Here is a 72,089-nt window from a genome sequence, read left to right as displayed (position 1 = left end):
GCTTCCGAGCCAACCACAGCACCGAGACCGCCCTGATCGCAGCCACCGATGACATCCGAGCACTGCTTGTCAACGGAGAAACAGCAGCCCTCATCCTCCTAGACCTCTCTGCGGCCTTCGACACTGTCTGCCACCGTACACTAGTGCAGCGACTCAGCAACGTCGGAATCCAGGAGAAGGCACTGGAGTGGATCATCTCCTTCCTCGCCGGAAGGACACAGAGAGTTCGCCTCCCCCCGTTCAGATCTGAAGCTACCGAAGTCATCTGCGGCGTTCCTCAAGGCTCCTCGCTCAGTCCAACCCTCTTCAACGTCTACATGAGCCCCCTCGCAGACATCGCACGCCAGCACAACCTCAACATCATCTCCTACGCCGACGACACCCAGCTGATCCTCTCCCTCACCAACGACCCCGCCACTGCCAGAGCCAACCTTCACGAAGGGATGAAAGAGGTAGCCAAATGGATGAAGAACAGTCGCCTGAAACTGAACTCTGACAAGACGGAAGTCCTCATCCTGGGATCCTCACCCTCCGCCTGGGACGACTCCTGGTGGCCCCCCGCCCTAGGCAGCGCACCCAAACCAACAGACCACGCACGCAACCTAGGCTCCATCCTGGACTCCTCCCTCTCCATGACCAGACAAGTCAACGCCGTCTCCTCGTCGTGCTTCAACATCCTGCGCATGCTACGTAAGATCTTCCGGTGGATCCCCACCGAGACCAGGAAGACGGTCACCCAGGCCCTCGTCACCAGCCATCTGGACTACGGCAACTCCCTCTACGCAGGAACCACCGCCAAACTCCAGAAGAGACTTCAACGGATCCAGAACGCCTCACACGACTCATCCTGGACATCCCCCGTCGCAGCCACATCTCTGAACACCTGAGAGACCTGCACTGGCTCCCGGTCAACAAGAGAATCACCTTCCGTCTCTTCACCCACGCTCACAAAGCCCTACACAACCAAGGACCAGGATACCTCAACAGCCGCCTCAACTTCTACGCTCCCAAACGCCAGCTTCGATCAACCGGCCACGCCCTCGCCGCCGTCCCCCGCATCCGAAGAGCCACCACAAGGGGATGGTCCTTCTCCTACCTCGCCGCCAAGACATGGAACTCCCTTCCGACCCACCTCCGCCTGACCCAGGACCACCTCGCCTTCAGGAAGCAGCTCAAGACCTGGCTGTTCGAGCAGTAGCGGTTCCCCCTCCCCGAGCGCCTTGAGACCCTCTGGGTGAGTAGTGCGCTATATAAATGCTTTGATTGATTGATTGATTGATTTGCAGTAAGGGTCATTAACACAGTATCGTCCGCGTAGGATAGCATAGGTATCCGTTTGCCATTTACTTTAGGGAAATCTGGGCAGTTTTCCAACAAATAATTTTCCAACCCATTTGTGTAGACTAAAAACAAGAAAGGAGCCAAAACACAGCCCTGGCGTACCCCTTCAGTAGATGGGATGAGTTTCCTCTTCTTGCCCCCGCGCCAAATCTAATCCTCACAGTAGTGGCAGCATGCAATCTACGAAGCAGGGTAACCAGCGGCTCCTCAAACCCCATGGACTCCATCATCAGCCATAGCTTATCTCTACAGACAGTGTCAAAGGCACTGGATAAGTCCATGAAGGCCAGGTGAATACAAGCTCCCCTGGCCCTCATGTACTTACCCATAATTAAATCCAAATTTAGACACTGCTCCGTGGTCCCCTTACCTCGTCTAATACCATACTGTAAGTCCACAATAGTACCAGATGATTCAGCCCATTCTTCCAGGCGGGCCAGTATAACCCTACCCATCAGCTTACATGATGCATCTAATAACGAAATTGGCCTATAACAGCACGGGTCACTTTTATTACCCTTCTTAAAAATCGGTACAACTACCGCCTCTTTCCATGAAATTGGGATGCGCCCAACAACTATCACTCTGAATACATTAAGTAACAAAGGTGCCCACACCTCAACATTATATTTAAAAAGATCTAAAGGGACTGCATCAGGCCCTGGGGCCTTTAATGAGATGCCTTTCCTTAAAGCTTCCACAACCTCAGGAAGAGAGAGTGAAAGACTAAGTGTTAATGCTGAATCTAAATGAAGATCACTATTCTCCTCAGTAACGGGTGTCAAACAAATCCCTTTTGGATTACATTTTTTTGCATAATATGCCTCCCAAATATCTCCTGGTATATGTGTCACCATGTTGCCTTTTTCCTCACTGTTAAGGAAGGGACGATTTATTACTTCCCAGACTAGCCTACTATCCTTCAAATCTGAGGCTTTTTCGAGGTCATCCCAGGCCTTTTTTTAAAATCTAGTTTACGCCTATCAATAGTGTCCCTATATAATTTCCTTGCGTTTTTAACAGACTCCTTATCCCGTGGTACTTGGTGTAATGCCTTTGTTAAAATTGTTTGAGCTGCAGAACATTCAGCATCAAACCATTTACACTCTCTTAATTTTTTCTTGCCCATGGTTTTAAGGAGATGCGGTGCCACATAACCACAAAGTGCCTCAAAGTTCTTAATTACAATTTCAGGAGCAGAAAAGGGAGTTAAACAAAGTTCTATCAATGCGCTACTTTCTCTAAAAATCTCTTCCTCCAATTTTGTGCATCGACCTTGTCCCACTTAAGGCATACCCCTTGATTCTGAGCATATTTTATTGGCTGTTCGAAGGTCTGAATCTTCTCAGTCATAGGGCTTAAGTACAGTACTAGAGGGTTATGATCACTAACAGGATTCGCTTCAACCAGGAAGTTATTGACAAAATGGATATACTTGTTAGAGACCAAGATTAAGTCAATTACACTCGTTTGGGCCCCCGTCCCTTGAAAAGTCGGTATTTCCAGCGATTTTGAGAAAGTTGGCATATCCAATACGCAAAGATCATTTATCACGATGATATAGTTCAAGGCGTCACCTTGCGATGAATGCTTAAAGTGCGCCATTGGTTGATCATTAGGATCTACCACACCACAAGCCCTAGACCCACTAAACTTACACAAGGCACAATTGAAGTCCCCTACCCACATAATAAACAGTGAGGAGGAGGTATTAATCACTTTAGCTATCTCCTCCAGCAATTTATCGATAACAAATGTGGCATGGGGGTCGAAGATATTATAGTACCAGTTGATTAAAAGCAGGGGCACTGGAAACCAATCTGTAATCATGAGCAATTGGAACCAAGGGGAATCCGTCAACATCAGTGTCTTAACGGTGGCATACTTTACAGAAATAGCGGTCAGTATACCGCCCTTAGCCCTTCCTGCTTGTGAGGGCTCAGCATACACGTTAAAGGATTGATAACCATCTAAGCTTTGGTCCTCTCTTCTCCAGGTTTCTTGGAGACAGATTATGTCAAAGGTTTCTATATATTTTAACCATAACTCATCCTGTAACCTACGAGCAAGGCTTGCTATATTCCAGGAAATCAAACTAAAAGGACACCCTCCTAGTTGGCTATTTTGTAAAGCTAAATGGGGAACTTCTACACACAATGAAATCCTTAATTCCAATTGGGTATCATCATCCCCACCCTGGTCAACATCTGCATGAGCCATCAGTGTAGTAACATCTAAATTTGTATGACTGGTGGACTCCATCGTATCTAAGAACAGTTCCCTCTCTCTCCCTATCCTTACAGAGCTATCATCCGCTGCCCCACCCATTTCTTCCGCTACAATATTCCGGACAGGGGACTGCCCAATCCAGTTGAGTCTCACCAAAAGGTCCCCCCCTATTGTGATTATGTAATGGGTGAGGTAGCGCAAGGTTCACATATGGATAAAAATAATCTAAGCCTAAAGATTGAATATCGCCTATTCTAGCAAACCTTGCCTCTCGTCGGATGTAATCTACAACCCATGGATTTCTAAAATTAATGAGGATACAATCACCCTCAAGTTCCTTGGAGCTCCGGCCCAGCCAGGCCACCCTTCTTACATTTAAGATCTCTATATTAGAACCAGGAGATAGTCTCCTATTTTTATTGAGCCAAATATGACTTTATTCTTCAGCTCTCTATGTGATTCCAATGATTCTAGCCTAATACCCGGTACCCCTGTCAATATGATTGTGAATGGTGCAGATTCCAGGGGAAGATTGACACATGGGAGCCTTTTACCAGAAGCTTCTCTACCCTGGGGAACATTGCCCATTGGTTGTTTAACCACTGGTTTTAAATGGGATGCCTGCTGGGAAGCAGCCACCACCCCTGCCTCGGAACGCCCGTCACTTGTGGTTACTACAAGATTACCTTCTGTAGCTGTTTTTGGGTTCTGAATTGCAGGGGTTACTTTGGTAACCAGTTGCACGCCTCTAGTAGGCTTTGTAGTTCCAGGCTCTGCAATAGCAGGGGTTTTAACACTTTTACTCTTCAAGCCTTTTGCCAATGCATCAAGTGTGGCGGTATTCCCTGTTACCAATAGTTCCAATTGATCCAGTTTTGCTTTCATTAATTTCGTTCTTTCCACCAGGGCCAATAACAAGAACCTCACTAGTATTTCCATTTTACCAAGAAGTTCCTCATTTAGGTTTAATGGAATCGATAGTCGAGCAGCTTCAGGAAGTGCACCACTTAAGCTAGGAGACTGGTCTCTAACTGGTGAATCCTCGTTCATATTATGAGTTTTTGTCAATTTTGCACAACCACCCTTCCTATGTCCACCCCCTCTTTTCCTTTTATTTGATTTCGATGTCACTGTAGGATTTTTACCTAACCCCGGTGCCAAGTTTTGTTCTTTAAGGGAAGGAGGAATTTGTGTCATACTAAGGCTACTAGAGACACTACTGGATGAAGGTGGGCTTAAATTAGAGCATGACACTGAGTCATCCGGGCCCACCAACAGAGAGTAAGAAATTGGGCTAGTAACAACCAAGGGATCAGGCCTACTACATTGAACTGGGGTTGCCACTGACCCAATCAATCCTAAAGAAGACCGTTTCCCCGTTAAAAGGTCAATAGACAAACGTTTTTCAGTGAGGGCTATTTCCTTTTCTAAAATACCAGTAGCCCGGGTTATAAATTGATCCAGGGTCCCAGTGGCTACCCCACCATGAGTATTAAGGGTAACCTTTCTGCCCCTCCCTGAACGTAGGGCCATTATACAAAAATTAACAGATAGCACTTGTACTAACAGAAGGTAAATATGCAATAATTACAAACAGTGTATAAAATCAGGATATACCGAGTAAACACCCGAATTCCAAAGAGGGTGGCCCTGCCCCGCCTCGGACGGCCTCAGACGGCCTGCCCTTTGCCCGGGCTTAGCCCGGCTAGTCCTACGCGCGGCCCGCGATACACGGGAGAGACTACAAATATATACAGGGAGGAGGGGGCGGGAAGAGGCCCCAGCTGCAGCGTTGATGATGGCGCTGTGCAGGCTGGTCCTCGCAGTCCCGCCCGCGATGTAGCACTGCTCCTCTGCCCCAAATTGGCGTTGGTTTCCAAATGTCAGCAAGTCCTCACAAACAAGATTATAATGCAGGTGATTGCCAGGAATCATTAAGAGCCAAGGAAAGTTCGACCTCAGATACGGCTGCAAGCGGCTCCTGCGGAGCATGGGCCGCGAGCCGTTATCAACTGCTGGGAGGAGGGGGCGGAAAGAGGCCCCAGCTGCAGCGTTGATGGTGGCGCTGTGCAGGCTGGTCCTCGCAGTCCCGCCCATGATGTAGCACTGCTCCTCTGCCCCAAATCGGCGTTGGTTTCCAAATGTCAGCAAGTCCTCACAAACAAGATTATAATGCAGGTGATTGGCCAGGAATTATTAAGAGCCAAGGAAAGTTTGACCTCAGATACGTCTGCGAGCGGCTCCCGCGGAGCGGGGGCCGCGAGCCGTTATCAACTGCTGGGAAAAGGGGGCAGGAAGAGGCCCCAGCTGCAGCGTTGATGGTGGCGGTGTGCAGGCTGGTCCTCGCAGTCCCGCCCGCGATGTAGCACTGCTCCTCTGCCCCAAATCAGCGTTGGTTTCCAAATGTCAGCAAGTCCTCACAAACAAGATTATAATGCAGGTGATTGCCCGGGAATTATTAAGAGCCAAGGAAAGTTCGACCTCAGATACGGCTGCCAGCAGCTCCCGCGGAGTGGGGGCCGTGAGCCGTTATCAACTGCTGGGAGGAGGGGGCGGGAAGAGGCCCCAGCTGCAGCGTTGATGGTGGCGCTGTGCAGGCTGGTCCTGGCAGTCCCTCCCGCGATGTAGCAGTGCTCCTCTGCCCCAAATCGGCGTTGGTTTCCAAATGTCAGCAAGTCCTCACAAACAAGATTATAATGCAGGTGAGTGCCCGGGAATTATTAAGAGCCAAGGAAAGTTCGACCTCAGATACGGCTGCGAGCCGTTATCAACTGCTGGGAGGAGGGGGCGGGAAGAGGCCCCAGCTGCAGCGTTGATGGTGGCGCTGTGCAGGCTGGTCCTCGCAGTCCCGCCCGCGATGTAGCACTGCTCCTCTGACCCAAATCGGCGTTGGTTTCCAAATGTCAGCAAGTCCTCACAAACAAGATTTTAATGCAGGTGATTGCCTGGGAATTATTAAGAGCCAAGGAAAGTTCGACCTCAGATATGGCTGCGAGCGGCTCCCGCGGAGCGGGGGCCGGTAGCCGTTATCAACTGCTGGGAGGAGGGGGCGGGAAGAGGCCCCAGCTGCAGCGTTGATGGTGGCGCTGTGCAGGCTGGTCCTCGCAGTCCCGCCCGCGATGTAGCACTGCTCCTCTGCCCCAAATCGGCGTTGGTTTCCAAATGTCAGCAAGTCCTCACAAACAAGATTATAATGCAGGTGATTGCCTTGGAATTATTAAGAGCCAAGGAAGGTTCGACCTCAGATACGGCTGCGAGCGGCTCCCGCGGAGCGGGGGCCGCGAGCCGTTATCAACTGCTGGGAGGAGGGGGCGGGAAGAGGCCCCAGCTGCAGCGTTGATGGTGGCGCTGTGCAGGCTGGTCCTGGTAGTCCCGCCCGCGGTTAGCACTGCTCCTCTGCCCCAAATTGGCGTTGGTTTCCAAATGTCAGCAAGTCCTCACAAACAAGATTATAATGCAGGTGATTGCCTGGGAATTATTAAGAGCCAAGGAAAGTTCGACCTCAGATACGGCTGCGAGCCGTTATCAACTGCTCGAAGGAGGGGGCGGGAAGAGGCCCCAGCTGCAGCGTTGATGGTGGCGCTGTGCAGGCTAGTCCTCGCAGTCCCGCCCGCGATGTAGCACTGCTTCTCTGCCCCAAATCGGCGTTGGTTTCCAAATGTCAGCAAGTCCTCACAAACAAGATTTTAATGCAGGTGATTGCCTGGGAATTATTAAGAGCCAAGGAAAGTTCGAGCTCAGATATGGCTGCGAGCGGCTCCCGCGGAGCGGGGGCCGTGAGCCGTTATCAACTGCTGGGAGGAGGGGGCGGGAAGAGGCCCCAGCTGCAGCGTTGATGGTGGCGCTGTGCAGGCTGGTCCTCGCAGTCCCGCCCGCGATGTAGCACTGCTCCTCTGCCCCAAATCGGCGTTGGTTTCCAAATGTCAGCAAGTCCTCACAAACAAGATTATAATGCAGGTGATTGCCTTGGAATTATTAAGAGCCAAGGAAAGTTCGACCTCAGATACGGCTGCGAGCGGCTCCCGCGGAGCGGGGGCCGCGAGCCGTTATCAACTGCTGGGAGGAGGGGGCGGGAAGAGGCCCCAGCTGCAGCGTTGATGGTGGCGCTGTGCAGGCTGGTCCTGGTAGTCCCGCCCGCGGTTAGCACTGCTCCTCTGCCCCAAATTGGCGTTGGTTTCCAAATGTCAGCAAGTCCTCACAAACAAGATTATAATGCAGGTGATTGCCTGGGAATCATTAAGAGCCAAGGAAAGTTCGACCTCAGATACGGCTGCGAGCGAGTTTTACTTAGACTGGTATTTAATATCAACCTCAATTTTAGGTAAATATTAACTCTAAAATTAATTTTCAAAAATGTAACACACCTCAAGATTCCTATGATTAAGACCATTCTTAATTTATATCCTATGACAAATTTTCATTTACCATATACATGAATTCAACAATATCGGATAGAGTGCACCAAATCGCCCATAGCCTTTCTATCCTTCAGTTTCAAATGGGGCATTATTTATAATAGCCATAGACATTTTATTTTGTATATATAAATGTATCTTAATTGTTGAATCACAGGTAACCTGACTATTAACAGTGGATTCAAAATACAAATGTGCGGAGGGTCAAAAGGGGAAATAATTTTACGACCTGTCTACTCATGCCCCTTACAACAACTTGAAAAACAAAGAGAGAAGACCAGGTCAGAGGTGGTGTCATGTCCTGAGTAGTGTGTGGCAATCACGCAGGCACATATGTGAAAAAGAGTAAAGAGTCTTACTGGGCTATAAAAGTCCCATCAGACCACCCATATGGCGGCGTTTCATCATATGGGGATTAGTAGTCGCTCCAGGCTTCGCCTGTACCATCTCATGGCAGTGCATAAGTGGAGAGCGGCAAATATAGCCACAGTAATGCTCAAAAAATAATAATATGAAACTTGTGGAGGGTAGTGCAGTGCTGTTGAAAATGTGCTAACTAAAAATGGCTACCTAGATTGAAGACATTGCTAAACTGAATAGTCTAGGTGTCAAGATTAAAAACGCCTAGTAGTTGGTGAGTAAGACTACTTTTAGGCGATGTGCAAGTGGTCAACTAGTTTCAGCTTACAGGAGTATTGCTCCAGCTTTCGTCAGGACCTAAAAAATTGTATAAGATAAACTACTGCAACACAGGTAGAGGGGTGCATACACATGTAAAAAAGAATCAATTGTCACAATAACATGTAGTATACTCAAGGAAGTCATGTCTCCCCCTCACAACTTGGAACACCAGTGTCCACTGTTCACAGGAAAAAATCTTCTTCCTGTCAAAAAACAAAGAAAAATTCACTATATTCATTCGCACATATGAATCCAATGACGCCACACACACCACCAAGACAGAGGACACATACAGAAACAATTTGCGTTCTGCACAACATATAAGCATATTAGCTTTGTCACTAAGAGGCATTTCCTCAAAGTGAAACTCACCCAGCTTTGTGTGGGTGAAGACCTCACCTCGGCCGGCAACTGCTCGGGAAATGGAGGCCCCGCTCTGGTGTGTAAAAGAAAAAGACACATTTAGCGCACATGACTTATGTGTCCAGCCGAATCGCTTTACACACACTAGCCCAGTAAAAGTGTGACAGACTCATATCTAATCCGTCAAAAGAGCTCCCAACGTCGCTCACCCAGTGTCAATTCATGGTAGAGTAATGCTCTAAGGCGGAGACTATGGGTGTTAACAATGCCTCCCAAGTTTTTAAACGGTATTCAGGTCTGGATATCTATAGTATATGGTTGCCCTAAGAGGGAAAACTGAAATCACAGTAGTGCCATCAGCCACCATAGATTCACCAGTGGCCAATGCTGTACGTGACTCAGGGTACTGTGTTGTATAATGGTAGAAAACCAAAGTCAAAGGGCTCTGACTAAATGATATTACAATTGCCAGAAGGGATTGCTGCAAAAGGACCCTGAGAAACCAACAGTGCTATGGATAGTGTCCAAGACCACTCGCTATCGGTACTGTTCGTCCAGGAGAGAAAGCGCGCACTGCGACGTAATCAAAGCTAGTTCTCTGAGCTTACCTATCCGTCGGTACCTAAATCCTTCTGTAGGTACAGAAGTGAGTACCTCTCCCACTTATAGGCGTTTCTTTTGAGATTCGTTTTGTGACCACATGGCCACGTCCTACGCCTTTATTGGTTGACGAGCGATTCAGCTCTGATTTAAAAACGAACCGGCTGGATCTACCGCTGCCTCCCCTTCCGCTCGGATTTAGATGCGAGGTACCGACGGATAGGTAAGCTCAGAGAACTAGCTTTGATTACGTCGCAGTGCGCGCTTTCTCTCCTGGACGAACAGTACCGATAGCGAGTGGTCTTGGACACTATCCATAGCACTGTTGGTTTCTCAGGGTCCTTTTGCAGCAATCCCTTCTGGCAATTGTAATATCATTTAGTCAGAGCCCTTTGACTTTGGTTTTCTACCATTATACAACACAGTACCCTGAGTCACGTACAGCATTGGCCACTGGTGAATCTATGGTGGCTGATGGCACTACTGTGATTTCAGTTTTCCCTCTTAGGGCAACCATATACTATAGATATCCAGACCTGAATACCGTTTAAAAACTTGGGAGGCATTGTTAACACCCATAGTCTCCGCCTTAGAGCATTACTCTACCATGAATTGACACTGGGTGAGCGACGTTGGGAGCTCTTTTGACGGGTTAGATATGAGTCTGTCACACTTTTACTGGGCTAGTGTGTGTAAAGCGATTCGGCTGGACACATAAGTCATGTGCGCTAAATGTGTCTTTTTCTTTTACACACCAGAGCGGGGCCTCCATTTCCCGAGCAGTTGCCGGGCGAGGTGAGGTCTTCACCCACACAAAGCTGGGTGAGTTTCACTTTGAGGAAATGCCTCTTAGTGACAAAGCTAATATGCTTATATGTTGTGCAGAACGCAAATTGTTTCTGTATGTGTCCTCTGTCTTGGTGGTGTGTGTGGCGTCATTGGATTCATATGTGCGAATGAATATAGTGAATTTTTCTTTGTTTTTTGACAGGAAGAAGATTTTTTCCTGTGAACAGTGGACACTGGTGTTCCAAGTTGTGAGGGGGAGACATGACTTCCTTGAGTATACTACATGTTATTGTGACAATTGATTCTTTTTTACATGTGTATGCACCCCTCTACCTGTGTTGCAGTAGCTTATCTTATACAATTTTTTAGGTCCTGACGAAAGCTGGAGCAATACTCCTGTAAGCTGAAACTAGTTGACCACTTGCACATCGCCTAAAAGTAGTCTTACTCACCAACTACTAGGCGTTTTTAATCTTGACACCTAGACTATTCAGTTTAGCAATGTCTTCAATCTAGGTAGCCATTTTTAGTTAGCACATTTTCAACAGCACTGCACTACCCTCCACAAGTTTCATATTATTATTTTTTGAGCATTACTGTGGCTATATTTGCCGCTCTCCACTTATGCACTGCCATGAGATGGTACAGACGAAGCCTGGAGCGACTACTAATCCCCATATGATGAAACGCCGCCATATGGGTGGTCTGATGGGACTTTTATAGCCCAGTAAGACTCTTTACTCTTTTTCACATATGTGCCTGCGTGATTGCCACACACTACTCAGGACATGACACCACCTCTGACCTGGTCTTCTCTCTTTGTTTTTCATATTAACAGTGGATGTCTTCGCTGCTTACTCACGTAGTAGCAATCTCTATAATATATACATATGGGAATTCTCAGAACGTAGCTCACTGAGCCAAGCGAATACAATGATATTTTGACAGTTTTAGTCTGTATTGCCGTAGACATCAATTTCAATTTACATCTTGAAACGCCATTATAAAGTATATCTGGACTGACAAAAGTTGCTTAAGAATTGGCATCCGCTATTTTATACACTCATATTTCGGTACTATAGTGGCACTTGAACGATATTTTTAACTGGTATCATATTGTGGTCAGGTAGAGAGAAAACAATTTTTGTAGTACACATTGTATTCACGTGATTATGATGGCATTATAGGTATGTTCATGATAACTCTCCTATTATCGTGCCCGCCGATCAAAATATGGCTACTCAGTGCAAATCTCTACATTCCATATCAAGAGATCTAGCTGGATCATTACCTGAAAATACTAGAATCGTCACCGTGGAGCGTACTGATTTAGGTACGGCATATATTCAGCATCGGCAAAATCGATATGCGACCTAAGCAAAGAACCGCATTGGATGTTAAAATTGTCTATCTTATTGAACAGTTAACGAACAAACATTAAGTCTATTTTAAAATTGTTATCTACATGCTGGCACCCGATCTGACAACTAAGTCTACGTGCATCTATAATTGATCAGCTTGGGGGACCTATTATTTTCCAAAAGTCATGGCTTTTAGTTTGTGATGCGCTAAGACGTGTCATATTTACATTGCATGGGAGAAGGATTGAATCGTATATTTGTGACATGATATCAACTTATTAAAAGCGTGGCCGAATATCTGTTTGTGTGCGATATAACAAGGGCCTTATCTTATGGATGTCGCATGACTTCAGGACAAATTATCATCTATTTGTGAGTCATGAATCGCATCAATTCAAACAAATTGCCATCCATGGCTTAAGAACCGAGTTGAATGTCTAATTCTACATGGTATGTAATAAGGGGCTATCTCGTATTGATGTAGCATGAGTTCAAAGAACTTCTCGTTCATATTTAAAAGACGAGGCTAACTCTATTGACATGTAATCATAAAAACAAAGACTATTTTTTTAAATAAGTTCTATCAACTTTACATAAAGAGGAGCTTTATACCTGCTGCATGAGCTATTATCCTCTAGATGTCCGTTTGTTTAGATGAGTTTAAAACCAATAGATTTCTCTGCAATAAAGAGGAGAATTTATGTAGCCCATAGCAAGAAACATATTCAATAACTACTGGCCCATAGTATGGCCCTATAGTGCGCTCACCTTTAGATAATGTCGTCAAGAGAACGGTTGTTTAGATGAGTTAAAAGCCGTTTTTCTGCCATAAAGAGAAGAATTTTTGTAGCCCTTTGCATCAATCATGTGCAATAATTACTGGCCCATAACGTGGCCCTATAAAGCGCTCAACTTTGACTAAAGTCTTCAAAATATCGTAACAACCGCATGCATTCAAGTCAGGGCAAAAGGCCTTGGTTGATGCCATGGGAGGTTTTATGAGATGGTTTGGAGATCGAAATAGGACTCGGCTGTAGCTCACGTTGGCTATACCACTGTTGTATCGTTGTGGCCATCTTGGAATGTATAATGTAACTAATGATACATTTTCATTAAATATTTGTTCAAAAAGTATCATATTCAGTGATACATAATGTATCTTGCAGAACTATCCAGTGGTATTTTAAGAAGAAGTGAATCATAAGGGCTCTCTTCTATGACATCGAAAAGACGATAGTGTTATTTCTCGCATAATAATGCATGTTGCTATATCATCGAGGTTAGTTGCAGTGATTCTCATTCACACTGGTCTGGCCTTTAGTCAAATGTATTTAGCGGGGCAGCTCTGCATTACGGCCTGAAGACGAGAGATTATCATGATAACTCTCTTATTTTTAAAAACACGATAGTGGTAAAACTCGCAAGAAGGCATTTATTGCTGCATCTGCGATTATAGTTTTTCAAATGTTGGTATTTGAACTAGTACTTTCACTGTTCCGATATTACAAAGAAGGGCCAAAAGAAACTCTGAAACCTAGACCTATTATCTGGCACATTTATAAGTTCCGACCATGTTATTACATTATGCTTTATCATCAACAGTGTATATTTGAGTCAATTAGAGCCACTTTTTCAAAAAAATAGCCCACCGTTTGGATTACATATGCCTCAATGTTGATCATATACTTTTAGTTACTAATAATACAGTTGTATACAAAAGAACATATGGACAACCTGAAAATGTTGTTATTTATAGACATTTCTTATCCATAATGACATGTATCTACAGAATTGTATGTACAAACAGAATAGCTGCTATATATCAAATTAACAATGACATGTACCTGCAAAATTGTATATATACGAACAGAATAGCTGCTGTGTAACAAATTAACAAATTTTCAAAAAAATGGTTAGCATAGAGTACTAAGCATTATGCGTTATCTAAACAATATTAATATCCTCAAGTGTAAAGATCACAGTAGTGGTAGCCTTTATATCTCTGAAAATGTACTGACTTGCACAATTATCATTCACATGGATATCGTACCCGACAACTACAAGTTGCCAACATCTTCAGGGGCAAACCATGCAGATGTATCGATAAATAATAAACCTACAGATGCAGTAGCAGGCATTTCATAGATATATATTTAGGTGTATCATTCAAAGACAAGCTAATGTATGCCATTCAGTGGCACTATTCAGTCCGCTTTCTATTTTGTCTGCAGTACAGATGTATTTACCTTCCGTCAAGGTTAGAATCCTGTCTACATTTTGATGTCGTTTAGTGGGTTTAATAACATCAATCACCCTCCAAGTCATTTGGTTACATTTATGTCCTGTACGAATGAAATGTTCAACAAGAGGTGCATTCTCTTTTTTGCATCTTATATGTGACTGATGTTGTAAGATCCTCTTTTTAACGGGCTGGATGGTCTTGCCAATGTAATGCAGATTGCACGGGCACTTTATGGAATAGACCACATTTGTGGTGTTACAATTAGAGAATGATCTGAGAGTTATGTTTAAGTCATTAATTGTACAGGTTTTAACCATTTCAGTAGTCAGACATGCTTGACAATTACTGCACTTGAAGTCCCCTTTGATTGGTGTCAACTGTCTCATATTATCAACTGTGTTGTGTTCATTTTTGCTGTCATAAGCGTGAACAAGACGGTCCTGTAAGTTTGTACCTCTTCTGAATGCAAATAAGGGCTTCTGTACAAACTCTGGAATGGATGCTAAAAGATTCCATTGTTTGAGCAAAATTTTCTTTATAGTATTTGAGTGTGTACCAAAGGTAGAGTCACAGATCAAATTTTCTTCCGTAGGGCGATCTTTAACTGTCAGGAGAGCTTCTCGGTCATTGTACCAAGCTCTTTTCATTGATTTTTTTAAAAGCTTGGCTTGATAGCCTCTAGCTTTTAATTTCTCTTTAAATTTTTTTGCTTCACAGAAATAGTCAGTTTTCAAGGTACAACTCCTGCGTAACCGCAGAAATTGACCGAAAGGTAGCCCATCCTTGAGGGCTTGAGGATGGTGACTGGTAGTTTAATAAGGTATTTCTGGAGGTGGGTTTGGTAAAGAGACTAGTGTACAAATGATTAGAGGTGTCATTTCTAATTGTTATATCCAAGAAATTCATCTCATGATTGTCATGTTCAATGGTGAACCTGAGATGTTGACTTCTAGTATTCAACCACCCATGAAAATTTTGTAATTCAAGTTGTGTGCCATGCAACACCATAAAAACATCATGTATATAACGCAACCACTTCCGGATGTTGTTCGAGAAGGGGTTGGATATATCAAAGATGTGTTGATTTTCAAAATGGGTCACATAAATATTGGCTATGTCCGGGGCATAGATGGCACCCATAGCTACTCCGCTGAGTTGTTGGTAGAATTTATTTTCATAGAGAAAGAAATTTTCACATAAGGAAATACGTACACACTATAAATTCAGTAGGGACTACATGCGGTCTTGGGCGACTATCCAAAAGGTCTTTAAGAATAGTTAGAACTTCTTGTTGGGGTATGTTTTTATAAAGACTTTCTATGTCCATGGATACAAGTATTTCATTGATCGGGTTAAACTAAAAATTTTCAACAGCATTAATAACTGCCATTGTATCTCCTATGTAAGATGGCTGCTGGACAGCAAAGGGTCTGATAAAATAATCAGCATATTGTGCCAATGGCTTTAGAATTGAGTTACAACCGGAAACTATCGGCCGTCTCGGGGATTGGTTAAATCTTTATGAACCTTCGGCAATAGATAGATAGCAGGCACCGTAGGTGTCTTATTAATCAGAAAGGCTGCCTCTTTGTCATTCAGCCAACCTCCATCATAGCCTTGCTTACTCAGTGCACTAATTTCTTTAGATAGTCGCAATGTAGGGTTAGTTGATAGCTCCCTATAGTTAGAGCTAACTTTTTTAATTTTTTCATCATCTCTGTATTGTATTTGTCACGTTCCCAGTGGACAATACCACCTCCTTTGTCAGCAGGTTTGATCAAGGTATCTCCTAGAGATTGGAGATTACGTAGAGCCTTTTGTTGATCATGAGGGAAATTCGATTTATATTGCATTCTTTTCTTAAAGAGATTATCTATTTCTATAAGAGTGGCATTTTCGAATGCAATTACTTTTTTTCTAACCATGGAGTTCATTGGATAGAAAGTCGATAGATTACGTAATCCTGTTATGCCCTTATTGCTATCTATGGTATTATTAGCATAGAAATTCTTTAGTCTAACAGATCGAAAGAATTGATATAATTCGAGTTTTGTTTGGAATAGTTCATTTCTATATGTGGGAACAAAGCTAAGACCGGATGACAACACTTCAATTTCTTGTTCTGACAGAACATGGTTAGAGAGGTTGAAAATAAGGATTGTTTGGTCAGATGTTACCACTCGTAATATTGATTGCGAGTTTTGCGGAATCCCGGAGTGTATTGATTCTGATTCCATCCTCTCCTTTGGGCCTGTGGTCTGTGTGGTTGACCGTTGCCCCTGCGGTCCTGTGCTAAAAAAGTAGACTGACGTGAGGTGGAAGGCTGTTGATCGTATTGCCGGTAATTGCTATCTACTGATTTGTCACTGCCAGATTCTGAATTGGTATCAGAGAAATTAATTCCCTTTCTTGACTGTGGATTAGTGTTTTGTGGACCATTAAAATCTTTATTTAAATAAGGATAAGTGCGTTCCTTATTATACCGTCTGATATCGTTTTGCAGCTTTTCGGTCTTTTTGTGCGAGTTAAATTCCTCAAATTCCTTAACGGTTTGTTGTACTTTCTCTAGAAGGAATTTGCTGTTAGTAATATTAGAATCCCCTGTGATTTTTTTTCTCCAGTGTATCTATTTCTTTAGTCAATATTTTAATTTGTTTAAAGGCTGTTTCAATACAGAGTACCATCCAGGTGCGAGAGCACCTGTTGGCTGAGAAACTGAAACCAATTTTAAAATCCTCGTCGTCTGTAAAGATTATTGGGATGTTGGGTATTTGCAGACCAGTTGGTATTATATTTGCATTGAGGCAATCAGTGAGGAACTTAGCGTGAAGTTCTGTTCGCACAAGTTTCTTTTTGAGCCTCTCTAATTGGTTCAAGTCTGTTTCATAGGCTGATTGTACTGACGGAGTTTTATTTCCCAGTAGTGAGGGACCTCCAGCAATTTTCAATATATATTCCTCTGAGTAGGACAAAGTCTCTGCCTCAGACATATAGACTGGTTATAGTTACACACAACCACTTTTTACAGCGGACCACAACAGACCAGCATCTGTGCTTGAATGATAACAAGAGAAATGAGCAACCCAATATACCCTTGAGGGTTTGGGCAAACAATATGGAAAGGTGAGAGTACCTTCAAGGGATTTTCTTTATGTCAGTTGGAGCTTAAAGCTTGTGATGCTAATTGGTGACCGGCAACAATTTAGGTCAAGAGTGCAGAAATGCAACAACAGTAATTCATTTACTCTAAAGCAGTCACAGTAAGTGATCAGAGAAGAAATAGCAGAGGTGCAGGGTGTATATGGAAAATTGTATTTAATACTCTAAAAATGATTAAAAACAGGGTACAAAATCAATTTCAACAATGTTACAAGAAGTATATGATAGACAATCAAATGAACACTTCTTTGGAACAATTGTCTGCGCTTTCCTGTCTTATTACAATTGATCAATTAATCCAGGTAGGAAAAGCGTAAGTCGACGTTTCGGTCTCCTATATATTTATTGTTGAGCCCATCTTCAGGACAAAGGACAGTATCTGAAGACCCTAAAAGTGATATAGTTATTATTAAAAACATTCTATATCATATCAATTACATTAAATTAGTCACTGCACATATAACACCCATAGAGTTCATTAAACTTTATTTCGATTCGTCAACAGTCATAAAAGTATTCAATTTTTAAAAATCAAGTTTACACAGAATTATCTAAATTCCATATTAAAATGTTACAGTCAATCAAAGGAAAGAGAAGGCCATGCACAATTAAAATGAAAAAGTGCTTGTGCTATTAAACAGCAGGGACTAAGTACAGCACATTAGCTCTGCAAAGTTTAACAATCAAAATTAACTACTACATTTGTAGACAAAATCATCTGCTGCTTTAGTTATCAAAATAGGCATGCAGGGTTTCCATTAATACTGCTCAATATTGTCTACTAATAGTGAGTGCTAGCCTAATAAAGCTAAGCACAGCACTGCATATAGCTGCAATGGACAACGACATCAAATACTCATATCCCTCCCTGTAATCACATGGTCGAATATCCATCAAAACACGTTTAATAAACCGATTTATGGGTTCCTTTTACAAAGTACAAAAAAGAGCAAGATGCAGGGTGCATTGTGAAACCTTATTTTCTGATAGATACATCTGCCGTGTGGATTCCTCACCTTGTGAATATCCCCCTTGCGTCAGCAACGTTCGGAAATTTTCTTCGTAGCACGCCGTCGTGGGCGACGTCACAGGAGCACGGCATCGCGCGCGACTCCGTCTGACGTCACCGACTCCATATTAGGCCCACGCCGGCGTGATGACGTCAGTTCCCTTTTTTCCGCGTCTCCGACGCTAGCGGTTTTCGGGATCTTCAGCGATACCTAGTATCTTTCTGACTAATATTTGTCACTGTTTCTCTCTTGCGACTTTGTTCTTCTCCGGAGATGTCGTCGAGGAAAACAGGCTTTAAGCCATGTAGGTCTTGTGCCCGCATGATGTCTATCACGGACCCGCATAAGGATTGTTTGTGGTGTCTTGGATCGGGCCACGACGTCAAGAACTGCGAGTCCTGTTTCAAGATGAATCCGAAGGCGCTTCGGGAGCGTGAAGCAAAGTTGCTCTTGGCGAAGGTGAAAAAGGACTCTGGGCGACTTTCGAGATCTACGTCACGGAGATCGAAGTCGAAGCAAAGGTCTCGGTCGAGGTCGAGATCGGCGTCGAGGTCCAGAGCGGGTTCGAGGTCTGGAGACGACTCGAGGTCCAAGGCGAAGTCGAAGTCCAGAGAAAGGTCTAGGTCTAGATCTAAGTCGGCTTCCGGGCATGCTTCGAGCTCTTCGAGGAGAAAACATAAGAGGAGGAAGCACAGTTCGAGACATCATTCGGGGAAGGATTCCTCTGACTCGAAGAGAAAGTCTCACAAACACCGTAAGGACTTTGTCTCTCCTTCACCTGCTTTGTCAAGAGTGGGTTCTCCGGCGCCGGAGCCGGACCCGGAGCCGGTTTCCTCGGAGCATGAAGAAGAGGAGGTGGCTCAAGAACCGGCTTCGGCAGAGACTCCTGTGAATCCAGAAGGTCAGGGTGAGTATGTGTCGGGTCGGCCTCCATTGCAACATCCGGTAGGTCCGTACCCTTCCTTCCCTGGTCCTGGGCAGGATCCCTCGCATTTTCTCAATGCGATGTTTGGAGTTTATTCTAGGGCGATGTACCCCGCTGGAGCGCCTGGTGGCCCCATGGGTCCGTTATCGTACAACCTGGGTATTCCTCAGTCGTATGCCCCTGCTCCATTTAATCCTTTCATGCCGGCGCCTGTTTCACCTTGGCTCGGTACGGCTCCACCGAGGTCCTCGACTCCGCATGCGGCTTCGCCGACTCCGGATCGACCTCGCAGTCGAGATCGAGGTGCCACACCTGTTCTTGACTCTCGTCCTCCTGCTTCGGTTCCTCGAGCGACGTCGGAACCGGCTCCGTCGGAGTCGTTACCGGATCCGTCGACTTCGATTCGAATGGAGTGGTCGAGGCGAAGAGCTCAGCGTCTTCTCGAGCAAAAGGATGATGAGAGTTCAGATGTGGAGGAAGGCGAGCTTCCTGATCATGGTGATGACTTCGAAGAGCTTCGGGATGCTAGTGGTCTGGAATTCTCTCCCGAGTGGGGTCTGCCTTCGACTTCTGATGCACCATCAAGGGACGTGGCTCCTTATCACGTGGTTATTAGGAAGGCTGCTGAGCTTCTTAACTTAAAGCTGCCCACGGTGGAGTACAAGCCCAACATTCTCACGTAAGTCCTGCATTCTCCATCCTCAATTGTGGAGCCAACTTTGCCGTTTACTGATGCCTTGTCAGATCCAATTAAGGAAATTTGGAAGAGGCCGTTGTCTGCTCCTGCAGTTTCAAGGGTTATTGCAAGGCGCTATAGGGTGGCTCCTGATGACCCTGCATTTCTTTCTACGCATCCGTCTCCGGAAAGTCTTGTGGTTCAGGCGGCTTGTTCTAATAGGGCGGCAGGCTCCTTCCCTCAAGTGCCTGCTGACAAAGAGTCTAAAAAAGTGGATCAGGCTGCGAAGAAGACTTTCTCTTCTGGGAGCATGGCTCTAAAGTCGTCAAATGCCACTTGCCTTCTAGGTAGATATGTGCACGCGCTGATGGACTCAGTGAAGCAGTTGTCACCAAAACTTCCTGAGGAGGATAGAAAAAACTTTAATGAAGTCATCTCTGACACTCAGGCTGCGGCCCGCATGGTCATCCAAAGCGGCATGGACACTGTGGATTCAGTTGCCAGAATTATGGGCTCATCCATTGCAACTAGGAGAGCCGCATGGTTAAAGTCATCTGATTTCTCAGCGGATGTACAATCTACTTTGTTGGACTTACCCTTTGAAGGATCTGGCCTTTTTGGTAAGAAGGCAGATGTGGCCTTGGAAAGGTTTAAAGACAGCCGTGCCACTGCGAGATCGTTGGGTCTGCAGATGAGAGGGTCTGCAGCCAGAAAATTCAAGGGTTTTGGAAAATCTTCTTTTCGTCCCTTCAAGCAGGGCCAACAACAGCAGCAGCAGCAGAACCCTCTATATAAGTCCTATAGAGGTAGACAGAGGGGTCGTGGTCGTGGACGTCAAGTCTCCTCTTCCTCCACTTCCTCCAATAATGCCCAACCCCCACCCGCATCAGCAAAGCAGCCCTAGATCCACCATTCTGGATCATGTAGGGCCAGTAGGGGGTCGGCTTACTCACTTTCTACGAGATTGGGAATCGGTTACATCAGATCTTTGGGTTCTCAATCTCGTAGAGAATGGGTATGCACTTCCTTTTCAGGAGTTCCCTCCCAATTACCCTCCTTGCCAAGGTTATTGCTCGGAGGACCACCTGCTTCTCCTGCAGGAGGAAGTCCTGGCTCTGTTTCGAAAGGGAGCGATAGAGGTGGTTCCAGAGCAGGAGAGGGGTCAAGGGTGCTACTCCCGGTATTTCTTGATTCCCAAGAAGGATGGCAGGCTTCGGCCTATCCTGGATCTCAGGGTTTTGAACCTCTATCTCAAACAGGAGAAGTTCAAAATGCTCACCCTTGCTCAGGTTCTTCTGGCGCTGATGGAAGAAGACTGGATGGTGTCGATCGACTTGCAGGATGCGTATTTTCACATCCCAATCCTGAAGTCGCACAGGAAGTATCTCCGTTTTACGGTGGGATCGCAGCACTATCAGTTTGCGGTCCTCCCGTTTGGACTTACTACTGCGCCTCGAGTTTTCACCAAGGTGATGGCAGTGGTGGCGGCGCATCTCAGGAGGTCAGGGATTCCTGTATTCCCTTATCTAGACGACTGGCTGATCAAAGCAGAGTCGCCGGAGATGGTGCTCCATCATCTGCAGGAGACAACTCAGTTGTTACACAGGTTGGGTTTTTCGATAAACGTACCCAAATCTCACCTGGTGCCCTCCCAGCGCAACCTGTTCATAGGTGCAGTACTGGACACTTCTGTATGTCGTGCATTCCCTCCACCTCAAAGGATTCGCGACATACAGGAAATGATTCCTTTGTTTTACCCTGGAGCGGTCGTTCCAGTCCTGAAGGTCCTTCGTCTGCTCGGTCTGATGGCTTCTTGCATTCTGTTGGTCAGTCATGCACGCTGGCACATGAGGGCGCTCCAGTGGTGCCTCCGCAGGCAGTGGTATCAGCACAACGGAGATCTCAGGGAGTCTGTGAGGATCTCCAGAGAAACTGCAGCGGACCTGTCCTGGTGGGGCGTGGAAGGCAATCTGTCACAGGGAAAGCCTTTTCAGCTACCTCCATCAGTGGCCACAGTGATATCGGATGCATCCACTCTCGGGTGGGGTGCTCATCTGGGAGACCTGGAGGTCAAGGGTCTTTGGTCTCCGGAAGAAAGGTTGTTTCACATCAACCTTCTGGAATTGAGGGCGATACGTTTGGCGCTCAAGGCCTTCCTCCCTTCCCTTCGCGGTCGTTCGGTCCAGGTCCTAACGGACAACACGACTGCGATGTGGTACATCAACAAGCAGGGAGGAGTAGGGTCGCAGTGTCTCTGCAGAGAGGCTCTGCGTCTCTGGTCCTGGGTTCAGGACCATCAGATTTGTCTGGTGGCAAATCATCTGGCCGGGGTTCTGAACGTGCGTGCGGACAGTCTCAGTCGGCAGTTTTCTGCCGACCACGAGTGGAGGCTTCACCCGGAGGTTGTTCGCAACATCTTTCGGATGTGGGGGACTCCTCGGGTGGATCTTTTCGCCACTCGCGAGAATGCTCACTGCCCTTCATTCTGCAGTCTCCAGTATCCGATGCAAGGAGCATTGGGGGACGCGTTTCAGTTGAGTTGGGGAGGTCGACTCCTTTACGCGTTTCCCCCCCATACCTTTGATTCCTCGGGTTCTGAGGAAGATTCGTCAAGACCGGGCCCAAGTCATTTTGGTCGCCCCGGATTGGCCGAGAAGGGTGTGGTATTCGGACCTACTCCACCTATCCTCTCACCAGCCGCTCCGTCTCCCTCACAGGGCAGACCTCCTCTCTCAGTTGGAGGGGCAGGTTCTACACCCCCACCTCCAGACATTACACCTTCATGCCTGGAGATTGAACGGGGCAACTTGAGTTCTTTTTCTCTCCCACACGAGGTGGTGGATGTCATTCTCTCTGCCAGGCGTGACACCACTAAGTCCATTTACTCCTATAGGTGGACAAAATTTGTTTCTTGGTGCAGGGAGAGGGATATTGACCCTTTGAGGGCTCATTTGTCTAATATTTTACAGTTTGCCCTTTATCTGGCGCGGCAAGGTTTGGCTGTGTCCACGGTCAAGGGCTATCTTTCGGCCTTATCGGCGTTTCTATGTTTGCCGGATCAGCCTTCTCTCTTTAAGTCTCCGGTGGTTGTGAGATTCTTGAGGGGTCTTGTGAATATGTTTCCTCCTACCCCTTTTATTATTCCTCAGTGGGATTTGAATCTTGTGCTGACCTTTTTAATGGGTTCTCCCTTCGAACCCTTGCACAAGTGTCCATTGAGGCTTCTCTCTTTTAAAACTATTTTCCTCGTTGCAATCACCTCGGCAAGGAGGGTAAGTGAGCTTCAAGCTCTAAGTTCCAAACCCCCGTTCCTGACCATTCATGCAGAAAGGATGGTTCTTAGGACCAGGGCTGCTTTTCTGCCTAAGGTGGTGACTCCTTTCCATCTTGGGCAGTCCATTACCCTTCCTACCTTCTATCCTCCCCCTCACCCGTCTAAGGAGGAAGAGAGACTGCATCGCCTGGACCCTAAGCGGGCGGTGTCCTTCTATCTGGACAGGACTAAGGACTTCCGGATGGACGACCAGCTGTTTGTTGGCTTTGCTGGCTGCAAGAAGGGCAGAGCGGTGCACAAGCGCACTCTTTCCAGATGGATAATCCTGTGCATCAAGATCTGCTACTCCCTTGCGGGTAAGGACCCTCCTGAGGGTATTAGAGCTCATTCAACTAGAGCAAAGTCTGCAACATCTGCTTTGTCTAGGGGTGTGCCTGTTGAGGATATTTGCAGGGCCGCGACTTGGGCCTCCCTCCACACTTTCGCGAAGCATTACTGCTTAGATACCGAGGTGAGGAGGGATGGCCACTTCGCGCGTTCTGTCCTCCAAGACTTCCTGGTGTAGCAGAGTAGACACCCTCCTCCGGGAGTGGGGACTGCTGTGGGAATCTATTCACAAGGTGAGGAATCCACATGGCAGATGTATCTATCAGAAGAACAAGTTACTTACCTTCGGTAACGCTTTTTCTGGTAGATACTATATCTGCCTGTGGATTCCTCACTGACCCACCCGCCTCCCCGTTTGTCTACTCTGCTATACCTGGTCTTTCTGTATATATGATTATAATACTGTTGTATTGATTTGGTTCTATTTGTACTGTGTACATTGTATATTTGCATATTTGCTATCGTTGGTCCGTCCGTGTGCCTCGAAGGCACGGAAAAAAGGGCGGAACTGACGTCATCACGCCGGCGTGGGCCTAATATGGAGTCGGTGACGTCAGACGGAGTCGCGCGCGATGCCGTGCTCCTGTGACGTCGCCCACGACGGCGTGCTACGAAGAAAATTTCCGAACGTTGCTGACGCAAGGGGGATATTCACAAGGTGAGGAATCCACAGGCAGATATAGTATCTACCAGAAAAAGCGTTACCGAAGGTAAGTAACTTGTTCATTACAGGGACAAGGGAGTAGCCTCTCACACCAACCCCCTTGTTTCAAAAATGCGAACAAAAAATGCAATGTGTTTAAACGAAATCTTGTAAAAATAAAAGCGCCATTGGGTGTGCATAGTGAAGGATAAATAAAACTGATGCTGCAATTTACCCCTATTGTATGATGTTTGTTCAATATCTTTTAGCATGCCCAGGGTAATGCGATAAGCATTTTTAATTGTCGACTTTATATCCTTCTGAATAGATTCTAGGTTTTCATAAATATGTCCCAGGCCAATCTTATGGAATGTTTCCCTCACATATAGCATCCATGGAATCTGCATGGCATGTTCAAGTTTAGTGCAGTCTTGTAAGATTTCTTTTGAAAGTTGTAAATCTTCAGACTTCCAAATTTTCCCCCATAAAAGTAAAGGGGAAACGTGAATGAGGTCACTCACAAATTCTATACCCATCTCTGAATGACAAAAAATATTTGATGAACCGGATGGGATTGATAAAAGACGCTTTAGGAACTTATTTTCCATAATTTGGATCTTGGTGCATTTATATATACCCCACCTCCCCGCCCCATATGTTGCAACGGGGACGCATTTGGCTTTATACAGGGTCTTTAATTCAGCAATCGTTTTTTGGCCCAACTTGCTGGAAAAACGAAAAAGGGCCTCTATAGATCGAGTTGTCTTCTGCACACATGCTGATATTATAGGGTCCCAACTCAGAGTTCTATTAAATAAATTTCTCAGATAATTAAAATGATCAACTTTTTCAATGGTCACAATATTTAATACATACCTGCAAGTTTCTGTCCCTTTCGGGCCACAAAGCATCGCAAAGGACTTTGTGAAGTTGACCCTTAGATCCAAGTCTGACATGAAATCATTAAAAGCTTTTAAACAAGCTTGCATTGTATTTGCAGTAAGGGTCATTAACACAGTATCGTCCGCGTAGGATAGCATAGGTATCCGTTTGCCATTTACTTTAGGGAAATCTGAGCAGTTTTCCAACAAATAATTTTCCAACCCATTTGTGTAGACTAAAAACGAGAAAGGAGCCAGAACACAGCCCTGGCGTACCCCTTCAGTAGATGGGATGAGTTTCCTCTTCTTGCCCCTTGGCCAAATCTAATCCTCACAGTAGTGGCAGCATGCAATCTACGAAGCAGGGTAACCAGCGGCTCCTCAAACCCCATGAACTCCATCATCAGCCATAGCTTATCTCTACAGACAGTGTCAAAGGCACTGGATAAGTCCATGAAGGCCAGGTGAATACAAGCTCCCCTCGCCCTCATGTACTTACCCATAATTAAAGCCAAATTTAGACACTGCTCTGTGGTCCCCTTACCTCGTCTAATACCATACTGTGAGTCCACAATAGTACCAGATGATTCAGCCCATTCTTCCAGGCGGGCCAGTATAACCCTACCCATCAGCTTACATGATGCATCTAATAACGAAATTGGCCTATAACAGCACGGGTCACTTTTATTACCCTTCTTAAAAATCGGTACAACTACCGCCTCTTTTCATGAAATTGGGATGCGCCCAACAACTATCACTCTAAATACATTAAGTAACAAAGGTGCCCACACCTCAACATTATATTTAAAAAGATCTAATGGGACTGCATCAGGCCCTGGGGCCTTTAACGAGATGCCTTTCCTTAAAGCTTCCAAGACCTCAGGAAGAGAGAGTGAAAGACTAAGTGTTAATGCTGAATCTAAATGAAGATCACTATTCTCCTCAGTAACAGGTGTCAAACAAATCCCTTTTGGATTAAATTTTTTTGCATAATATGCCTCCCAAAAATCTCCTGGTATATGTGTCACCATGTTGCCTTTATCCTCACTGTTAAGGAAGGGACGATTTATTACTTCCCAGAATAGCCTACTATCCTTCAAATCTGAGGCTTTTTCCAGGTCACCCCAGGCCTTTTTTTTAAATCTAGTTTACGCCTATCAATAGTGTCCCTATATAATTTCCTTGCGTTTTTAACAGACTCCTTATCCCGTGGTACTTGGTGTAATGCCTTTGTTAAAATTGTTTGAGCTGCAGAACATTCAGCATCAAACCATTTACACTCTCTTAATTTTTTCTTGCCCATGGTTTTAAGGAGATGCGGTGCCACATAACCACAAAGTGCCTCAAAGTTCTTAATTACAATTTCAGGAGCAGAAAAGGGAGTTAAACAAATTTCTATCAATGCGCTACTTTCTCTAAAAATCTCTTCCTCCAATTTTGTGCATCGACCTTGTCCCACTTAAGGCATACCCCTTGATTCTGAGCATATTTTATTGGCTGTTCGAAGGTCTGAATCTTCTCAGTCATAGGGCTTAATTACAGGACTAGAGGGTTATGATCACTAACAGGATTCGCTTCAACCAGGAAGTTATTGACAAAATGGATATACCTGTTAGAGACCAAGATGAAGTCAATTACACTCGTTTGGGCCCCCGTCCCTTGAAAAGTCGGTATTTCCAGCGATTTTGAGAAAGTTGGCTTATCCAATGCGCAAAGATCATTTATCACGATGATATTGTTCAAGACGTCACCTTGCGGTGAATGCTTAAAGTGCGCCATTGGTTGATCATTAGGATCTACCACACCACAAGCCCTAGACCCACTAAACTTACACAAGGCACAATTGAAGTCCCCTACCCACATAATAAACAGTGAGGAGGAGGTATTAGTCACTTTAGCTATCTCCTCCAGCAATTTATCGATAACAAATGTGGCATGGGGGTCGAAGATATTATAGTACCAGTTGATTAAAAGCAGGGGCACTGGAAACCAATCTGTAATCAGGAGCAATTGGAACCAAGGGGAATCGGTCAACATCAGTGTCTTAACGGTGGCATACTTTACAGAAATAGCGGTCAGTATACCGCCCTTAGCCCTTCCCGCTTGTGAGGGCTCAGCATACTCGTTAAAGGATTGATAACCATCTAAGCTTTGGTCCTCTCTGCTCCAGGTTTCTTGGAGACAGATTATGTCAAAGGTTTCTATATATTTTAACCATAACTCATCCTGTAACCTACGAGCAAGGCTTGCTATATTCCAGGAAATCAAACTAAAAGGACACCCTCTTAGTTGGCTATTTTGTGAAGCTAAATGGGGAACTTCTACACACGATGAAATCCTTAATTCCAGTTGGGTATCATCACCCCTACCCTGGTCAACATCTGCATGAGCCATCAGTGTAGTAACATCTAAATGTGTATGACTGATGGACTCCATCCCATCTAAGAACAGTTCCCTCTCTCTCCCTATCCTTACAGAGCTACCAGCCGGTGCCCCACCCATTTCTTCCGCTACAATATTCCGGACAGGGGATTCCGGGAGTCAGTCCACCCCCTCCAACCCCATTAGTGGATCAAATCTGTTTCTCAATGGCAGGTACTGTACTGCCCAATCCAGTTGAGTCTCACCAAAAGGTCCCCCCCTATTGTGATTATGTAATGGGTGAGGTAGCGCAAGGTTCACATATGGATAAAAATAATCTAAGCCTAAAGATTGAATATCGCCTATTCTAGCAAACCTTGCCTCTCGTCGGATGTAATCTACAACCCATGGATTTCTAAAATTAATGATGATACAATCACCCTCAAGATCCTTGGAGCTCCGGCCCAGCCAGGCCACCCTTCTTACATTTAAGATCTCTATATTAGAACCAGGGGATAGTCTCCTATTTTTATTGAGCCAAAAAATGACTTTATTCTTCTGCTCTCTATGTGATTCCAATGATTCTAGCCTAATACCCGGTACCCCTGTCAATATGATTGTGAATGGTGCAGATTCCGGGGGAAGATTGACACATGAGAGCCTTTTACCAGAAGCTTTTCTACCCTGGGGAACATTGCCCATTGGTTGTTTAACCACTGGTTTTAAATGGGATGCCAGCTGGGAAGCAGCCACCACCCCTGCCTCGGAACCCCCGTCACTTGTGGTTACTACAAGATTACCTTCTGTAGCTGTTTTTGGGTTCTGAATTGCAGGGGTTACTTTGGTAACCAGTTGCACGCCTCTAGTAGACTTTGTAGTTCCAGGCTCTGCAATAGCAGGGGTTTTAACACTTTTACTCTTCAAGCCTTTTGCCAATGCATCAAGTGTGGCGGTATTCCCTGTTACCAACAGTTCCAATTGATCCAGTTTTGCTTTCATTATTTTCGTTCTTTCCACCAGGGCCAATAACAAGGACCTCACTAGTATTTCCATTTTACCAAGAAGTTCCTCATTTAGGTTTAATGGAATCGATAGTCGAGCAGCTTCAGGAAGTGCACCACTTAAGCTAGGAGACTGGGTTCTAACTGGTGGATCCTCGTTCATAATATGAGTTTTTGTCAATTTTGCACAACAACCCTTCCTATGTCCACCCCCTCTTTTCCTTTTACTTGATTTCGATGTCACTGTAGGATTTTTACCTACCCCCGGTACCAAGTTTTGTTCTTTAAGGGGAGGAGGAATTTGTGTCATACTAAGGCTACTAGAGACACTACTGGATGAAGGTGGGCTTAAATTATAGCATGACACTGAGTCATCCGGGCCCACCAACAGAGAGTAAGAAATTGGGCTAGTAACAACCAAGGGATCAGGCCTACTACATTGAACTGGGGTTGCCACTGACCCAATCAATCCTAAAGAAGACCGTTTCCCCGTTAAAAGGTCAATAGACAAACGTTTTTCAGTGAGGGCTATTTCCTTTTCTAAAATACCAGTAGCCCGGGTTATAAATTGATCCAGGGTCCCTGTGGCTACCCCACCATTAGTATTAAGGGTAACCTTTCTGCCCCTCCCTGAACGTAGGGCCATTATACAGAAATTAACAGATAGCACTTGTACTAACAGAAGGTAAATATGCAATAATTACAAACAGTGTATAAAAACAGGATATACCGAGTAAACACCCGAATTTCAAAGAGGGTGGCCCTGCCCCGCCTCGGACGGCCTCAGACGGCCTGCCCTTTGCCCGGGCTTAGCCCGGCTAGTCGACACGCGCGTCCCGCGATACACGGGAGAGACTACAAATATATACAGGGAGGAGGGTGCGGGAAGAGGCCCCAGCTGCAGCGTTGATGGTGGCGCTGTGCAGGCTGGTCCTCGCAGTCCCGCCCGCGATGTAGCACTGCTCCTCTGCCCCAAATTGGTGTTGGTTTCCAAATGTCAGCAAGTCCTCACAAACAAGATTATAATGCAGGTGATTGCCAGGAATCATTAAGAGCCAAGGAAAGTTCGTTCTCAGATACGGCTGCGAGAGGTTCCCGCGGAGCATGGGCTGCGAGCCGTTATCAACTGCTGGGAGGAGGGGGCGGGAAGAGGCCCCAGCTGCAGCGTTGATGGTGGCGCTGTGCAGGCTGGTCCTGGCGGTCCCGCCCGCAATGTAGCACTGCTCCATTAGTTATAATGGGGTTGGCACTGTGACCCTCAGAACCTGGGTTCCAAGTATGTGTATGCAAAAACGGTTCTGTTGGGAAGAAAATATTTCTTTTGTTTGTCCTTATGACAAAAATGGGGGGGCGTGGTTTGTTTGCACTGTTACTTCAAAGTTACAAATATCAAATTACAAACTAAATGAACACACCATTTTTGGATTTAATCCTATATATTTCTCATTATTTTCGACAACATTGGTTATACAAATATCTCTATTATACATACATATGAAAGGTTTTCCTAAACAGAAACTTCCTACAACAAAACAAACACAAGCAATGAGCGTATACGTGATTAAAGTGCATGAAAGTGAAAACAACCATAAAGTGACATTCACTACAATTCAACATCTATACATATAGTACAAAATTTAAAAATCAGTCCAAGGATTACTGTGGATTGGTTACAACCCTCTTGTGCTTTTCTATTTGAGGTTGGAACTAAGTAGTGACTGATAGGTGTTAATACGTCGACGTTTCGACCCTGTTTTACGGTGCTTTTTTTGCGCAACCAGCTCGGTCTTCATCAGGACTACAATACGACTGGACAACCTATGGAGGAAGGAAATAATTTTAATATTCCAAATGTCAGCAAGTCCTCACAAACAAGATTATAATGCAGGTGATTGCCCGGGAATTATTAAGAGCCAAGGAAAGTTTGACCTCAGATACGGCTGCGAGCCGTTATCAACTGCTGGGAGGAGGGGGTGGGAAGAGGCCCCAGCTGCAGCGTTGATGGTGGCGCTGTGCAGGCTGGTCCTCGCAGTCCGGCCCGCGATGTAGCACTGCTCCTCTGCCCCAAATCGGCATTGGTTTGCAAATGTCAGCAAGTTCTCACAAACAAGATTATAATGCAGGTGATTGCCTGGGAATTATTAAGAGCCAAGGAAAGTTCGACCTCGGATACGGCTGCGAGCGGCTCCCGCGGAGCGGGGGCCGCGAGCCGTTATCAACTGCTGGGAGGAGGGGGGGGGGGGGAAAGAGGCCCCAGCTGCAGTGTTGATGGTGGCGCTGTGCAGGCTGGTCCTCGCAGTCCCGCCCGCGATGTAGCACTGCTCCTTTGCCCCAAATCGGCGTTGGTTTCCAAATGTCAGCAAGTCCTCACAAACAAGATTATAATGCAGGTGATTGCCTTGGAATTATTAAGAGCCAAAGAAAGTTCGACCTCAGATACGGCTGCGAGCGGCTCCCGCGGAGCGGGGGCCGCAAGCCGTTATCAACTGCTGGGAGGAGGGGGCGGGAAGAGGCCCCAGCTGCAGCGTTGATGGTGGCGCTGTGCAGGCTGGTTCTGGTAGTCCCGCCCGCGGTGTAGCACTGCTCTTCTGCCCCAAATTGGCGTTGGTTTCCAAATGTCAGCAAGTCCTCACAAACAAGATTATAATGCAGGTGATTGCCTGGGAATTATTAAGAGCCAAGGAAAGTTCGACCTCAGATACGGCTGCGAGCGAGTTTTACTTAGACTGGTATTTAATATCAACCTCCATTTTAGGTAAATATTAACTCTAAAATTCATTTTCAAAAATGTAACACACCTCAAGATTCCTATGATTAAGACAATTCTTAATTTATATCCTATGACAAATTTTCATTTACCATATACATGAATTCAACAATATTGGATAGGGTGCACCGAAACGCCCATAGCCTTTCTATCCTTCAGTTTCAAATGGGGCATTATTTATAATAGCCATAGACATTTCATTTTGTATATATAAATGTATCTTAATTGTTGAATCACAGGTAACCTGACTATTAACAGTGGATGTCGTTGCTGCTTACTCAAGTAGTAGCAATCTTTATCATATATACATATGGGAATTCTCAGAACGTAGCTCATTGAGCCAAGCGAATACAATGATATTTTGACAGTATTAGTCTGTATTGCCGTAGACATCAATTTCAATTTACATCTTGAAACGCCATTATAAAGTATATCTGGACTGACAAAAGTTGCTTAAGAATTGGCATCCGCTATTTTATACACTCATATTTCGTTACTATAGTGGCATTTGAACGATATTTTTAACTGGTATCATATTGTGGTCAGGTAGAGAGAAAATTATTTTTGTAGTACACATTCTATTCACGTGATTATGATGGCATTATAGGTATGTTCATGATAACTCTCCTATTATCGTGCCCGCTGATCAAAATATGGCTACCCAGTGCAAATCTCTACATTCCATATCAAGAGATCTAGCTGGATCATTACCTGAAAATACTATAATCATCACCGTGGAGCATACTGATTTACGTATGGCATATATTCAGCATCGGCAAAATCGGTATGCGACCTAAGCAAAGAACCGCATTGAATGTTAAAATTGTCTTTCTTATTGAACAGTTAAGGAACAAACATTAAGTCTATTTTAAAATTGTTATCTACATGCTGGCACCCGATCTGACAACTAAGTCTATGTGCATCTATAATTGGTCAGCTTTGGGGGCCTATTATTTTCCAAAAGTCATGGCTTCTAGTTCGTGATGCGCTAAGACGTGTCATATTTACATTGCATGGGAGAAGGATTGTATCGTATATTTGTGACATGACATCAACTTATTAAAAGCGTGGCCGAATATCTGTTCGTGTGCGATATAACAAGGGCCTTATCTTATGGATGTCGCATGACTTCAGGACAAATTGTCATCCATTTGTGAGTCATGAATCGCATGAATTCAAACAAATTGTCATCCTTGGCTTAAGAACCGAGTTGAATGTCTAATTCTACATGGTATCTAATAAGGGGCTATCTCGTATTGATGTAGCATGAGTTCAAAGAACTTCTCGTTCATATTTAAAAGACGAGGCTAACTCTATTGACATGTAATCATAAAAACAAAGACTATCAACTTTACATAAAGAGGAGCTTTATACCTACTGCGTGAACTTTTATCCTCTAGATGTCCTTTTGTTTTAGATGAGTTTAAGACCAATAGATTTCTCTGTAATAAAGAGGAGAATTTATGTAGCCCATAGCAAGAAACATATTCGATAACTACTGGCCCATAGTATGGCCCTATAGTGCGCTCACCTTTAGATAATGTCGTCAAGAGAACGGTTGTTTAGATGAGTTAAAAGCTGTTTTTCTGCAATAAAGAGAAGAATTTTTGTAGCCCTTTGCATCAATCATGTGCGATAATTACTGGCCCATAACGTGGCCCTATAAAGCACTCACCTTTGACTAAAGTCTTCAAAAGATCGTAGCAACCGCATGCATTCAAGTCAGGGCGGAGGCCTTGGTTGATGCCACGGGAGGTTTTATGAGATGGTGTGTAGATCGAAATTGGACTCGGCTGTAGCTCACGTTAGCTGTACCACTGTTGTAACGTGGTAATTGAGGCGGCCATCTTGGAATGTATAATGTAACTAATGATACGTTTTAATTATATATTTGTTCAAAAAGTATCATATTCAGTGATACATAATGTATCTTGCAGAACTATCCAGTGGTATTTTAAGAAGTGTATCATAAGGGCTCCCGTCTATGACATTGAAAAGACGATAGTGCTATTTCTCGCATAATAATGCATGTTGCTATATCATCAAGGTTAGTTGCAGTGATTCTCATTCACACTGGTCTGACCTTTAGTCAAATGTATTTAGCTGGGCAGCTCTGCATTACGGCCTGACGACGAGAGATTATCATGATAGCTCTTATTTTTAAAAACACAATAATGGTAAAACTCGCGAAAAGGCATTTATTGCTGCATCTGCAATATATTTTTCAAATGTTGGTATTTGAACTAGTACTTTCACTGTTTTGATATTACAAAGAAGGGCCAAAAGAAACTCTGAAACCTAGACCTATTATCTGGCACATTTTTAAGTTCCGACCATGTTATTACATTATGCTTTATCATCAACAGTGTATATTTGAGTCAATTAGAGCCCCCTTTTCAAAGAAACAGCCCACCGTGCGGATTACATATGCCTCAATGTTGATCATATACTTTTAGTTACTAATAATACAGTTTTATACAAAAGGACATATGGACAACCTGAATGTTGCTATTTATAGACATTTCTTATCCATAATGACATGTATCTACAGAATTGTATGTACAAACAGAATAGCTGCTATATATCAAATTAACAATGACATGTATCTACAAAATTGTATATACAAACAGAATAGCTGCAGTGTATCAAATTAACAAATTTTCAAACAAATGGTTAGCTTAGAGTACTAAGCATTATGCGTTATCTAAACAATATTAATATCCTCAAGTGTAAAGATCACAGTAGTGGTAGCCTTCATATCTCTGAAAATGCACTGACTGGCACAATTATCATTCACATGGATATCGTACCCGACAACTACAAGTTGCCAACATCTTCAGGGGCAAACCATGCAGATTTATTGATAAATAATAAACCTACAGATGCAGTAGCAGGCATTTCACAGATATATATTTAGGCGTATCATTCAAAGACAAGCTAATGTATGCCATTCAGAGGGTCCGGCCTCCAGCTGAAGAACCGTGGGAGCTGGAAGTCCAGACGGGATGCAAAAAGGTCTACAGAGAACGGGCCCCAGGTGTCGCTCAGCCACCTGAACACTTGTGGATCAAACTTCCACTGACTGGAGTCCCGTAGATATCGGGAATGCCAATCCACTACCTGATTGTCTTGACCCGGAAAGTATTCCACCGTCACAGACACTAGGTGCGCTAGGCAGTAATTCCAAAAGACCTTCACCAAATCTGAAAGAGCCTTGGAACGAGGGCCACCCAAATGATTGACGTAGTAGACGGCTGAGATATTGTCCATGCGAAGAAAGACGCAGGAACGAACTGTGTCCTTGGTCCAGCAGCGTACTGCGAATGACCTGGCCAACAGTTCTAAACAGTTGATGTGGAGCTCTTGCTCCTCGGACGACCAGGCGCCGCCTGTAGAAAACTCTACACAGCGCGCGCCCCATCCAGCCCGGCTGGCGTCGGACTCACTCACCAGGTCTGGAACGGGACCGAAAATCGCTCGGCCATTCCAGGCCTCCATATGCGCCAGCCACCAGTTCATCTCCTCCTTCACCTCGTCTGATAGGGGAACAACCTGATCGTACATCAGGCCCCGTCGAAGATGATGCGCCTTGAGGCGCCGAAAGGCTCGGTAATGCAGGGGCCCCGGAAAGATTGCCTGGATGGAGGAAGATAGTAGGCCCACCACCCGGGCAATCTGACGGAGAGAGGTGTGCGATCGCGAGATCGTCAGGCGGAGCATATGGCGGATCTTCCCTAGTTTCCTGGAGGGAAGGCTCAGGTTGCATTGCACCAAATCCACGGTAAAACCGAGGAACACCACCGCCTGGGACGGAACCAGAACAGACTTTGTTTATCACAAACCCTAGATTTTGGAGCAAGGATATTGTTTGGCGAAGCTGAAGATCCAACTGCACGGGACACTGAGCAATCAGTAGGATGTCGTCCAGATAGACTATCATCCGTATACTCTGGCCCCGCTAAACCTCCACCACCGGCCGGAGGAGCTTGATAAAACACCAAGGGGCTGATGAAAGCCCGAAAGGAAGGGCGGTAAATTCGAACACCTGATGTCCCCACCGGAACTGCAGAAAGCGCCGGTGCGGGGGTGAATGGGAACCACCAAGAACGCATCTTTGAGGTCTAGACGTACCATCCAATCATTGGGGAGCAACACATCCCTCAAAAGATGGATGCCCTCCATCTTGAAGTGACGGTATATCAACCAACCGTTGAACTCCTTGAGGTTGATCACCGGACGCTTCCCACCATCTGCTTTGTCCACCAGGAACAAATTGCTCAGAAACCCAGCCGGGTGTGGGTGAGAAAGGCAGATGGCGCCCTTGCGAATCAGGTCCGAAACCTCTTCGTCGACTAATCGCGCGTCCGCACGAGAAAACACGATAGGAGGGGGAGGCCTGTGCTGGCGAAGCTGATCGTAAAATTCTATGTGGAAACCCGGTATGGTTTGCAAAACCCAGGCGTCCGCTGTGATCGCGGCCCAGGCCTCCGGGAACAAGGCCTGACGCCCCCCCACGCGGACTTGGTCCGCCGAGATGACACTCACCGTTGGAGGAATTCCCCACAGCATTCTTGAATCCACCACGGCCACGGAAGCGTTGTCCTCTGGTAGGATAGAAGGTCTTGTAGTTTTGCGAGGAGTTATACTGTCCTCGACCGGAGCCTTGATTTCTGTTGGTTGCTTGCTGACCACCACGGCCGGTCGCGCGGCCCCCTCCGCGACCGCCCCCCCTGGAGAAACGCTGTTGGAAGACTTTTTTGATACTGGACTGCGCCCTATCTAGGGACGTAAAGGTATTGACGAACTTCCCCAGTTCTTTTATAAATGGCTCACCAAAGAGACCACCCTGGGCCACTGCCCCTGCCTCAGAAGAGGCCAGGTCCCCCAACTTAGGGTCTAACTTAATCAGGAGGAACCTTCTACGTTCCGTAGATAGGGCGCAGTTCGCGTTCCCCCAAAAAACTACTACCCTCTGCGCCCAGTTGGAGAGGACATCAGGGGAGATGGCTGCCCCGGACACTTTGGCCTCCTCAGCTATGTCCAGAATTTTCGTTATGGGGCCTATGGCATCCAATAGCTTATCCTGGCAAGCCCGCGAGGAGCGGTCAATGCCCTTGCGAGCGTCCTTAACAAACTTCGCTAAAAATGTGGCCATTTTTGGATCTAACTCCGGGGCCATTTTTGGATCTAACTCCAGTGTAGGCCTGGGGCATTCCTGTTATGTTGTGTAATTTACCTTTAACAGTGCTCATTCCACATTCTTTGGAATGTACTGTACCGTGTTCCACTGGTTTTCATTATTGACGCTGACTGAGTACCTGTCAGTTGTGTACCTGCTTACTTAAGGATTAAACTACACTTTTAACCTACATTGATGTGTCCATCATCAATTCAACAAGTGGCGACGATCGGGATGTTCTACATATTTTTTTTTCTTTAAAAAAAGAATTATTTTAATCCTTGTCATCTACAAGCAGAGACGACGCTACGGAGTATCTCCAGACGCTTTTGAACACTTCTCTAAGGACTTCGAGCTATTTGGCGGTGAGCACCTTTCATGTGCGTGTGGATCGCTAAATATTTATTTTTAAGCTAAAAATTACTATTTCCAGAGCTAATGCGCTTTGAAATACGGAGCTCTTACCGTTGCATTTCGAATAATGCTATTTGGAGCCTTCGCGCGTGACTGCCTCTGATGCTCGCAAGTTCTCTGCCATCTCCAGCGTCTTCACTCCTACGTCAGACGTTCATTGTGAACGTGTGCGTCATACGCGGCGGCCATTTTGGATTGGTCTAGCCTACCAGCAGTCGGACAATCATTTAACTGACGCGAATGAAGTCAGTTGTTTCTGTCACACAAGGAATTACCTTTTAAAACGTTTTTAAGGTATTTACAACAATTTCGTTTATTATTCAACTAATTCTACATTTTGGCTTTTAACTTTCTTTTGTTTTTACGAACTGTTACATTTCCTGCTTTCCAAACTCACTGGTGGTGAAGAAAGGACAGTGAAGGAAATACCATTCATATTTTTCTTGTTCTCAAGTAAAGTTTTGTTTCACTGAACAATTCCACCTGAATTCATCATATTTTATTTTACTTCTCCTTCGTGGAAATGAGTCAACAAACTTTCTCTTTGAGTAATCCTCAAGACTTTTGGTCTAAAGGTTCTTCACCAGATTTAAAATGGTTGGAATGGAAAGACTATTTTCTGAATTACATGGAGACTGTGGACTCTGATGGCAAAATGTCTGCAGAACAAAAGAAACGCATCCTATTGCACTCCTTAGGTCCACAAGGTCTTAAGTGTTATAATCAAATGAACAAACCTGTTCTTGGGGATGGGGACAGTAATGTTTTTATTGTTGCTCTATCAAATTTAGATAAGTATTTTGCCCCCAAGGTTTGTATTGGTATTACGCGATATAAATTTTTTCAGAGGAAGCAATCCAAGAATGAAAGTGTTGATGACTATGTGGGTGAGTTAAAAAAGATGGGGAATGATTGTGCGTTTGGTGCTTTACTAGATGATTTAATTCGCGATCAGGTGGTAATGCACGCAAACAATCCTGCTATTCAGGAACGTTTATGGATGAATGGCGACGCCTGTCTAGATGACATCTTAGCCTTAGTTCGTAAAGCTGAAACTTCTAGCAGGTGTGCTAGTGCTTTGAAATCAGATAACACTACAAAAGATATAGTTGCTAAAGTTAGCTCCAATTATAAAAAAGTCAACAATTTCAAACAAAAGAATGAAACTTGGGCAAAACCCAAAATGAGTGGCGAAATTCCCAAATGTTACAGGTGTGGGAGTTCTGAGCACTTAGCTTTTGCTAAGTCGTGTCCGGCTAAGAAGAGTAAATGTGGTGCATGTGGTTTGTATGGCCATTATACCAAGGCATGTAGAAGAAGAACCAAAACCGTAAAATGCATTCAAGAGGATGTTGATTCAGATAACAACTCTTCTAGTGGTGATGATCAAGCCTCTGAATGTGCAGTGGTTCTAAAAAAGAAACTCCTTCTCAATATTCGAGATGGATGTTTATTAGTTGACAATAAGCCTGAATGTTGGATGCACATTGGTGGTGTGCATGTTAAAGTTTACGCGGATTCTGGTTCGCCTTACACTATTGTAAACGAGGATGTTTGGCGCAACAATTTTGTTGATCGAATTGGTTCAAATTTATCATCTTCTGATATTGACCCAGAAGGTTACAATGGAGGGAAAATTGATATCATAGGTTTTCGTTGGTTGAAATTCGAATTCAAGAATCGCAAATCTTATGGCAAGCTATACATTTCAAAAAAAGGACCATCGGTTTTAGGATGGAAAGATCAGGGTGAATTACACATTATCCTTGATCCCAATTCAGTTGAAAAGGTCCTAGTGATGGATGAAGGGACTAAGACTGGTGATGTACTGTTAAAGAAATTTCCTTCTGTTTTTCAGAAGTCAATTGGCAAATTAAAGGATTTTGAACATAAGATAATCTTAAAGGATAATGCAGTTTCCAAAATCCATAAGGTCAGAAGTGTCCCTATTGCCTTAAGACAAGATGTTGCATCTGAACTTGATAGATTAGTCTCTGCTGGCATTATTGAGCCTATTGAGGCGTCTGCTTGGATTTCTCCCTTGGTTGTGGTGAAACGTGCAAACGGAAAATTGAGACTCTGTGTGGACTTGCGCCATTTGAATGACAACATTGTGGTAGATCAGTTTCCCTTACCCAAAATAAATGAGATGCTAGCTTTGCTCGATGGTGCTAACTGGTTCACCACAATTGATTTATCTGCTGCATACCACCAGATTCCTTTATTTAAAGACAGCAAGCAATACACTGCTTTTGTAACTCCGCAGGGTTGTTATCAATTCAAACGAATGCCTTTTGGCTTAGCCTCAGCAGCTGCTGTTTTTCAGCGCCTAATGCACAGATTGTTCTCCTCCGTGAAAAACACAAAATTTTTCCAAGATGATATTCTTATTTTTGGGAAACACAAGGAAGAGCATGACAAAACTCTTGAAAAAGTTTTGAGCATTTTGGAAGAAAAAGGTCTCACTATTGAGTTTTCAAAATGTACATTTGCCAGTGATCATGTTACCTATTTAGGTCATGTTATTGACTGTGAAGGGATTAGACCTAAGCCTAACCTCATTGATGCTATCAAATGTGCTCCATCTCCTAAAGGTAAAGATGATGTTAGATCTTTCATTGGGTTAGCTGAATTTTGTTCCAAATACATTCCTAATTTTGCAACCAGGACGTATAATATTAGACAACTTTTGAAAAATAAGACTAAGTTTGTATGGTCAGTGGAGTGTGAACAGGATTTTGAGGACATAAAAAGTTGCATCACAAACATTGCTTCTTTAAAAAGTTTTAATCCAGAAGCACAAACCATTATTACTACTGATGCCAGCATCAAAGGTTTGGGTTCCGTTTTATCTCAAGTTGGATTGAATGGAAAAGAGCAAATAGTGGCTTATGCGTCTAGGTCTTTATCACCTACTGAGGAAAAGTATTCGACTATCGAAAAAGAAACCTTAGCTTGTGTGTGGGCTGTGAATCATTTTAGAGCTTTTGTGTGGGGGACAAAATTTATTTTACGTTGTGATCACAAGCCGTTACTCAGAATTTTAACCACTGAAGGAACTACTAATACTTCTGCAAGAGTAGCCAGACTTGCCATCAAGTTGCAAGATTTTAGTTATAAGATGGAATTTGTACCTGGTAAAGAAAATTGCATAGCTGATTTTTTGTCTAGAATGCCCAAGCAGCTTGTAGAATGTGAAGATGAGTTGTGGAATTCCTTTCAAGTTGCGTATGTACAAGACCTGGAAGGTAATGGTATAGTGAAAGAGAAATGGGATGAAGAATATATCAATGATGATGAATTAACATCGGTCAGATCACATCTAGTTGGTTCCTGGCCTAAGAAAGTGGATAGCAATCATCCCTTGAAGTCTTTTTGGGAGGTCAGATTTGATCTAAGTATCAGGGAAGGTAACATTTGGTTTGGTGAAAGGGTAATTCCTCCCAAAACGTTGCGTTCTTCTATCATGGCTTTATGCCATGAAGGACATTTTGGAATTGTCCGTTCCAAACGCACTGTAAAAACTTCATTTTGGTGGCCTGGAATGGATGCTGATATCGATAAATTTGTGAGGAATTGTAAATCATGTCAAGTTGCTGATAAATCTTTGGTCTTGTGTAAGCCTCCTATGGGCACTATGGTGGAACCTAGTTCGCCGTGGGAGCACACAGCTATTGACATTATGGGTCCCGTTGGTGATGACCAAAAGTATATTCTAGTGTTGATGGATCTTTTCTCTAGATGGCCTTTTGTAAAGATTGTTAACAGAGCTGATACTGATACTGTTTTACAGTTCTTAGACAATTCTTTCACTTTAGAAGGAATTCCTTCTGTTTTATTAAGTGACAATGGAGTTCAGTTTATGTCCAGTAAAGCTAAAGAGTACTTTGATAGATTAGGCATCAAGCACAAAACCACTGCTTTATATAACCCCAACAGCAACGGCATGGTTGAACGCTTCAACCGAGTCATTAAAAACACCATTCAGATGTCTGCTAGTAATAAGGATTGGGAAACTCAAGTATTAAAAATGGTTTGGTCTTATAGAACCTCTATTTGTGATGCAACTGGGTTTCCTCCCTTTGTTCTTATGCGTGGTAGAAATCCACGAACAAAATTCACTCCTGGGTGGTTGTTCAAATCCAATGTCGTTAATTGGTCTGAAGATCTTGTAAAAGAAAAAAGTCAAGCTTCGCATCTAAAGGGTAAAATTTGGTATGATTCAAAGCACAATGTTAAAAATGTTGACATTGTTATTGGTCAGTGGGTAAGAGTCAAAAAACCTGGCAAAACTCCAAAGGAGGAAAGTCGTTTTTATGAGCCTATGCAAGTTGTGGAAGTTATGAACAATTCTGTTCGCCTTACTGATGGACGAGTGTGGAACCTTAAGAGAATTGCTAAATGTTGTGATCCTTTGGATTCTCTTGACAAAAATAATTCTTCTGATCCTTTGGATTCCTTCAACAAAAACAATTTATCTAATTCTGTTCCTTTGCACTCCTTCAGTAAATCCTCTAATTTGTTTGACTTGGAGGATTTGATGGGTTCAACTTCTTCTGTGTCATCTAATGCTAATATCTCCAGTGGAAATGCTGCTAGCTTTAACTTAGCTGTTCCTACTGTTTCAGGTTTAGCTGATCCAGATGCTTCGACTAGTTTGACAATTCCCAGTCTTCCTGTCTCAAGTTGTGCTGGTCAAGAAACTTTCAGCTCTAACAGGAATTCTAGGCGTGAAAGAAGGCCTCCTGTTTGGTTGGCTGATTACATTTCTGAAAGTTTTCCACTTTAAATGATGTACTGTTTTTTTTTTGTTTTTTTTGTTGTTTTTGTTGTCAATGGAAAGGGATGATGCTTGTTATGATCATTTTTATGCTTTTGTTTTTGCCTTCCAAAGGGGATGTGTTATGTTGTGTAATTTACCTTTAACAGTGCTCATTCCACATTCTTTGGAATGTACTGTACCGTGTTCCACTGGTTTTCATTATTGACGCTGACTGAGTACCTGTCAGTTGTGTACCTGCTTACTTAAGGATTAAACTACACTTTTAACCTACATTGATGTGTCCATCATCAATTCAACAATTCCCCACGCAAACAGCTCCTCGCCTCTTTCTCTAAGGGCTTGCGGAGGCGGCCAGCGACAAACTTCGCCACCTTCTCCCCAGGGGTCCAGGCTGCTGACCTTGGATGCATTATCTCATCCGGGTCTAACATACCCGAACTATCCTGTGGAAGTTCGGCGGCAGAGCCCGAAGGCCGCCAAGAATGCTCCAACCCTTCCTCATCATCAGTATCTGCCGGGGAGGTCTGAACGGGAGACAAGGGAGCTGAACCTGCGGATCCCGAAGGGCCCGGGGGCTGTGAGGTCGCAGGGGCGGGATCCGTCGCCTTAGCTAGGAATGCGTCGCTCAACCTTTCGAAGGCGTCTTTGTCCACACCGCGCGCCCCACTCGACACCCCATCCTTACAGGGTTTTTTAGGGGCCGGGGGAGTACTTCCCGTCGGGGTCGTAGGATTAGCAGGAACCCCTCGGTGTGCCTGGGTCACCCTCTCCCACTCCTGTATAATGCGTGCGAAGAGGCGCTCTTCCATAGGACCCACAATCTCCGTGACGCACCTATAAATAGAGCTATCCACAGCTTGATAAAATTCATCATCATTGAGGTAGCCCTGCGACTCCTCCTCCTCATAATATTCATCCCCCATCGCCACCAGGTGCCTGTCACTAACACAGTGTCCTAATAGTAAGAAAAGGCCAGAGCTAGCCTGGGGGACAGGGAGGCAGGCTATAGCCTGTACAAGAATTTGGGGCAGAGCGAGGCTGCCATCAGGAGGTGCCCAGTGGAACCGGGAATAGCGGGGGCACTCACCGCACTAGCGCGCCGGCCCTCTTTGGCAAGACCGGGCCTTCGTCACCTCCCTGCGCGCTAGCCGTCAATATTAAGGAAGCAGAAAAAGAACACCAGGTGCCCTTGTTCGCCTGCAGGCGGCAACGCGGTCAAGCCGCAATACGGACCCCAACCGGGGCGTTTAAAATGTTGTGTGGGGCTATACAGACTCGGAAAACCGAGCGTCTCGCTGAGGTGACAGAGGGAGTAATGGCAGAAAACGTCCTCCTCAGCGCGGCTCCCTGACGAGAAACCGCGCAGAGGAGAACGAGACGCTCTGACTCCCCCTAGTGGCCGGAGGCGACCGAAGACGGGCAAAGTCGCGTAGGGACAGAAAATGCTCCGGCGACTAAAATGGGCTCTGAAAATGAAAACGGAGCACCATAGCAACCCCACATATAAGAAAAGATGCAATAGACAATATGAAAACCTCCAAATAATCTCACAACCACGAAAAAGGTGAGGAGAGAAGGGAAAAACCACTTAACTGGCTGTGAAGCAGCGAAGAAAGAGGAAGTGGTCATGAAGGGGATGTCCTACCTAGCTGCAGTGGATACTGAGGAAGGACTACATTATGGACTGCCTTATGATGCTCATGGGAGATGTAGTTGTTGGACATTTTTCATTTTGTTTGCCATACCTTTTGTTTGAGGTAGGGCTAATGTTATGTGCTTCTTGGCTGCTGCAAGTTTTGTGAATAAATCTGCGAAGAAGGTAAAAAGCATAATCTGAAGCCTCCGGTCCTGACATAGAATTCAGGCAAGCCATCCAGCGACTGAATTAAGGGATTGAGAGCGTGCCTCACCTGGATGTATTTATAAAATTGATTCTTATGTAAATGAAACTGTCTGCAGTTTTGGGAATTATTTTAAGGCTGTCCCCTGTACTACATCACCTAAAGTGGATATACCCACCAGGCCCACCCAAGAAATCCCGCCAGGGCCGACACCGAGCAAAGGTGTGTACCGTGCCACAACGAGGTCGTCTGCATCAGGCAGCCCGCCGTCCCATTTGCTTGACCGTATACCTCCAAAGTCGGACCACAGTGCTTCCTGTCGGGGGGGGGGGGTGAGGGGGGGGGGGAGAAGTCCAGGTTCTGCATCCTATATAGGAGCTGAAGAAGGGGAGTGCCCTCCATTGCCATATATTCTAGCGCAAACGCTGGATCTGTTGGCGAGTTATACAATCACTCATTTATATAACAAATGGGAGGCCGCGTAGTAGGCATACACTTCCGCTGCCCCGATATACGTTGACTGTGTGCAGTACTCGGTGCAACCCGGACCGCCCCGTCGCTCCAGAGGAATTTGTTGTGTATGGCATTAACTTGTGTGAACCAAGCAAGCTCTGTAGAATGTAAAGTATTCTGGGCAATGAGTCAATTTTAAAGATCGTCGATAGCCCTTAAAAGAAAGGAGGGGAGACCAGATTGCCTTCTCGTCTTTAAGAGAAGTAATTAGCGGGTTGATATTGTGTGCCCAGGAGTTCTTTGAGCAGGGTGACATGAACATGCCCAGATACTTAAATCCCGTTGTCGTGCGAGGTAGCTGCCCGAGGACTGCAGAAGTTTAATTCATTACAGTCAGTGCAGTGGGGAGAAATAAGAAAGGAATTATTTTAGGCGCCTTCCATGGCTCAAGAAGAGATAAACAGTGTTTCTAAAAGTTATGTTTGACATTTTGATCAAACATCGAATATCATTAATGGATTATATTGGTAATACTGAACAGAATGCAGCTCGTATTAATGTTCTATGAAGTGCTTGGGCTAAGATAAGCGTTTAGGGCTTTCATGAATAATGTAGACCTTTGCAAATGAAAGAGCAGCGTCGGGCAGTACAGTAGGTGCATTTTACATTTCTGTTACCATAAAAACATTACACATTGTCTCCTTGGCATGTCTCACGTCTACAGATTGTGAGCCTAGGCCTTGTTGGTTTAAAGGTACTAATCTGCGCTGGTTAGTGGCCCCTAGTGTTCAGCTATATAGCCAGTGTTTCTGAATATTACTTGTCAGGTTTTAGATCTCCTTATTTATTATTCCAAAAATGTAATCTAAAACGTAACTTATTGATGCATTTTATATATTGTTGTTCACATCCCGCTGCTATAACTTCATTTAGTAGTTTTAATATTTGTACAGATTTAATTATTAAGCATTGTTTGCCCATCCTCAATGTATTGTGAGTAGTTATTGCTCTTAATCAGGTATTTAGGGCAAGACAACTCCAAAAATTCGGCAGATAGGTATGTGAGTGCGCGTAGCCACATCTTGTCAAACAGAGGGAGACGCTGTATTGCCACGGTAATCAGCTTCTCCATCCCTGTTATATCCCACAATTTGTGTAGCCAGTCTAGGTGTGTCAGGATAGTTTCTGTGTTCCATTTACTGAGAAGAAGGGGTTTGGCTGCCCCCAGTGCTAGAGTGATAGCTCTACCCCTAGGGGGTAGCGCAAAGGATTGGTGAGGTGGTTTGGGAGTCCAGTAATACATAGATGGGGAACCTTGGGATATCCGTGATATAAAAGGTGTTTATCACTTCTAGCACCCCTTTCCAAAAGGATTGTAGTTTGGGGCATCGCAACAAAAGGTGAGTGAGTGTGCTCCGCTGGCCACAGTGTTGCCAGCAGCAGTCGTCCCCCTCCGGAGTCCACGCAGCCATTCTAGCGGGTGTAAGGTACCAGTAATATGCTATCTTCAGAAACATTTCCTTACTGGTAATGTTTAAAGGCGACTGTGTAGTTTGCCATCCCACTCCTCATCAATAAAGGGTCTCCCACATTCCCTTTTGCATCTGGCACACCCTGTTGATTTTAATGGGGACCGCAACATGTTTAAAAAGGTGTAGAGGTCAGAGAGTATTCTCTTGTCCGTGCGTCTCGTGATCACTCACAGTAAACCCAGCCAATACAGAGAGACAGAATTTCAATAAACACAAAAGGTCATTCTGATAGATACATCTGCCAGTGGATTCCTCACCTTGTGAATATCCCCTGCGTCAGCAACTTTCGGAAAATTCTTTTGTTGCACGCCGGTGTGGACGACGTCACAGGAGCACAGCATTATCAGAAAAGCTTCTATATGATGAGATTGCAGCCATAATTTGTCGCTGCACTACATAGCAACAATGGGGCAATTGGATTTTGCTACAGGACAAGTAGATTTATGAACCAACCTGCCCCATGGACAATTAGATATTTTATTAAATTCCACACCCCTGCATGCTGATGTCACATTTGGAGAACCTAAGATAGAAAATTAGTGCTAAGCCTTTAGACGGTGCATTAAAGCCTCGGACATAATTTTTAGCGCCACACTTTTACCTGGAAAAAGATGGGACTGCATACCACCCCCAGAAAGGAGCACCTGATCTCAAAGGAGGGGTTTAATTGAGCAACGGTAAGACGGAAATAGGGAGGAAGACCACAGAGATAAGTAGAAGTAACATTCCAAAGGAAAAAACAGCAACCCAAACATTTCCCCCACCTGGGGTCAAACAGCTGATACTTATTAGGGTTTTTGTCACTGGCTAGTATACCAAATGAGTACCAACCACTCGGGATGGGCTCCCCTGGAAAGCACATGATCTGCCGCTGGGATTCATTTTCTGGTGGGGTTCCACAGCCATCAGTGGCCCTTATATTGGTTGGGGGTCAAGTGAGAGGCAATAGATGAAGCGGGACAACCAATCATCTGTCTGTGATCTCTGGCTGCTTGATTGGTGTTGCCATCTCGTTTGAGTTGCTGGAGTAGCTTATTGTGGGTTTCCCGGCTGTCAGCTTCAGATGGTTTGCTTACAACCTTCTCTCTTCGCCGCCTTGAGCGCTGTGAAGTTGAGGCCTCCCCCAACGAGACGGTAGGCCTCTCCGGAGGGCTGTCGCCCCTCACCGGGCCGATTGCAGGTAGGCCATAAGGCCTTGCCCACCCACCAGTCCACCGGGATGCCGGTGGAGGTCCTACCCGAGTCGCTCTGCCCCCCAGGGGCTACAACACATAGGAACAGAGCCAAGCCGACGGAGGCCAGATTTTAAAGTCACAAGGGGGGAGGGGGAAGAGGGGGGGGGGGGTGCCAAGATGGCGACTGAGTAGGACATGCCTACTCGTCGCTCCATCCTACCGACCAGGCCACTAGCCCATGCATTGTGCAGCTGTTCCGTGGGAGCTGTTCTCGATCACCATGGGGCTAGCGTAAGACTGAGTGGACACCCCGCTGACCTTGAAGCGGCACTTGGAGGCCCCGCCACCAAAAAGCCGGGACAAGGAAGATTAAGAGGGCGTGGCTCAGCGATAGACCGGAGAAGCAGCAAGGGGACGGAAGTCCAGCTCAGAGAAGTGGCAGCAAGTCGAACTGGTGACATCGGCGTAGCCTGAGAAGAGAGTCCCCCTGGTGCTGGAGTAACAACGACAGCCTCCGACTCTGGTGTGGAGGGGGTGAGTCGACCTGTAGCAGATTGCCGGAGCCTGCGGAGGCTAAAACCGAGGCCCGGTCAAGATATCACACATGCTTTGGGGAGCCTGCCAGCCTCCTGCCAGGTCCCATGAGGGCAGCAGACAATCGTACGGTGGCCCAAGGGAGTAGGGACCCACGGGCGGGCATTAGAGGCAGAAGAGACTGGCTGAGTGGACTACAGTGAGCGCGTCCTCCTGGGCTGCCAAAAGACATGCTGATGCTTTCCCCTATCAGGCCCCTGCAATCTGCCTAGCCTGCCCTAGCAACACCCATCAATTGGGTAAGGAGATCAAGGTGGAGGGATGGGACTGCATCGGGGACAGGGCACAATGGTGACGGACACTACAGAGAGCACAACTTAACGCTGTGGGCCCATCTATGTGCCAGAGGCGTGGGGGAGCAGGAGGGGAGCGGCCCAGCCTCCTCGCTGAGTAACCAGAGGTGCCATTGAAAGTGGGAAGCCTAGCGTGCGGTTGGAGACGCAGCAACTTGCATCCATACCACACCTCACAGGGGTACCACGGACAATCTGCAACTGGAGAATGTGAGGCCTGAAGGGGTGTTGCAGAGCTCCTCCCCCTGCTGCTGCGCCATGACCTTAGTGGAGGCTCTTGACTGCTGACTAGGCGCGAAGTGGCCTACAACGCATGCACAGGCTCTATCGCATAGAGACCCCTGAGTGAGCAGAGGGGGATTTCCTGAGCACCCTTTACCACCACGGAGACACGAAAACCGGGCTGCAGGCCGGGGCTGTGTGGCGTCTGTGACCCAGCAGAGCCCGGGGGGCTGCAGCACTGGTGCTGCATCTGGCAGCCTCATTGGCCTTCTGGCGCCAGAAGGCCAATGAGGCTGCATAATGGGACCGTTGCATCCCTGCTGAGACCTTGAGGCCCCGCTCCCCCAGCTACATAGCAAGCATCTCCGGGGAAGCCTAGCCAACACCAAAGTAGGAACATTATCATTGACTGACTCCTGGGACAGACGACCCTCCTCGTCTTCCCCACAGGGGAGATATCTAGCGGATCGGGCACAGAGGTCCAACTGACACACGCCCCATCCGCCCTCTTAATATGACAGCCAACAAGGGGAAAAAAGAACCGTTTGGTTTAAGACTTACTGCTAAAGACGTCCGGCGCAAGCAACGCAGAAAAGCCGGAGTCAACTGATTTCAGAGACACAGAGGCTCCACTCACACTCGCATTTATTACAACCCTATTTTCCTCCCTGCAGGAAGACCTGAAACAAATGAAGACTGAGCTTGCGTAGGAGATCAGTGAGGTGAGAAAAGATATTGCTGCCTTAGGGGACAGGGTTGATACGCTGGAAACCCAGAGCTAGAGTAGATACGAAGAGATCAAAAATCTCCAACAAGAAGTTATCCACCTCAGGCACCAACATCTAGATCTCCAAGCACATGCTGAAGAGTTAGAAAACCGCTCGAGGCTTAACAATATACGTATTCGGGGTATTCCACATGGAGTAGAGGGTCAGAATTTAGCTTTATTTGTGGACTGCCTTTTTAGATCGATTCTGCAGGCCCCCGAAGAACTGAAGATCAAACTTGACCGCACACACCGGGTGGGGCAGAGAAGATCCTCCGCCTGCCAACATCCTATCCTGTGTTCACGATTTTCAACTAAAAGAATGCATCCTTCAAAAAGCCAGGGACAGTCGCCCACTCCTGTACCAGGGACATCAGCCTCTCCTTTTTCAGGACCTTGCGGCCTCCACGCTCCAGAAAAGTAGGGCATTCCGGCCGATCACATCACATCTTCGTGACTTCAAAATCCCATACTCCTTGGGCATCCCTTCCGCCTCATCTTTCGCCTCAATGGGAAGATCCAGCAAGTTCGCTCAGTGAAGGAAGCTTGCCAACTACTGAACGTCCAGGAAGACCCCTTGGCAAGCCCACCATCTACTGCCGGATCGGACAGAGGGCGAAAAACTGGTAATTGGAAAACGGTAGGCCACAACTCAATTCGGCTACGCCCTGATCCAGAGACAATAGCCAAAGAGCGCCAGGCGTTCCTGGCGTTCCTTGGGGAGGACTCTGCCGGGCCGGCATGAGAAGCCCGCAGCCTTTAAATGGACTTGCTGACATCCTATGGACACAGAACCCAAACGGTACCTCACTGACTCATGTAGAAAGGGTGGAGGCCTGAGAGTACTGCAAAGGCATGAAGGTCTGGAAAACTTCCACCCTCTTCCTATGGGTATACATACCCAGGACATTTATAATACAATTGTGAAAAAAGTTGTCTGTTTGTTATGTTTATTTGGGGTTGTTTTTGGTCCCCGCCCCTCCTCCCAATCTGTCCACACGTCTCACTGGTCCCCCGGGCTACTACGTCATGGGCCTAAGCGGACTGTCCCACTGATACCGACCCATAGTATCTACTCCTCTTCTCCACGGCGCCTCACTTCACGACTGTTGCAGTGCCACAGACTCTTAAAATCTTCACCTTGAATGTCAAAGGCCTTAACAGCCCTATAAAACTGTGCACTATCCTTTCTAATCTTGAACACTCGGAAGCTTCATCTGCCTCCTTCAAGAAACTTATCTCCTCCCAGGGGATACACATTGGCTCCACTCTAGGATCTTTCCCCAGCAGCTTTTTTCCTCCTTATCCACAAAAACAGCAGGAGTAGCCATCCTCATCACAAACAAATTTCCTGGAAAGCTAGGACCCAAGCAAGCGGAACTTCAGGGCAGATAGTTAGCGTACTCTTTCCACATAGGCTCACAAGCACTTACAATTGGTTCAGTCTACGTCCCGAACGACTGGCAATAGGGATACATTGGAAAGGTGGTGCAAGACGTTAGTGCATCCCCCGACAGGTCGCTCTTACTGGGAGGGGGCTTGAACATAGCTTTTGATAAAGCCCTAGACATATCGGCCCTGAGACAGGGACAGACCGGGGGACTTTAGGATGAGGGACACCAAGCATTTAAAAATACAGAATTATTTGACCTATGGAGAGACACACACCCCACTGCCAGAGAATACACATTATACTGACACTCTCAAAAGAGGTATGCAAAGATCGACTATTTCTTGAGCACACAAAGCTTAAGACCTTTTATCCAGCACAGCAAGCAGAGATACTACCACGTACACTCTCAGGTCACTCAGCGGTCACTCTGGCTCTCCTTGCCAAGTATCCAGCCCCCGTCACAGACCTGGCACCTCCAAGACACGCTCTTACATTGTCCCAAGGTGGTCCAGAGGATCTCCAAGACCCTGCGGGACTACCTGGAGTTAAACAATACACCTGAGACCCCCATAGCTACCCTCTGGCATCCCCTAAAAGCAGTGGTTGGAAGGGAATTTATAGCAATCACAGCCTCAGATGCTAAAATACGCAAGGAAAAAATAGCTCCTGACATAACAAACGCAGGAACTACAGCGTATACATCAGGGGACCAGCGCCCCTAGGGTTTGAGACGGCTAGAAGCCACACGTTCTCAGTTAGCCACTCTAGATATTGACAGGGCAGAGTACGACGAGCGTAGACTCCGCCATACCTTCTACTCCGGGAGGGGACAGGTCAGGAAGATTGTTAGCCCATAGACTGAGGATACAGAGATAGGCATCTGGAATTGCGTCCGTGCTTGACCTTATGGGATAAAAGAGGTTTACTGACCAGCAGATAGCTGAAACATTCGCCACTATTACGCAGGACTTAATGAAGCACAAGACCTTACTCCAAAGGCCGCAACCCGGTACCTCCAGGGAGTACCTACCTCCACAATAACGCAAAGACAAGCAGAGGACATTGCGTCCCCTATTAAAATAGAAGAGGTAATATCTGCCATTTCTAAGCAGAAACCGCTCAAATCCCCAGGCCCAGACGGCTTCACCACCTTATTTTATAAAACCTTCTGCTCCAAACTAGCCCCTGTTCTCTCTCCCAAACTATGTTAGAGGCCTCGGAGTTTCACATACCCAAACCTGGAAAGGATAAGCGTCAATGTCCCTCATATAGGCTCATTTCCCTTAACGTTGATTTAAAATTGTTTACCGGGATCCTTGCATCCCGGTTCTCCCCTCTTCTTCCCGGCCTGATGTATCCGGACCAGGCAGGGTTTTTCAATCTTCACTGTGCAGATAACACTAAAAGACTGCTCCACATAATAGATAAAGCCCAGCGCTTTGATACCGAGCCCATGCCCCTCTCTATCGACGCGGAAAAAGCATAAGACAGGGTACACTGGACATACCTCGAGGTGACCCTGCGGTACTTTGGGCTCCCTGATAGATTCATAGCTTGGATTTTCAGCGGTTACACCAGAGCAGTGGCAACAGTCCGAGTGAACGGATATACATCTAGTTCCTTCCCAATTCAGAGAGGTGCATGACAGGATTGCTCTTTTTCCCCCCTTACATTTTGCCCTATATATGGAGCCAATGGCCCAAACTACCCTCGATAATCCACAGATTGCTGGAGTACACTTCAGAGGAGACAAACATGCACTTTGCTTAGATGCGGACGATGCGATAGCTACATTGGAGGATCCTCGGATCTCTCTCCCATCCTTCTTGTCCAAGCTTGAGCAATTTCCTCTGGCAGGGGGCTTCAAAATTAACATCCATAAGACACAAGCCCTTAGTCTTTCTGAACCCCCCCCCCCCCCTCCCCACTAACAGAACGGCAAAGCACCTATCCCATCCAATGGGTTCCGGTAGCTATACCATATCTAGGGATCCAACTTACTGCACCTACACCACACACCGTAGCGTTAAATTTCACCACTTTACTTCACCAAGTCCTGGCAGACCTGCGCCGTTGGCGACTGCACTAGCTGTCCTGGCTAGGTCGGATAGCGGCTGTAAAAATGACCATACTACCAAAGATACTATTTCTTTTTCAGACCCTTCCGCTGGAACCTCATCTGGGCGCTATACGCATTTGGCAGCGAGAGGTGGAATGTTTCATATGGGCTGATAAGAGACATCTAATACAATGAGAGCTGAGTTACAGGACTCCAGTGGAGGGTGGTCTCAGGGTTCAAAATCCGCAAGACTATTTCTGGGCATTTCAGATCAAGGCGTTTATAGAGTCTTCGCACCCTGAGTCCGAAAAGCATTGGCTTTTCATGGATTAGGCGGTGGCAGGCCAGTCGCTATGGAAGATCCCTTTTCTACCTACATCAGCCCAACCCAAGAGCCTCTATCTCTCGCCAACCACAAGAGGCCCCTTAGCAACATGGCACAAAACAGCAGAGAGAAGAGCTCTAACAACATTCCCACCCCCGTTAACTTCCACAGTGGATAACCCTGGGATGGATGCAGAGATCTTTACTCAGGGACGGTTGTAGGTCTATCGGCCATTTCTTTGACGAGGCGGGCCCACTGTCCTTTGAGGATTTCCGTTCACAACAGGGACTCTCCGAAACCGAACGGTACAGATACCAGCAAATTAGGCACTGGGTAATGCATCCCTGTGTTCGCCCCCAGGCACAAAGCCACCTCACAAAATTCGAGAAGTGGCTGCTATCTAAAACTACTGATACTCACCTCATATCTCAGTTATACTGTTTAATAAGGCACGCCCCAGCGCCCCACGAGTCTCAGAGTCAAAGGAGGTGGGAACGAGAATTGGAGCGCAGGCTCACACAGCGTGAATGGGAAGACATATACTATAGAGCTAGGCACATGCTGCGTAATGTTGCGAGTATAGAGACGGCCAACAAAATAACAACCTATTAGTACCTCACTCCTCCTAGACTTCATAGGGGCAACTGGACAAGGGATCCTTTCTGTTGGCGCAGATGTGGGTCGCCATGTACCCCGACACACATACTGTGGGAGTGTCCCACACTAACCACTTACTGGACACAGGTACTCAAAGATATTGACGCACGTTTTGATACAAGTTTATTTTTTATTTTTATTTATTTGCAGGTTTGTACCGCGCTGGCTTCGACTCCCGGGGGAGTATCTCCGCGCCTTTGGCTTCTACCACATAGGTCTAGGGGAAGAGCTAATTTAGCAGCCATTCCCTGCTTCCTGGCTTACATCCTTTTAGACCTACCCAACACTCTCACATACCATCTTAAGTCACGTAGAGTGAGCCAAATAGCGCTGGCACTGGGAGCGGCCCTTAAAAATATCCTGGCTCAGTGGGGTGCAGCCCTCCTTCCTACCTACACAGGGTGGCTATATCGCATTTGGCACCTTCTTGGCATCAAACACATTTTTCTTTCTCTTACCAGTCAGAATGCGGGCTGACTGACTCGTCCCTGCAGGGGACCCTCATAAGAGGGCGGCCCCTTTAGTGCCACAGGATGGCACACTGGGCAGCCTAGTATCCAGAGACCCCTTTGGGGTCCCGCTCGTCACTTCCGGCCGGGGCTGGGATCGGGGGGAGGTATAAATTCCTTCCCCGCCCACCTGACGTGACGATCGTCAACGCTGATGGCAGCACCTGATTAGGGCTCTCCCCCTCCCCCTCCCCTCGCTCCTCGCTCCACGCTCTCTCCCCACTCCTCCAAGGGGCTGGGCCTGCGCTCCCTGGCTTGACCGGGGCCAGGCTGCGCACCAAGGAGGGGACGGAGAAGTGGTCGCCCCTACCCAGCTAGCTTCTCTTGGGTGCTCGGACGTCGGAGCTGCGCCCCGGCCGCCATTTGCCGCCATTTGCTGCCATTTGCTTCCAGGATCGAGACGGCCCCCAGAGGACTTGATCTGACCAGCGGATTCGCCGAGCCGACCACGGACGACTGCATCAGCTGATTCCCCAGACACACAGTAGGCGCCATTTTCTATCCTTTGTGATAGATCTGGCCTTTTTCATTGCTTTAACAGCTTTACACTGAATTTCGTTTTTTCTCGCTCTGCTTGTTGCTTGTTACTTTTGCTGCTACTGATTGCAATTTGACTTGCTGAGCTCTGCCTGACTGACTAATTTCCTTACCTTGTAATTGCTGCGCTCTGATTGCAATATGGCATTGCTGCACTGTGTCCAATCCATTTCCAAAACGTGATAATAATTACAGTTTGTGCCTTGTAATTGTAATTGCTGCGCTCTGCTTGTGGAATAATTTCTACTGCCTGATTGATTTTACTTTTCAGATTCCAATTTGCTCACCTGCGCTCTGCTTGCCTGCTTAAAATTTTCGCTGCTTGACTGATTTTATCACTCCAAATACAGCCTAGTTAGCCGCGCTTTACTTGATTTATCCTGATTTATCTCGCACATCGACACTCGCCCCAGCCCGCTCTGCCCTCTCTCCCGCTCCTCTAAGGTGCTGGGCCTGCGTCTCCCTGGCTTGACCGGGGCCTGGCTGCGCGCCAAAGAAGGGAAGGAGAAGGGCCTGAACCCCTTAACCCCCCCATCCAGCTGCACCAACTGATCATGGAGGAGGACGCCATGGCTCAACCCAGCTCTGCCACCGAAGACGACGGGCAATGGCAGATTAAAACGAAGAGGGGACGCGACTCGTGCCCAACAACACCAGAGAAAGCAGCAAAGTTTGCCCGCCCTCCCCCCGCAGGTAGCGCAATTCCAACCTCAAACCGCTATATGGCTCTCGGAGATATCCAGGACAGGGAGGCCCCCCCGCAAGACCCCAATGCTCCTGAACCTGAGACCTCTCCAGCCCCCACCAAGCGACTAAGGATCCCTCCCATCATCCTGAAGAACCTAGCCACTCACAAGGCCCTGGTGGAGATACTGGATGAATACTGCACCTCCCCCTACACAATCAAGCCCAGGCAGGACCATGCCAAGATTATGCTCACCACCCCAGAGGACTACAAGTGCTTGACCAACATATTTACCGACCAGAAAATGGAGTATTACACCTTCCCAATGACCACTGCAAAAGCCCAGCGCTTTGTAATACGGGGGCTCCCAGCAAACGCATCACTCTAACACATCTCTGGGGATTTATCTGACCTTGGCCTTCCAGTCAAAAATATTGCACAGATTACCTCTCCAGCAGATAAGAACAAGAAATTTCCCCTCTTTGTTGTAACCCTGTCGGCAAGCCACGATGGGAAGCCAGCTGACCTCTCGGGAGTCACACGTCTCTGCGGCTGCATCATCACCACAGAAGCACCTAGAGGGAAACGAGGACCAATCATGTGCTACAACTGCCAGCGCTTGGGGCACACCTCTGCCTTCTGCCAACAGAAGCCAAAGTGCGTACGCTGTGGAGGAGAGCACACCTCTAACCAATGCACTAGGAACCGGGAAACTGAACCAGCAAAATGCGCCAACTGCGCTGGACCACTTCCAGCAAGCTATCGCGGCTGTTCCTACCTCCAGAAGGCAAAGAAGGAAGGCCAACGCCAAGCCCCCCAACAACAAAATACTTCCCCACACTTGACAACGACGGGTCAGGGGCAAAGGAATACTTACAGACCCGCAATGGCACACAGGATCCCAAATGCCAACAGCCATGGCAACGCGCGTGTGGATGGAAGATCATACGCAGAAACAACTAAACCCAAGCAGGACAACCCAGCGCCACCTACCGCCCCAGCATCAACTACCACCCCAGCACCAACGACCACCCCAGCACCATCTTGTGAGTTAGGCTCAGCCATCAACTGGCAGGAACTCATCGCGAAGATTGCAAAAACAGTCGCAGACATGAACATCCACCCAGTGGTGACAATGGTGGCGAGTCTTATCGCCGGACTTTTCCAGGGCGAAGAAAACACCAGCAATGGCAGCAAAGTCTAAAAGAAACTCCCTCTTCGTGATGTGGAATGCTAATGGCATTCAGAAGAAAACTGCAGAACTCCTGCACCTGATGGAAACCATGGATATGGATATAGCGCTTATCTCCGAGACCCACCTCCAAGGAAGCCAGAAGCTCAACATAGCAAACCACAGGGTATACCGCACAGATCGCACCACTGGAACCAAGGGCGGAGGAACAGCGGTGATAGTCAGCACAAAAGTGAAGCACCACGAGATCTCTCTACCACCAGTTGGGAGCATTGAAGCCACTGGCATACAGATCCAGACATCTGCAGGCCCGCTGCGGCTGATCGCCGCCTACTCACCCCCAGGCAAGCTAAGCCCAAAGGACTTGGATGCTTTATTGGACCCCAGCATCCCAACACTAATTGGAGGTGACCTTAATGCTAAGCACAAATGCTGGAACTCGGACGGGAAACAGCAAAGGACACGCCCTACTTGCCCACTCAAAGAAGGAGGACTTCGTAGTTGCCGGCCCGACTCTACCAACACACTATCCAGGCTCTGCACTGCATAAACCGGATGTTCTGGACATTGTGGTCATGAAGAATCTCTCCCAGTCTATGGAGCTTGAAACCCTAACAGCGCTGACTTCCGACCACAACCCAGTGTTGATCACAGTTGGAGACGTACTTGAAGACCAGCAACAGGGCACCAGGCACAACTTCAAGAAGGCGGACTGGTACCTATACAAGAGATGCCTGGAGGAGACACTGGTCCCTGGTCCCCTAAGCAGCATTGAAGACATTGACCAGGCAGTCCACCACCTCACAGCCTCAATCCACACAGCTATTGCGTGCAGCACTCCAGAGCAGAAACTCCAACGATGCTCTATCTACGATCTCCCAAAGGGCATCAAGCAGTCAATAGCTGACAAGAACAGAGCCCGCAGAGAGTGGCAAAGGAATCGCACCCCCGACCTGCTGAAGAAGTATAATGAGCTGACAAGGCAGCTGAAGATACAAATAAGCCAGCACAGAGGTGAAACATGGGAAGCAGCTACAGCTAACCTAAAGGACTCAGACAACTCTCTCTGGAGAATGACCCGACGCCTGACTGGGAAGAAGGAACCCAACCCACCGATACAAGGGACGACTCACCTGGCATGCAGCAACAGGGACAAGGCTGAGGTCTTCGCTGACACGCTGGAGGCATCCTTCAGGCCTAACCAGGCAAGCAAGCTGACAACAGAAGTCGAGCAAGAGGTCGCCAAGCATCACCGGGAGCACCCACCAGAAACGGAAACTGCACACATTGAGGAATGCTCAATGGGCGAATTACTGGCCCCGGCAAAAACACTAAAAAACGGCAAGGCACCAGGGAAGGACGGAATAGTCAACCAAGCCATCAAGATGCTCCCAGATACCGCAGTAGATCACCTTGCTGAGATATTTAACGCGTGCATGCAGCACCAGTATTTCCCAAACGCCTGGAAAGAAGCAAGAGTCGTCGTATTCCGCAAGGCTGGGAAACCACTGCGAGACCCTGCAAACTACCGCCCCATAAGTCTGCTATCTGGCCTATCAAAACTCTTCGAAAAAGTTATCCTTGCCCGTCTCGTTGACTTCGCGACAAGCAACAACCTACTTGCCAAACAACAGTTTAGGTTCCGGAAAGACCACTCAACCAATCACCAGCTCCTCAGAGTGGTGGACATCATCAGCCACGGATTCAACATCAACAAGTCTACTGGAGTAGTCTTTCTGGATGTAGCCAAAGCATTTGACCGAGTATGGCATGAGGGTCTGCTCTACAAACTTATCAAGCTCAAGTTTCCCAGCTACCTGGTCAAGTTGCTGACCAGCTACCTGACAAAACGGACCTTTCACGTGGCGGTGCGAGAAGAATGCTCATCGCCGCGCCCAATTCTAGCTGGAGTGCCTCAGGGGTCAATCCTAGGACCATTCCTCTTCAACATATTCACAAACGACATACCCACTGACCTAAAGAAGACTGATCTTGCCATTTATGCGGATGATGTTGCAGTCATCTCCCAATCCTTCAGCGACAAAGAAGTGGCGAAGAACCTGGAGACATCGCTTTGCAGACTCTCCGAATGGTACAGCGACTGGCAGATCACCCTGAACACAAGCAAAACCACAGCAACCTTATTTACCAGGAAGCTGAACAGGAAACACCTGCAGATCCTCCTCAATGGGGATGAGGTCAAATGGGAAAATAGCAGCTCCTACCTGGGGGTGACTCTGGACTTTAAACTCAGCTGGAGAAACCACATAGAGAAGACCTGCCAGAAAGCAGCATCCAAACTGGCTGCATTATACCCACTCCTGAAGTCTAAGCCGATGCCCATGCAGAGCAAGGTGTGAGTAATCACCGCAATAATTCGACCAACTATGACATACGCTTCACCAGTTTGGAGTGGCTGCCGCCCACAGCTTCGGAAGGACCTACAAATACTACAGAGCAAGGCCTTACGGATTGCAGCAGGTGCTCCCATGTTCACACGAACATCAGACCTCCACAGAGACCTAGGCATCGAGATGTTGGACGACCATCTCCTCAAACTCAACAGGACATTCTACAAAGGACTGGATCAAAAAGAAAACCCACTGATCCGGAAACTTGCAGATATCTCTACAAACCCATTTGACCGCTACCCGCGTCCCATTGAAGCGCTAACCGTGCGAAACTGAAACGGCAACGCAGCATCCAAAAACTCATCACTGCCTGAAGGCAAACGCCGGCAGTTACGCAAAACCTCACTGCTGCCCTGATGGCATAATCGCCTCGGCAAGCAACCAAAACCCGATCACTGCTAGATGGCATAATCGCCGCAGCAGGCACCCGAAAATCAAAACTATCCGAAGGTACTTGATAGACAAAGTCGATACTCTCTGAGGAAACATGCTGACAATTTTGCAAACTCAACTGACCGCTACCCGCGGCCCATCACTGAGCTGACCATGTGATACAACCTCAACTGTGACAAAGGGTCACACATCAATAAGGCAACCTAAACAGCGACTAAAAAATTCTAAATGAATATGGAGTAATGAGGCAACTGCCTCGGTATCCAAAAACCCACCACTGTCAGAAGGAATCTGACAGGAGAAGACAAGACACAGACTGGCGGCCTCTTTGTCCCCTTGCCCTGATGCCGTTTTGGTAATCTCTCTGGAGCTGCTGAACTCTGGTTGCACGGTGAGTGTATCACATGCCCCCCCTCACCCTTGCCCGGCTCCATAAGGGAATGGAACGAGGACAGGGCGGCCCAACCAAGGTTGCGGGCCACTGTGGGGGGAGGGGGGCAGCTCCTGAGTAGGCACAGGCGTCTCCGTCGGATGGCCATGGGCCCGAAAGGACTCCGGGATGCGGGTTTTATGGAAGGGGGGAGCTAGCTGTTGCGAGCACCATCACTGCCTTCGGAGGTCGGGGGAGGTGGAATTAGAGGCGCTCCCCCTTCGGTGCACGTGGCTACACTGGAGCTCCAGGCCCGGAGTCTCCAGGCAGGGTGGTGGGGAACGTTAGTGCCACGCGACCCCCTATCCCCCTTGAGGGTCCCAGGAGCAGGGAATTCGGCCTGTCATGGTGCCCTTGGAATCCCCCCCCCACCCCAGCCCTCGGCTGATCTGGTTGATGGGGGTCTTTGAGTCGCCGAGTGTTGGAAGCACTGCCAGGGTTCTGCAGCATGGGAATCCCCCTGGTGGGCCTTACCCACCACACCCGGGGGCCTGGGGGGAGGCCGCTTCCTCCCGCAGCGTGTCCCGATCTGCGTGTCCCGTGGGAGCTGCCGAGATTTGTGGAACGGTGAATGCACACCCTCCATCCCACCCCCCCCCCCCCCCCCCCCCCCCCCCACCCGACCTCCGCTTAGGGTTTGCCCACAGGGCAGGGAGGCACGGGCTTGCCCGTGATCCACATCTGGGGGGGGGGGAATTTGGGCTGCTCCATCGTGTTCTCACAGCGTCTCCTACAGGCTGCCCCGGGCATCGAGTGGTCCCAGGGGGCTGGGGTTGGGCCTGTGGGTCTCCTGCTGTTTTACAGCAACCCGCGCCCTTGCCGTCCCGGGGGCCTTGACTCACTGTGTCTGCCGTCGGCAGCAGGGTGGGGGTAGTCCTCAGCTGTGGCGGGAGGAAGAGTGGTTTGAGGAACACTGCACGTGACCTGGGGGGTGATTCCTGTGCCCCGGAGGGTACACCGAGGCGCAACTCCCCCCTCCCCATTATAAGGGCAGTCCCAGATATGGTAGCGTAGCTCGGCCATTGCCGAGGTGGCGGTCTGATTTAATGGGTTAAGAAAGCTTACATGGGACCCAGATCAGCATTCCCTCGCCCCGAGTTAGGGTCGGCTCTTAACCCCGGCCACGCGTGGACCCCTTGTTTGTGGGGAGGTGGGGGAAGGCCAACTGTGCAGCTCCCTAAGCTCTTGAGCGGGGTTTCGACATTTGGCAGTTTTAATGGAAGGTCGGAAGTTCCAGTTTCCATCTGGCTACCGTCGACCTTTCGATGCTCCTCGGGAGCGGGCGGCTGGGCAGTGCCTTCGCTGCTTGCTCTCCGCTGCGCTTCAGGGTGCAGGTTGCTCGTGGGGGAAGGGGCGGGCGAGGTCGCGTTGCTCCGCCTCCGCTTCCACAGTACAGGTCGGAGCATCGGCTTGTGGAGGGGCGAATCGTGTAGGCCTCGGCCTTCTGGGTTGTGGCGGCGAGCTGGGAGAGGGGCGGGCAGCGGGGTCTCGCTGCTCTCCTTCCGCGGCCTTTAGTACAGACCCCGCCTGCGCAGGCCTAATGTTGCGGAATGGGGGGGAATGGCAGCGTCACCATTCTTAGTTAATCGTTAATCTAAGGAGCTTATGCCACAGTTTTCCCCATTCAGCCCCCCATTTGTTTGATTGTTTCCGGTAACCCAACACCCGAGTCTTCTTACTAGCGGCAGCACTCGCCCTCTGACACCATCTCCCCAAATTAGCCCTCAGGTCATCGCATGGTTTTGGGAGGGCAGCCTCGCGCCTCGGCAATAGGTGCATTGTTGCAGCGCCTATGTCGGCGGAAACCGGGAGGCACACCTTCCAGCATAATTTATTGTGCCTCTGCCAAACCACATCATTTAATCCCCATTGTTATGCGAAATGTTGATCAATGGGTTCCGGCCCGACGGCATAGTCACGCTTGCGTGCCTGCAGGCAGCTCCGTTTTGCAGGGCAATCTCAGGGCCCGTTGCGGCGGTCAATTTACTCTCCTGGTGCCGCCGGCAGGAGTTAGGGTGCCGCTGCGAGGTTGTGCACAGGTCCTGTAGGGGGTGCAGTGCTGTCTCCTTGTGATGGCGACGGGAAGCGCGTCTGCTCGCGGGCAATGAGCAGCAGTGCTGCCTACCGGCAACCGTTGCCCATGTAGAGTGCTCCAAATTATGGAGATTTGGTCTAATTACCGGTCCATCACTGTCCGGTGAAAAAGCAGTGTCGGTGTTTCCGGGGTGAGTCTGGGAGTATTGGCTCATTGCAGGAATGTTGCAAGGGGGTATCTCCTCATATTTAGTGAATAGGGCTGCTCATGGTCATAAAGGTGTAACATGAACAGAAGCCAATATTTGTTGTTAAGTTATCACCTCTGCTTTGTGCTGCGCTAAACCGGACGCTCACCGCTTGTGCTGCGAGCAAGATGTTTGCTATTTGGCGTATGGGGCGTCCACATCATCCACATAGAGGGGTAGGCTCTACGGAGCAGGAACACTTGCAAGTGTGCGTCCTAGGCCTTGGGCATGATTGGATCCCCTCGGGTCACGCAGCCGTTCATCCTCCAGAGGTCAGAAAATGGGTACCTGGTTGTTGGGTGAACATACCCATCCATAGGTGTATGTCTGTTATAAACAAGGTGCTGGTGCCCGTAGTACTGCAATTTTGAAAGCTCCTGTTATGTCAAGGTCGGCAAGCAGTCCGTGAATTTTATAGACTGCATCGTATTTTGGGGTTGCAGTGTTTACGTAGGGATGGGTTCTTGTAAGACATCTTCCTGTTATACCCACCCCCCTTGTCAGTTCCTCCGTGGCTTGCTTTACTTTCGACCACATAGAGGATTACCAGCGACTGGTTCCCTTGTTCCATTGTTCTGCTATGCATTCTTACATGAGCTTTGTCTCTCCATGAGTGGCTGTTAGGTCCAGCTAGAAGTGTCAGGGCAGAACTTCGATCATTTCTCCCAGGGGTCGGTTTGGGAAAATATCTCAGTTCCATATTTCAATTTTATCACAACAGTTGCCTATTGATCTCTAATGTGACAGTGGGCAAGGTACTTAACCCACTGAAGTCATAACATCTCAGTGTGCCTTGTGGGTGTGGAAGGTATTTCTGTGTAGGTTTTCCGATTAAAATACTTGAGGTTGGGGCATGTCGGGCACGATCTGCCATGGTACCATCTCCCCTATATGAGCTAGTTTACAAGGCACAGTAGTATTATGCTGTTGAAATAGCTGGCATTTCCATCTCCTGAAATGGTCCGTTGTGGGTACAATTCACCTGCCTTCCTTAACATCTATCCTGTTTTCGTTCAGGCTGTATAGAGCGTTTGATGCTGGGTGGCCAAATGTTCTGTTTTTTTATGCTAGGGATTTATGAGGGTGCACATTTGTTAAATGCTTGTGCATCTACGCAGTTCTCTCTCCCTTACACACAGCACGCACAAGACATAATTTACTCAATTGTTTGAAGGGGTACCCGGCGGGGTTGCCTGGGGACTTGAATGAAGTACAAAAGGTATTGAGAGGTGTCCGGTGTAAGGACACTCGAGGGAGGATAAGTGGGGAATAACTTTCCTCCTTGGTACTTACCTCAAAGGTTTTATGTCACTTATGCATGGCATTAATTTAACAAAACCCACCATGTGCAGCACAAATTAAGTGGCACTTCATTGCTAGGGATTTATGAGGGTGCACTGGGGACTTGTGTGAAGTACAAAGGGATTGGGAGGTGCACAGTGTCCAGGACACTCCAGCATACTACAGGACTGACCTGCCTGCCTCTGACTTTATCTCACTAGAGGGAGGATGGGTAGGGATAACTTTCCTTTGTAATTACCTCATAGCTTTTCTTTCACTTACACATGGCATTAAAGTTTAAATAAAAGTAAATGCTGGGGCACGTGCAAGTACACACTCCAGGTTCTGCACAAGACATTACTATAGACTTGGGGGGCCGGACCAGACTGAGTCGCCACACCCGCTCGAGTGTTAGGGTATCGGTGATGCTTCAGGGGTTTAGCAGTTTCAGGGAGTTGCAGTCACAATAATCGCGCATAGGTACAAATGTTTTACAAGCCATGTGTGACATGTCCCTAATTTCAGTATAATAATAAGTGACGTTTCAACGAATTTATGGCCGACTGAGTTGGGCAATATATGGAGAAAGCTTATCGCACTATAGTATTATGGGGTATTGTACCTTTTGACATGTGGTTAATTACATGTATACAAGTGGCAAAATTATCGCACACATATGTTACTAGCAGGCTATGTGTATGTATCCACTTAATAGGGCTCGTCGGAGTGCATTACGTTACTAATTGCAGCTAGTAGAATTGTTTTAATCAGCTATTAGAGTTGTTTTAATCAGCTATGTTGAACCCCTTTCACCTGCTGTGCGAAATATACCCGGACAAACTAAAATTCTGACGCACAGGCAAAGCCTCTGACCTAGAGATTCTGCTAGGTGAAATCGTCAGCGCCAAATTGATGTTCAGTAGATCGTATGTTGTTGATTAATGATTGTATGTTGTTTGTTCTGGATATGCGTGTCTTTTAATGAATATTGTTTCACTCCTGAGAAACAGCGTACTAGTAATGTATCTGTATTTGTCCACATAAACAAAACAGTGTGCGTCTTTCACTTTTTCAAACTTCCTCTTCTGTGAAGGCAACACATTTTGTGGTAGTTTAACTCGTAGTGTCTGCATACACGCTCTTAAAACCCCCCACGCTACTAATTTGATAGGCATGACTGCATTTTTCCGGCAATCCCTCCACAAACTATTTTCTGAATGGAGTGTTTGGCTTTTTCCTAGGGCCTGTGTTTCAGTCCTACAAACAATCGTTTTTGCGTTAAACCTGCTGATCTAGCACGCTGCCCGTGTAAAGTACATGTAAGTGTTTTCTTTTAAATGTTAACATGGCACGCTATGGCGCGCTCATGTATTACCTTCTGTCAAGTGTTCTATTAAGCTGCACGCACTTTTGAAGAGAATGTTTCTCTTCAAAAGTGCGTCCCTCGTGTCATACTAGACACAGTTATGCCTTAACTGTATTGCAGTCAGTTTACCCTTGGACTTCGCTTTGGCAGGCTGCGCTCCTGTATTCTGCTGTCTTAACTTCAAATAAACTATTATTCAATAGTTTCAACAACTGTTTCCTGCCTCATCTCTACTTCACATTTTGGCGACAAGGACTACGGCGATCCCGGCGATTTTGACAGCATTTTACCATTTTTGCGCATTCTTTTTAAAAATACCTGTATTTAATTGTGCGCTTCGCTTCTTCACCTTCATGTTCCGCTACTGAGACTGAAAACCTTGTCATCGCACGACGCTGCACTGAGCTCTTGGGAATTTATTTACTTTTCTCATTTCTGGCAACTCAATGGTTGATTCGTCGAGCGCTTCATGACGCGTATGACGTCATCTTGCCTACGACACCACGCTCACGCTCCGGCGGCCATTTTGATTCACTCGTTTAGCTCGTTTCCATGATAACACTTCAACGAGTGATTTTCGAGTGTGTTTTTCTCAGTTTCCAACAGCGAGCGCACCGATTTGAAAAGGTATTTATTTGAAATTTACGAGACTTAAGGCTTTTGTCTATTTATTTTATCTGCATTATATACTGTAATCAGAATTTTAAAAGAACTTTACAAAGCTTCCTATTCATTATTAATTTATCCATTATGGCCACTAGTCAACAAATTGTGTACTTGAATCATTTTTTACCTAACCCTGGTAAACCTAAAGAGTCATGGAAGTTGTGGTTCATAAGTTTTGAAAATTACTTAGTGGCAATTGGAGCAGATGAATACTCTGCAAAAAGGAAGCTGGCTATTCTATATAGTCATTTGGGAACTGCTGGAAAGGAGATTTTCAACAATCTTCCATTGTCTGAACCTCCACCAGGAAATGGAGATGGATGGAATGTTTTCACAGATGCAGTTTTAAGATTGAATAAAAAATTTATTGAACAGCCCAGTGTTATGATGGAACGTTTCAACTTCATGAAAAGGAAACAACATCAAGATGAGTCTGTCGAGGACTTCATCTCCGTTTTGAGAAATTTGGCTGCAGAATTCAGGGGTGGGGAATTCCTATCTCCCGACGCCCGGTACATCTAGATTTCTTAGGAGGGCAAGAGGTTTTAATTTATATTTTGTCCAAAGGACAAGTAGACAGTTTTATGGTAATCCGATACACAGCTGTTCAACCCTGTAGGTCACAGCCAGTTAATAAGATGCTCTGAGCAGTTTATTGGCAGTTAAAGGGTGAATGCAAAAGCTGGGGCCTGCACTTTAATTTCCCCAGAACAGAACAACAAAAATGATAAAGCAGAGCTCAAAGTTGGAATTAGCTCCTGCTCGTAGCTTCCAGGCCTCATGTAAGAGGCTGCCTTATCTGCCTCTTGGCCCCTTGCTCTGACTTGAACTATATGACCCCTGCCTTGTATTCTCTGCTCCACTCCTGGGCCTCATCTTTAACTCACTTTGCTTTCCCTTCTCATGTACCCCCTCCTTTGCACTTTGCCTTTCCTGTACACCTTATGTTACACCTGGTGCCTGAACCTGCTCACCTCACCCCACCCCCTTAGCCACCCTCTCTGACATCTTTGACCCAGTCCCCTTGGCCTCCCATATCTTACACATCGAGGGCTTACATTAAAGCTCATTAGTTTCCCCATGGGCTTTCATGCAGGTCTAAGGCCACCTCCAATTCTGTCCTTGCACTAGGCCTCTCATGTCACGTTGTGCCTGCACCAGGTGCATTGTGAACACACTGCTGTAGAAACTACAGCAGCAGTGAACTTTTTGATGGGCCTCTTCAGTCTGCTGGTCCACAGACAAAGGCCCATAATGGACTTGAAAGGGTGGGTGAGTGAGTGAAAGGGTGGATGAATAGATGCATGTATGAATGAGTGAAAGGGTGGATATACAGATGCATGGATGAATACGTGCAAGAGTGGATGATAGATGCATACATTAATGAGTGAATGGATAGATGCATGTATGAATGAGTGAAAGGCTGGATGGATGGATGGATGAATGAGTGGAGCGTAAGGGTGGATTTTTAAATCCATAAATGGATGAATGAGTGAAAGGGTAGATGTATAGATGCATGGATGAATACGTGCAAGAGTGGATGATAGATGCATACATTAATGAGTGAAAGGGTGAATCGATGGATGCATGGATGAATGAGTGAAAGGCTGGATGGATAGATGGATGAATGAGTGGAGTGAAAGGGTGAATGGATAGATGGATGTATGAGTGGATGGATATAAGGATGGATGTGTGAGAATGGGAGGAAAAGAGCAAGGGTGAATTAAGAGATGGGTGAGTGGATGGATAGGTTGAAAGTGGATTGATGGGTGAAAGGATGGACGACTTACTGAAAGGGTGGATTAATGGGTGAGAGAGTAGATGAATAGATAGCTGACTGGGGGAGGGATGGATGGGTGGGTGGCTGGGTGGAAGGGTTGACGGATGGCTTGGTGGGTGGAGAGTTGAGTGTAAAGGTGGATGGAGGGTTTAGTGAAAGGGTGGATAGATATAGGAGCGAAATGGAAGATGGATGGGTGAAAGGGTGGATGGATGAGCGAAAGCATAAATGGATGAGTGAAAAGGAGGATGGATGGGGTGGATGGATGGAGGGATGAGTGAAAGGGTGTATGAATAGGAGTGAAAAGGAGGATGTGTGGGGTGAAAGGATGGATGGATGAGTGAAAGGAAGGCGGGATGGATCAGTTGGATCGATAGGTTTGGAGATGGCAGGATAGGCTTTAGCAGCTACAGTAGAGGTGGTGGAGCTCTTGATGGGCCTCTTCTGTCTGCAGCTCGGCAGACAAAGACTTGTAATTAATTTGAAAGGATGAATGGATGTGTGGGTGAAAGGATGAGTGAGTAGAAGTGTGGCTGGCAAGATGGATGAATGAGTGACCGGGATGGTGGATGGACAAAGGATGTTATAATGAAGGAAAGGGTGAATGAGTGGATGGGTTACAGGGTGTAAGGATTAGAGAGCGAAAGGATGGATGAATGTAAAGGATAAATGGATGGATTGATGGATGGGTCGAAGGGTGGGTGGAAGGATGAGTGAAAGGGAGGGTGGAAATATGAAGTGAATGAAAGGGTATATAGATGGAGTGAAAGGGAGGGTGTATGGATGAGCGAAAGGATGGATGGATGGATGGTTGAAATGGATAGGTTTGGAGATGAATGGGTAGGTTTGGATATGGATGAGTGGATCGAGAGACAGATGAACAGATGGATGAACAGATTAGTGAAAGGTAATGGATTAAAGAATGAATGGGAGCCAATGTAAAGGTGAAATGCTAGATATCAGTGGGTGAAATGATGAATGGATAGATGCTTAGATGGAAGAGGCCAGAGAGCTATTGTGGAGAGGATTCCAATTACTTTTTTTCGCTTGCTTGGTGTCATAAGAACTTTGAATCAACGTGGGGGGTATTTAAATGTTCTGGTTACTCACTTGGCCTACATTGTGCTCCTTTCTCTACCATGGGATTATCAGGTAGGCGTGGTGCTGTTTGCCAGTGAGTTCTTACTAGACAGCTAGTATTTGGTCTCATAAAGGCCACATTGCCATAGAAATTCCGGGCACTGAACAAAACTACTTTGTAAAAGAGCAGAATGCTGTCACACACAATGAAGCCAGCTCACAGATAGGAAGAGATAGCATTTCAATAAAAACAAAAGGTCTTGGTTAACTCAAATTTCATTAGGGGCTCAAATGTTAGTCACGAAAGTGCACCCATGATATATGTACTTGTATTAAAGGAGATCTACGTTTTTCATGAATTCACATGAATTTCCTTAAGTAGGCCAGAAAAACGTAGTCCTAGAAAATATTTGTGAATTGCATCTTAGCATGAGCAAATATGAATATGCCCCAGCGGAAATCTGTTGAGTGTTTACAAGTTCACTTTTTCTCCAACCACATTTTTCCCAGCCCGGGAAGAAACTTTACTTCTGCCCTCGTCAGGGGTAAATTTCCGACCTTTCTCAGTATGGGAAAAGATTAGAGAAGAGCTGGTGAAAACCTCCAAAATTCAAATCCTTCTATAGTATTAGCCTAACATAACCAGAGAGGCTATTATCAGAGCTCTTCTACAAAGAGATTGCAGCCATTATTTGACGGTGCACTACATGGCACCAAAGGGACAAGTGGATTTTGTTACAGTACAAGTAGATTTATGAAGCTACTTGTCCCATGGACAAGTACATATTTCAATAAATTCCACACCCCTGAGAATGTAATTTTGGGGCATATCTAGACACTCTTCTCAGAGACCAATTTGTCTACAACTGCTATCACAAAAAGATTCAGGAGAGTATTTTGAGTTGTCGTGACCCCACTTTAAGTGAAGTGTTAGATATGGCCAAGAGCGTTGAAAGGTCGATTGTTTCTTCGAGATACATCACTGATGGAAATCTCCTTCAACATGAAAAGGATGTACAAATTAACGCTGTTCTTCAAAAGAACTCATCATTTAAACCTTTTCAAAAGAAATGTAATTCTTATTGTTTTAGATGTGGTTCAAAAAGTCACCTTAGTAACAGTCCCACATGTCCTGCATTGGGTAAAAAGTGTACTTTTTGTAGCAAAATTGGTCACTTTAATATTGTTTGTAGAAACAGGAAAGCAGTTAGGATCAATAATCTTTCTTCTGTTGAAGATCCTCATGTAAATGTTTCTAATGTTGACATGTCTTCCTTACAATCTCCATTTGATGATCTTCATATCAATTCAATTCAAAATGTTGATTCTAACCAATCTATTCCTGAAAGAAAAATTTTATCTATTGATTTAGTTGAGCTTGATCACCATACTACACGTGTCAAAGACCCCACTTGCTGTGTAATTGTTGATAATGTAAAATTAGACATGATGGCAGATTCGGCGGCAACCGTTACCATCATCTCTGATACTTTATTTGATGAATTTTGGAGTAAGAGTGAAACTTTACGTCATCTTGACATCATTCCCAAAGCCTATAATGGGAAGAGTATTAATATGTTAGGATATTTTGTTACAAGAATTGAATTTTTGGGTAGGTTTACTACAACGAAAGTCTATATTGCAATTGATGGAAAGCTTATTGTTGGGTGGCAAGACTTGGCTAGAATGGGTTTGAAATTAGTTCCTGGTTCTGATTCACCAGTTCAAATCAATGAGACCTCAATTTTTAATGTAGTTCATGAGGAAAACCTGGAGATTCAAAACTTGATATCTGAATTTCCGGAAGTTTTCAAAGATTCTGTGGGCTACATCAAGGATTTTGAGCATCTGATCAGACTGAAACCCAATGCCATTCCTGTCTGCCATAAACTGAGGGATGTTCCTTTGAATGTAAGGGATGAGCTTAAAAAAGTCCTAGACAACTTGGTTTCAGAAGGTATTATTGTCCCTACCAATTCTTCTTTATGGGTCAGTCCCATAGTTGTCGTTAAAAAAAAGGATTCCTCGATTCGTTTGTGTGCAGATTTGCGTTCCCTTAATCAAAACATTATTGTGGATTGCCATCCATTACCGAAAATTCAAGAATTGTTGACAGGCATTTCGGAATCTAAAATTTTTTCACTTTTGGACCTCAAGAGTGCGTATCATCAGATCCCTCTCTCGAGGTCCTCCTCTGAGTTAACAACTTTCATAACTCCTTTTGGGGCATTCAAATACCTCCGACTTCCTTTTGGCTTGGCTTCTGCCGCCAGTGTCTTCCAAAAATTTATGGACACAATTTTGCATGACATCCCAAATGTACAAGCTTATCAGGATGATGTTCTGATACATTCGAAAAATAGATCAGAACATATTAAAGTTTTGAGGAAGGTTTTGTCTCGCTTTCAAGAAGTTGGCATAACCTTGGGTGTTAAGAAATGTATATTTATGGTAAAAGAACTGGACTATCTTGGCCACAGTATTCCTGCTTCATTGAAGGTCTTTGCTCAAGTGTCTGGTGAACTTACCATTGTAAATGATGTCATTTTTAGGGGTGATTTATGTGTCCCACCTTTAGGTATTCGGAAAAAACTTTTTGACTCTGCTCATCAGGGACACCTTGGCATTGGTAGCACCTCGAGGAAATTGAAGGAACACTTTTGGTGGCCTGGTTTAGATGGGGATGTTTCTAACTGGATTGAGTCTTGTTCTACTTGTTTAGTTTCGGATAAGCATTGGAAGACACCCCTTTTACCTTTGCATACAGTTCCTTTTCCTGTCGAAGCTTGGCAAAAGCTGGCTATTGATTTTTCTGGCCCTTGGGAGGTGTTACCTAGTAATGAACGTTTTATTGTTTCACTGGTTGACTACCATTCTAAGTGGTGTGCTTTTGAGTTCGCAGATTCTCCCACTTCTGTTGTTGCCATTGATTTTCTTAGTAAAAATTTTCTCTCTGAGGGTCCCCCTAGAGAATTGGTCAGTGACAATGACTCTCATTTTTGTTCATCCTCTTTCGAGTCGTTTCTTAAGTCATATGATATTAAACATCTTAGAGTGGCACTGTATTCTCCTTCATCCAATGGACTGATAGAGAGAATGAATAGGTTTTTCAAGGAAGGAATACAGACTGCTGTGTCTTCTAATTTGGATGTTGAAAAATTCCTTAGGGGCAAATTATGGTCTTATTTAGTTACCCCACATAGTACAACTGGTGTTTCCCCTTTCAGACTTCTGAGAAAAAGAAATCCAAATGGGAATGTTTGCCCATCTTGGATAAAAGACTTGAAAGTTAAGGACAACTCTTGCTTAGCTTGCAACGACAAGGAAATTGTTAAAGTAAGTGTTGCTTCTAAGCAATTGATCCAAGAGAAAAATTTTAATTCAAATTTTCTTTCTTCTATTCAACCTTTCAATGTGGGAGACTGGGTTATGGTTAAGTTTAATAGCAAGGTTAAGAAAGGTCTATCGACTTTTTCTTTACCTGCCCAGGTCCTCAAAGTATCTAAGGGTTCTCTGTTCCTTGATGGGAAGGGGTGATGGAGTAAGCGTGTCATTGTCAGACTTACCCCTGAACAAGCAAGAAAAATCTCCACTAGTAAATATGTAAATGAATCCTCCTCTTGTTCCTTTTTTCCTTTAGGTACTACTTCTGATGAATATTCACTTGTTTCCTCTCCTTGTTCTCGTTTCTCAGCTCCTAACTCAAATTCTATTGCAGGTTCTAATGTTGAGGAACCAATATGTGATACTACTCTTAACCCTCCTGTTGATGCAAGTTCTTCTTATGTTTCCTCTGACAGGTGTCACAGAAATTGTTCCCTTCCAACTCGCTTCAAAGATTATTTTCTTTCTTAAGTTTTGACTTTTTATTTTCCTTTTATTTTATTTTATTTATGTAAATAGGGAGAAGATGTAAAGTACATGTAAGTGTTTTCTTTTAAATGTTAACATGGCATGCTATGGCGCGCTCATGTATTACCTTCTGTCAAGTGTTCTATTAAGCTGCACGCACTTTTGAAGAGAATGTTTCTCTTCAAAAGTGCGTCCCTCGTGTCATACTAGACACAGTTATGCCTTAACTGTATTGCAGTCAGTTTACCCTTGGACTTCACTTTGGCAGGCTGCGCTCCTGTATTCTGCTGTTTTAACTTCAAATAAACTATTATTCAAAAGTTTCAACAACTGTTTCCTGCCTCATCTCTACTTCACAGCCCGCCTGTTCTTAACTCGCACAGGGTCTACCCTCGGCAAAGCTATTCTTGGATTGCTGTTGCGTCTGTCAGCAGACCAAGACCAACTCAGCATTATGGGACCACCAGCAATACATCTGGTCAGTAATGATGGCAAGATTATGTACGTGCTGTTTTTTTAGTCTTGCTGCCGGTTTGGGAGGGCGTGCTGACCTCAGTCACCGGATCCTTGCAGTACCTGCACCCCCTGCTCACTTTTCACAAAATAAACCAGGCAGCTGTTTGTATTGTCTCCGATGCGAAGTATTTAAAATGACAACGGTGCCAAAATACATTCATTGAAAATATTTATCTAAGTATTGAAGTGGCTTGGGAAAAAATTGTTGGAATATTTTTTTTTTGACAAATCTGTTTTTATTGATTTAAGTTTACACTTAGTCTTAACATGCATCTCATGTATAAGCTTACAATCATACTTAAGGTTGCTCGCCAACAT

General features: G+C 46.2%; 1 long non-coding RNA gene across 2 annotated transcripts; it reads right to left on the bottom strand.

The window, feature by feature from the left end:
* Positions 1–17,340: 17,340 nt before the first annotated feature.
* Positions 17,341–32,693, bottom strand: LOC147701809 (uncharacterized). Of its 2 annotated transcripts, none has more exons than XR_015297197.1 (3): positions 32,637–32,693; positions 32,484–32,547; positions 17,341–17,568 (listed from the first exon to the last, which is right to left on the bottom strand). It is a non-coding gene; the product is annotated as an uncharacterized LOC147701809 (long non-coding RNA). The 2 variants fall into 2 exon arrangements; XR_015297198.1 differs by having other exon boundaries at positions 32,480–32,547; positions 32,637–32,691.
* Between the last annotated feature and the right edge of the window lie 39,396 nt (positions 32,694–72,089).

The sequence above is a fragment of the Lissotriton vulgaris genome, chromosome 7 (genome assembly GCF_964263255.1).
Source record: "Lissotriton vulgaris chromosome 7, aLisVul1.2, whole genome shotgun sequence".
NCBI classification, from domain to species: Eukaryota; Metazoa; Chordata; class Amphibia; order Caudata; family Salamandridae; genus Lissotriton; species Lissotriton vulgaris.
This window is presented reverse-complemented; position numbering and strand designations above follow the sequence as displayed.